General features: G+C 40.9%; 1 protein-coding gene, 1 long non-coding RNA gene, 1 other non-coding gene and 3 pseudogenes across 6 annotated transcripts; 3 read left to right on the top strand and 3 right to left on the bottom strand.

Annotated features, from left to right (window-relative positions):
- The first annotated feature begins 5,652 nt into the window (after positions 1-5,652).
- Positions 5,653-54,367, top strand: LOC134328456 (zinc finger protein OZF-like; annotated as a pseudogene).
- On the bottom strand, positions 10,068-10,188 carry LOC134329644 (5S ribosomal RNA; annotated as a pseudogene).
- LOC134329171 (uncharacterized) lies at positions 10,786-12,303 on the top strand. Its single transcript, XR_010014825.1, has 3 exons — positions 10,786-10,835; positions 11,507-11,570; positions 12,041-12,303. It is a non-coding gene; the product is annotated as an uncharacterized LOC134329171 (long non-coding RNA).
- Positions 12,889-14,612, bottom strand: LOC134328760 (golgin subfamily A member 4-like). 4 transcript variants are annotated; one of them, XM_063009971.1, is made up of 3 exons: positions 13,416-14,612; positions 13,181-13,340; positions 12,889-13,081 (listed from the first exon to the last, which is right to left on the bottom strand). In XM_063009971.1, exons 1-2 carry the CDS (start codon positions 14,578-14,580, stop codon positions 13,222-13,224), a joined length of 1,284 nt encoding a protein of 427 aa, XP_062866041.1. In that variant the 5' UTR covers positions 14,581-14,612; the 3' UTR covers positions 12,889-13,081; positions 13,181-13,221. The 4 variants fall into 4 exon arrangements, with proteins under 4 accessions (XP_062866041.1, XP_062866042.1, XP_062866043.1 ...); XM_063009972.1 differs by having other exon boundaries at positions 13,181-13,337; XM_063009973.1 differs by having other exon boundaries at positions 13,425-14,612.
- On the top strand, positions 41,222-41,330 carry LOC134329661 (5S ribosomal RNA; annotated as a pseudogene).
- On the bottom strand, positions 45,738-45,810 carry trnak-cuu (transfer RNA lysine (anticodon CUU)). Its single transcript has one exon. It is a non-coding gene; the product is annotated as a tRNA-Lys (tRNA).
- Positions 54,368-66,328: the final 11,961 nt, after the last annotated feature.

The following is a 66,328-nucleotide window of genomic DNA, read 5'->3' as shown; positions in this document are numbered from 1 at the left end:
ATTCAAGAGAGTCTCAAGCTCGAGTGAACGACTGAGCTAGCCAGGCTTAAGCAAAAAGCCAGAACAGACAGCTCATCGGTCAGATCATCAGAGAGATGTAGGTTTAATTCACTAACATCACGAGCAGGGGGTATTCCAGAAAGCAGGTTAAGTGATTAAACCGGATAAGTTAATTCAGAATTAACGAAAACTTGAGGTTTTCTCATGCAAACCTGGCGTGTCCTTTCCTCTAGTATCTAGTGGAGACCGACATACAATATTTCCGTTCATATAAGCATTCATATGATTCCCTCAGCACTACTTACTGTGTGCAGGACCTGAGTCGTATCTGCTCCAGTCGCTGGTTGGCGGCTTTAAGCTCAGTCAAGAACTTATATACAGTGGAGCCAAAAAGTATTTAGTCAGCCACTGATTGTGCAGGTTCTCCTACTTAGAAAGATGAGAGAGGTCTGTAATTTTCATCATAGGTACACTTCAACTATGAGAGACAAAATGAGAAAAAAAAATCCAGGAAATCACATTGTAGGATTTTTAAAGAATTTATTTGTAAATTATGGTGGAAAATAAGTATTTGGTCAGTAACAAAAGTTCAACTCAATACTTTGTAACATAACCTTTGTTGGCAATGACAGAGGTCAAACGTTTCCTGTAAGCCTTCACCAGGTTTGCACACACTGTAGCTGGTATTTTGGCCCATTCCTCCATGCAGATCTCCTCTAGAGCAGTGATGTTTTGGGGACACACAGACTTTCAACTCCCTCCACAAATTTTCTATGGGGTTGAGGTCTGGAGACTGGCTAGGCCACTCCAGGACCTTGAAATGCTTTTTACGGAGCCACTCCTTCATTGCCCGTGTTTGGGATCATTGTCATGCTGGAAGACCCAGCCATGTTTCATCTTCAATGCTCTCACTGATGGCTTAAAATCTCACGATACATGGCCCCGTTCATTCTTCCCTTAACACGGATCAGTCGTCTTCAATGCTCTCACTGATGGAAGGAGGTTTTGGCTTAAAATCTCACGATACATAGCCCCGTTCATTCTTCCCTTAACACGGATCAGTCGTCCTGTCCCCTTTGCAGAAAAACAGCCCCAAAGCATGATGTTTCCACCACCATGCTTCACAGTAAGTATGGTGTTGTTGGGATGCAACTCAGCCTCCAAACACGACGAGTTGAGTTTTTACCAAAAAGTTCCATTTTGGTTTCATCTTCATTTGAGTCCCTCTCGGCGTAGTGTGTTACTGATGGTAGCCTTTGTTACTTTGGTCCCAGCTCTCTGCAGGTCATTCATCAGGTCCCCCTGTGTAGTTCTGGGATTTTTGCTCACCGTTCTCATGATCATTTTGACCCCACGGGATGAGATCTTGACCCCAAGGGAGATTATCATTGGTCTTGTATGTCTTCCATTTTCTTACAATTGCTCCCACAGTTGATTTATTCACACCAACCTGCTTGCCTATTGTAGATTCACTCTTCCCAGCCTGGTGCAGGTCTACAATTTTCTTCCTGGTGTCCTGCGACAGCTCTTTGGTCTTGGCCATGGTTAAGTTTGGAGTCTGACTGTTTGAGGCTGAGGACAGGTGTCTTTTATACAGATAACGAGGTCCAACAGGTGCCATTAATACAGGTAACGAGTGGAGGACAGAAGAGCTTCTTAAAGAAGAAGTTACAGGTCTGTGAGAGCCAGAAATCTTGCTTTTTTGTTATTGACCAAATACTTATTTTCCACCATAATTTACAAATAAATTCTTTAAAAATCTTACAATGTGATTTCCTGGATTTTTTTTCTCATTTTGTCTCTCATAGTTGAAGTGTACCTATGATGAAAATTACAGACCTCTCTCATATTTCTAAGTAGGAGAAACTAAATACTTTTTGGCCCCACTGTACAGGTCCTTCTCAAAAAATTAGCATATTGTGATAAAGTTCATTATTTTCCATAATGTAATGATAAAAATTAAACTTTCATATATTTTAGATTCATTGCACACCAACTGAAATATTTCAGGTCTTTTATTGTTTTAATACTGATGATTTTGGCATACAGCTCATGAAAACCCAAAATTCCTATCTCAAAAAATTAGCATATCATGAAAAGGTTCTCTAAACGAGCTATTAACCTAATCATCTGAATCAACTAATTAACTCTAAACACCTGCAAAAGATTCCTGAGGCTTTTAAAAACTCCCAGCCTGGTTCATTACTCAAAACTGCAATCATGGGTAAGACTGCCGACCTGACTGCTGTCCAGAAGGCCATCATTGACACCCTCAAGCAAGAGGGTAAGACACAGAAAGAAATTTCTGAACGAATAGGCTGTTCCCAGAGTGCTGTATCAAGGCACCTCAGTGGGAAGTCTGTGGGAAGGAAAAAGTGTGGCAGAAAACGCTGCACAACGAGAAGAGGTGACCGGACCCTGAGGAAGATTGTGGAGAAGGGCCGATTCCAGACCTTGGGGGACCTGCGGAAGCAGTGGACTGAGTCTGGAGTAGAAACATCCAGAGCCACCGTGCACAGGCGTGTGCAGGAAATGGGCTACAGGTGCCGCATTCCCCAGGTCAAGCCACTTTTGAACCAGAAACAGCAGCACTGGACTGTTGCTCAGTGGTCCAAAGTACTGTTTTCGGATGAAAGCAAATTTTGCATGTCATTCGGAAATCAAGGTGCCAGAGTCTGGAGGAAGACTGGGGAGAAGGAAATGCCAAAATGCCTGAAGTCCAGTGTCAAGTACCCACAGTCAGTGATGGTCTGGGGTGCCATGTCAGCTGCTGGTGTTGGTCCACTGTGTTTTATCAAGGGCAGGGTCAATGCAGCTAGCTATCAGGAGATTTTGGAGCACTTCATGCTTCCATCTGCTGAAAAGCTTTATGGAGATGAAGATTTCATTTTTCAGCACGACCTGGCACCTGCTCACAGTGCCAAAACCACTGGTGAATGGTTTACTGACCATGGTATTACTGTGCTCAATTGGCCTGCCAACTCTCCTGACCTGAACCCCATAGAGAATCTGTGGAATATTGTGAAGAGAAGGTTGAGAGACACAAGACCCAACACTCTGGATGAGCTTAAGGCCGCTATCGAAGCATCCTGGGCCTCCATAACACCTCAGCAGTGCCACAGGCTGATTGCCTCCATGCCATGCCGCATTGAAGCAGTCATTTCTGCAAAAGGATTCCCGACCAAGTATTGAGTGCATAGCTGAACATAATTATTTGAAGGTTGACTTTTTTTGTATTAAAAACACTTTTCTTTTATTGGTCGGATGAAATATGCTAATTTTTTGAGATAGGAATTTTGGGTTTTCATGAGCTGTATGCCAAAATCATCAGTATTAAAACAATAAAAGACCTGAAATATTTCAGTTGGTGTGCAATGAATCTAAAATATATGAAAGTTAAATTTTTATCATTACATTATGGAAAATAATGAACTTTATCACAATATGCTAATTTTTTGAGAAGGACCTGTATATACTTAATATATAGTTTACATGGTTCACACATATAAGAACCCACAAAACCTTTTAGATGTGTATTAAGAAAGTCTGAACATAAGAAATGACTAGACAGTGATGTCTGAAGTAGGACTGAGATCTTGGATCATTAAAATAACATGAAACTGCTACATTTCTGGTGCAATAACAACCAAATTCAGTTTAGGAGCTGCTCATTTTTACAGATCTTCACTGAAAGTGTGCAGAATCTCAAATGGTTGTTGTGCTGCCATGCAGCTGGTTGAATGGAGTTAGTGTAGAATTATGTACAAAGATCTAAAGCAAACAGCTGAACTGGCTGATTAGCTCAGTTGGTTAGAGCGTGGTGCTAATAACGCCAAGGTCGTGGGTTCGATCCCTGTATGGGCCATACACACCTTAATGATTAAAGGCAGCATGGCTGAGAGAGAGTCAGGTGAGCATGTGCTGTGTGTGTATCAGGACTTTCTAACCTGAGTAATTTAATCACTGCGAGTAAGAATATCATCCTGTTCTTCTGCCATCTTCAATTCTGGCTTCATTTCACCTAATGAACGTGGCATGACCTTTATAAATGCTTACAATCATTTTTGAAAATGGCAAAAATAAATAAAAAAATGAATAAATAAATAAAAAGAGAACTGCTGTGTAATTTAGTGAATTCTTGCACTGCACATGGCAGAAGACTAAAAGAAATGTAGAGCGTGTAGAATAAAAGTATTAGGAAAGTATGAGGTTACAGCATCAGCTTTTATTTATTCTTGAATCATAACAGTTGACCAGATAAAACAAGAAATATCTTGAGTTCATATCTTACATTTACATTTTCAGCGGACGCCTTTATCCAAAGCGACTTACATTACAGTATACAATCTGAGGGTTAAGGGCCTTGCTCAAGGGCCCAACAGCAGCAACCTAGCAGTGGTAAGGGTTGAACCAGCGACCTTTGGATTACTAGTCCTGTGCCTTAACCACTAGGCTACGGCTTGCATACATCTGCAGTGGAATAAGAATCAGTGTAAATGTAAGAAACTCTGTGTCTGTTTTATTGGCATTTTATTGAGCAAAACTCAAGAGAGTTTAACAAAACGTGAATTTTCCTGAACATCATAAATCTTTCCTTCTGACTTATTATTACTTATTATTATTATTATTATTATTATTATTAATAATATTAACATAAAGTGTAAAACAATGAACACTATTTATAAATAAATACATTTAATTAATCCTCCTTTTGAGATTTGTGTACATAAACAACACCTGAAATTTAACGAACTAACCTAAACAATATTAAGGTTTTAATTACTTATTTATTTATTTATAAGGCTGAACGACGGACGTCTATAAGAAGCAGCTTGTTTACTGCATTTCTCGCTTATGGGCACACCACCCTGAGAGAACCCCTGATCTCGGAAGCTAAGCAGGGTCGGTCCTGGTTAGTACTTGGATGGGAGACCGCCGGGGAATACCAGGTGCTGGAAGCTTTTATCCACACACACCCACCTTCACTCCAAACCTCCTGTTACACACTGACCCAGCGGCTTTTTCTTCATCAAAGCTACACAATGACACAAAGATCAGCTCAAACTTTCATTCTTACTACAGTAAAACACATTCAACTGACTTTTAAAGTTCAACATGTTGTACATCGTCTTCATCTAGTGGTGCTAGAAATAAATTACAGCTTGTTGCATGGGTACAGATTTGTGACATTATTATTATTATTTTATTTGTATAATTAATTGTTGTGTTTGCTGTAATAAAAAAAAAACTCAAAAAAGTAATCCATTACTCATTACTCATTACTTATTACTTAACTAAAATTGTAATGGGATTACTTTACTCATTACATCCTTTATTTATTTAGTTTCAGAAAAATCATCTCTTGTGCAGAGATGTGCTTGTGTTTGTTTTTGCTTTAAAACATACACGCCATGAACCAATCAGATTTAACATCATTAAACAAGTTTATTCCTTAATTATTTGTCCTTATACTAGAGGAGCGACTGGAATCTTTCAGTTCATTTCAAAGAGTTGTTCAATAGAATCGGTTCGTTACCCCCAACACTACCTGAGAGATACAGGACCAATGGAGATTTATTACTGCTGAGCTGCTGTTCAACTCCAGTCCAGTTGGTGGCGCTGGTGCGTCTTAAGTTGTTCTGCCATCCGCCATTAACCATCATAAGAAGAACAAGAAGCTGCTGTGTTTGTACTGTAGAGCCTCATCTGTAAGTAAAATATGTATTTAATTATAACCCTTATATTTCATTATAACCACATTCTAATTCATAATAAAACTAGAGTTCATAATAAAACATCACTGTGAGGATTTGAGGAACTTTAACTCCAGTTTTATTTAAACACACAAACTATTAGCTGCTCCGCTAACTGTTAGCATCACACATGATTCAGTACTGATGAACCGATTCATTGAACCGATGAATCAGTGGATTGTAACGGATTCAGAGTTTATTCATTATTAAATCTAACATTTTAAATTTAACATTTTACAGGTTTATAGTAAAAGTTAAAAGTATTAGTACAGCACTGTTATTGGGAGTGGATGAGAAACTAGATGTAAAGAACATCAGACTTAATCATTTCACTTTGGGCCACAAAACCACTTCCACCAAACTCAAAGGGTTGTTTCCCAGACAGGGATTAAGGCTTATAGTCCAGGACTATATTTAGCTTTAAATAGAGAATCTCCATTCAAAATGCTGTGTAGTCTAGGACTAGGCTTAATCCCTGTCTGTGAAACCAACCCAAAAAGTTCTATTAGAAGTCTTTTCTGTCCGATGCTGCTCAGTCCCACAATAATTTCAAAATTTTCACTCTGTTTACAGCCTCACAGCATTAAAAAAAAACAGTTAAAGAGTCTAAAATAATTTTCCTGGATTTCTCATTAATAGGGAATAAAGTACATTTGTCTATCTGTCTGTCTGCCTGTCAGATCTTTTAATAATGCAGTCAGCAGAAGAGGGAGACGTCACCCCCATAGATCTGCAAAATGAAGGATTCCAAGAGAAACTAATAAAAAAGGAGGAGAAGAAAGATGGAAGTTACTTCTGTAAGTAAATGTGGAGCAATTTGCCATGTTAGTACAGTACAGTGTGGTTAGTATAGTAGAACTAATAAGAGAATGTGGATAGTGGGATTAGAACCTGTACTGTACCGTACTGTCCTGTGGAGAAGTGCTGATACTTCCAGTCTAGATTAAATCTAAGTAGTATTTATTTGTGGTAATCAAACCCACAACCTTCAGTTTCCTCCAGTTGTTGAGTTTCTTCTTCACATATTGATGAATTTCAGGTGAAGGATCTTTCATCCCTGTGGAACACGTCACCTCTGAGGAACACCTCACCCCAGAGGACCAACAGTGTGGAGGTTTCCAGATGAAGCCTGTGAAGAAGGAAGAAGCTGAAGATAAAGATGAACTCAGTAAGATATTTTTTATCTTGAGTAAAATAAGATTTGGATTGAATAGAATCAGAGGCAGCTGGGATGAAGCATCATACAGTGAAAGCTTGTATTGTGCTCATGCAGATCAGTGTGAGCAGGAAATGATGAATGCAGGATGAATCACGTTACAGGACTTTAGCATCAGATCTCAGTTTAACATTTACTAACAATCTTTATTATTTATAATGTTATAAATGTATTTTATTATTTATAATGTTATAAATGTATCTGATTATTTATAATGTTATAAATGTATTTATTATTTATAATGTTATAAATGTATTTGATTATTTATAATGTTATTAATGTATTTTATTATTTATAATGTTATAAATGTATTTGATGATTTATAATGTTATAAATGTATTTTATTATTTATAATGTTATAAATGTATTTGATGATTTATAATGTTATAAATGTATTTGATTATTTATAATGTTATAAATGTATTTGATTATTTATAATGTTATAAATGTATTTGATTATTTATAATTTATAAATGTATTTGATTATTTATAATTTATAAATGTATTTGATTATTTATAATGTTATAAATGTATTTGATTATTTATAATTTATAAATGTATTTGATTATTTATAATTTATAAATGTATTTGATTATTTATAATTTATAAATGTATCTGATTATTTTCTGCTTCAGAACTGAACAAGGATTTCTGCTGCCAAACGTCCTCTGGTACTGTCAGCATTAACACGTCTCTCAGTCCCACACAGGAAGAAGGAAACGTCTGCTCACAGTGTGGGAGGAGCTTCAGGTACCAGTGTCGTCTCAAAATACACCAGCACATTCACACTGGAAAAAAACCGTATCAGTGCTCACAATGTAAGAAGAGTTTTAATTCACAGAGTAAGCTCAAAATCCACCAGCGCATTCACACTGGAGAGAAACCATATCAGTGCTCACAGTGTGGAAAGAGTTTTAATACAAAGACTGAGCTCAAAGTACACCAGCGCATTCACAGTGGAGAGAAACCGTATCAGTGCTCACAGTGTGGGAAGAGCTTCAAGTGCCTGAGTGCTCTCAAGATACACCAGCGCAATCACACAGGAGAGAAACCGTATCAGTGCTCACAGTGTGGAAAGAGCTTCAGGACCCAGGGTGCTCTCACACCTCACCAGCGCATTCACACTGGAGAGAAACCATATCAGTGCTCACAGTGTGGAAAGAGTTTTAATCAACAGAGTGCTTTCAAAAGACACCAGCACATTCACACTGGAGAGAGACCGTATCAGTGCTCACAGTGTGGGAAGAGTTTTAATCAACAGAGTGCTTTCAAAAGACACCAGCACATTCACACTGGAGAGAAACCATATCAGTGCTTACAGTGTGGAAAGAGTTTTAATATAAAGAGTGAGCTTAAAATACACCAGCGCATTCACAGTGGAGAGAAACATTATCTGCATCTGGAATCAGATACTAACAGAGTCTGTACTAGATTTTAATTAACAGAGTTTGTGCTGTTAATACAGTTCATGTGGTAAATGTTTACTGTTTGTTTAAGAGTTGTTTGGTAACTGATGATGATTCATAGCAGCGGTTCGCTAAGTGAAGCGATTCGTGCACGAGAATGTAGTGGAGCCTCGTGAAGTTCATTTCATGCCTTTGGATGCATTGTGGGTATGTTTATTTGTTAATAGACGTTTTAATTGATGTTTATTAAGAGTATTAGTTGATTTTGTATTACATGCTTGAATCAGGTTAGCTCATGATGCATTAAGTTTAATGAATTTGCACATGTTGGCTTATTAGTATTAAAATGCATAACTTGGAATAATATGCATATGGACTTTAAACTTAAATATCATTTGATATTCATGTCTTGATGTGCTGAAGTTTATAAACATGTTGTTTTTACTTCTTGTAGTTTTACCCTACTTCCAGTTTGCCATTAAACAGAGTTGAACTAAACACCTTCTACGGCCTGGTGATTGGTGGAGGAGTTATCTATCTGCCAGTTTATGCAGGGCGTATAAAGGTGGCAGAATCGAGTTAATTACACCAGCGCATTCACACTGGAGAGAAACCGTATCAGTGCTCTGTGAGAAAAGCTTTAATATACAAAGTGACCATAAAATACACCAGCGCATTTACACTGGAGAGAAGCCGTATCAGTGATCTCAGTGTGGATCTCAGAGTTTTCATCAACATTGTCATCTCAAATTACACCAGCGCATTCACACTGGAGATAAATTGTATCTGGACTCTGTAAACACTGTAATACACAGGAATCAAACTCAGATGATCAGATTGTAAAAGGTCTAAGAAAGAAAGAACAGAGTTAGAGAAGCATGTTGGAGAACTAAACATGACATTAGAGGAACTGCTTGGAAGAACGTCTAGGACTGACTGTAGTCCTCTCTAAAGCTACCTGAGAGATACAGGGCTAATGGAGATTTATTAATGCTAAGCTGCTGTTCAACTCCAAACATGCCATTATTTTAATTTGCCAAACTTAATGACACTTCTGTAAATGGTTTAATGTTCACACTGCTGCTACTGGCTTGTTTTTCTTTTCTACAATGTAAGTTCATACCTTACATTACCAAATACCAAATAACATACCGTGTTATTTGAGGTCTGTGTTTTGTTCTTCATATGAATGCTGTGTACTTTGTTCAGTGGAAGTAGTTTTATAGATTTATAAAAACATTGTACTTACTTACTATTTCCATTCTTGCAGGAGTGTGGGTTTACCTTCCACTTCAATAGTGAGGCATGTCCAGCCCTGCTACACAAACTGTCATTTTTATCCCTGTTAAAAACTTTAGCTTAGTTAAAGCAAATAAAGACACATTTAAAATGTTCATCTTTTATTACAGGTTTAAAGTTGCATAAAACAAATGTTTGTACAAATAATATAAAACCAAAGTACAAAATAAACATTTCACTTATTTTAATTAATTTTTATTTCTAGCACCACTAGATGAAGACGATGTACAACATTTGGAACTTCACTTTGAAAGTCAGTTGAATGTGTTTTACTGTAGTAGGAATGAAAGTTTGAGCTGATCTTTGTGTCATTGTGTAGCTTTGATGAAGAAAAAGCCGCTGGGTCAGTGTGTAACAGGAGGTTTGGAGTGAAGGTGGGTGTGTGTGGATAAAAGCTTCCAGCACCTGGTATTCCCAGGTGGTCTCCCATCCAAGAACTAACCAGGCCCGACCCTGCTTAGCTTCCGAGATGGGACGAGATCAGGGGTTCTCTCAGGGTGGTGTGGCCGTAAGCGAGAGAAGCTGTAAACAAGCTGCTTCTTATAGACGTCCGTCGTTCAGCCTTTCACTCCACTGTGTGTCGTCTTTTACTTTCTCTGTTCTACACGCAGCTTTTCAAATAAAAGATCCTGAAACAGTGACAAAACACACAGAGAACCACACACACACACCGCTCAGCTAATAATAATAATAATAATAAATATAATATTAATAAATATAGAAATGATAATAAATATAATAATAATAAATACAATAATGATAATGATGATAATAATAATAATAAATATAATAATAATAATAATATAATTAACCTTGATGCTGTTGTAGATCTTTGGGCCGATTCAGTGTATTTAGAAGTTTAAGATTCAGGAGGAGGTGATTGAGCGGGCGAACAGTACCCAGTACGACATGGCAGCGGCGGTGTTTACCCGGAGTGTGGAGCGGGCACTGAGTGTCTCTGCTGCGCTGGAGGCTGGTACCATGTGGTGAGTGATCGTACCGTCGGGCTGAGGAACCGTCGTGTGTGAGTGAATAGTCGGAGATGAAACAGTATCAAGGTGATGATTGTGTTTAATCTGGTTTTAGGGTGAACTGTCATAACACCCTCCATGCCCAGACTCCGTTCGGTGGTTATAAGATGTAGGGGAATGGACGAGAGCTGTGAGTGTCCCTCAATTCTGCTCTTATTATTAAACCTAAAGAATTCAAGTGACTAAAAATGGAACCGATTTCAGAACTGAGAGGATTTTCTCCCAGATTGCCACCTGTTTAGTCATATCCAGTTCCTGAGTGTGTATTAACCCACTCGTTCCACTTACATTCTGGTTAAATAGAGCCTCGGACCACACACACTGTACCTGTGGGTTTGCATAAGGAGAGACACGCTGTGCTCACCAATATGTGTCTGTTGGACACCTGGCCAGGTTGGTAGCACTGCTGAGATTCAAACCCATGACCTCAAACACTATTTTATTTTATTTTTCATGCTCTGTGTAAGGAAACATTGGTGGAGTGGCCAGAACGAGCTCCTCGTCCTTCTGCTGGGCCTAAAAATCCATTTTATGTTCCTCAGATGGAGAACCAATCAGATTCTGTTTTTCTGATTAGCCTGAGGAACAATTTTAGTGACCGAGGCGACGCCCAAACGCCCGACGGTTCCTCCCTCTGATGTGAACTAGAAGATCTGGGTTTTTTTGTTCCTGTTTTTAATGGGTGCTGATATTGTTTGATCGTGGTTCCATTTTCAGTCGTTATGAGAAGCTAATCTGTTGTGTGGTTTGTACCGCTGCGGCGGTGGTGAGATGCTAACCGTAGCGGCGCTCTGTGTGCAGGGGCGAGTACGCGCTGGCGGAATACTGTGAGGTCAAAGCCGTCACCATCAAGCTTAACGAGCAGGTGAATATCTGAGAGACGCCGCCGCCCTTCAGCCGAGCTCGACTTTTACTTTAATTTAAGGATCAGAAAGTTCTTTTATTGTAAGCCTCTCAGAAATCTGCTGCATCATAAATATATGGACAGTCGATGATTCATCAGCAGCCTCTTCACCCACGTCACTCTAAAGCTGGCTGGACTGTGGACGGTGTCGCGTGTGGTGGCACAGAAACCCAAATCCTTCCTCTAAACACGTTATAATCAAAACAAAACATGAACCGCTGTAGCCTAGTGGTTAGGGTACTGGACTAGTAATCAGGAGGTTGCTGGTTCAAGCCCCACCACTACCAGGTTGCCTCTGTTGGGCCCTTGAGCGAGGCCCTTAACCCTCAATTGTTTACACTGTATACTGTCACAGTACTTTGGATAAAGCATGCTGATAACGTAAACTCACTGACCCCAGAACAGTTCTGTTTTTACTGTGTACACTACAGGGCCAAAAGTATTGGGACGCCTGATCATGAGCTCGTCTGAGAGCCGGAGCGGCTTCGAGGCGAATCTCCGAATGTACTAAAGCGACTCGACCAAAACCCACAACATATATAGAGAGACCAGAAGCAGTTCACAGACGCCCGTCATCCAATCGGACGGATTTTGAGAGGATCTGGCTTGACGAACGGGGTAAACAGCCTAAATCCAGATGTGTGAAGCTTGTAGAGACGCATCCAAGTGACCTGCAGCTGTAATCGCTGTCAAAGTGGCGTCCACAGACTTCTGAATAAAATGTCCAATATTTTTGAGGTTTTACTTTTTAATTGTTAAACATTCGTTTGATTTTCATGTCGGGTGATTAAGTGCAAATTAAATGATGAATTTAATTCATTTAACATTAAAATAATGTGAGAACAAAGTCAGGAGGTCTAAGGAACCACCAGGTCTGAGGAACCACTTCTGAACCTCCTCTATCACATCATGGCAAGAATATCAAACCATATTTAAGGATCTAAATGTCCAGCACCACCGTCTCCTTAATTCTTCTGATAGAGAAGAACTTTGGTATGACTCTGAACCTTCCCAAATCAGGGAGGTAAAGAAGAACCCAGCTGGATCTCTAAAGCAGTTCTGAAGGTCCTGAGATGGAAGAAAATGTTGAACCCGTTGAACGGACAGTTATTTTTGCAGCCTCCACAGATCAGATCTTTATACAGAGCGGTGAGGTGGTAGCACCGCTGAGAAAACTGCAGAAGAACCTCTGAAGATCTGAAGATGGCAGTTCAGCAGGGTTCCTCCATGTTCACCAGATGTTTCCACCTTTAATAAGCACCAGAACTAAATCCAGCTGTTTATTTTTAAAGAACTTTATTTTGATTTAGATGATGGAAAGTTTCTGGAGCTTGGCGGGTTGTCTGGTGGTTCTTCATTCGGCTCCTCCAGGTTCTCCAGATGATCAGGAGAAACGATGCATGCAGAGCTCATCCTCTTCAGCTTCATCATGGAGACTGGGGGCACGGGAGCATCGGCGGGCACGGACACGCCTACACACACACACACACACAACACACACATGTGTTAGAGGAACACTCCAGCCTTCATCTGCTCATTATAATGAATATTTAGATCTGTTAATAATCCACCTGGGTTCTCCACCGTGGTCTCCATCAGTCTCAGACACTCTTTAGGTTGATTCATGAAGGTGGGAGCAATCAGAACGTGCTCGACCGTTCTGCTGCTGCACCACTTCATCAGACGAGGACCCGAAGACGTTCTCCAGAACATCAGCCTGAAGTGGATCTGCTGGAGAAATGAAACCTGATTCAGCGCCATGATGGATTAGACACCACACAGCTCATAAACCCCCTCAAGATGTACCTTCAATACCTTCTGTAATCGAGATCTGCTCCTCTGGGTTCTCTTCCTCTTGGTTCTCCACAGCCACCCAGTTTACTTTCCTTGTCATATCGGGTGTGGCTACCTCCTCCAGATTCCTGCTCTCCACCTCCAAGACCAGCTGTTCCTCTGAGTCCTCCTCATCCAGGTTTATCTCTTCCTCAGCCACCCAGTTCACTTTCCTTGTCATATCTGGTGTGGCTACCTCCTCCAGATTCCTGCTCTCCACCTCCAGGATCAGGTGCTTCTCCAGTTTATGCAGTTGGTCCATAAGAACATCCTGCTTCTGGTTTTTCAGAATCACATCATCTATCAGGTCCTGCACTTGGTCCAGCACACTTACCTGCTCCTCCATTTTATGAAGCTGGTCTATTAAAACCCCAAGCTCTTTCGGTTCCTTCACTCTGCTTTCCAGAACCACCTGCTCCTTTGGGTTCTTCTCCAGAACCACCTGCTCCTTCTGTTCCTTCTCTTGGTTCTTCAGAACCACCGGCTCCTTCAGTTCTTCTGCTTGTTTCCTCAGAACCAGATGCGCTATGCGTTCGTGCACCTGCCTCAGCTGAACAAGCAGCTCATCCATTTTATGCATTGGGTCAATTTCCACCTGATCCTGCTTCTCTAAATCCTGCCCTTGGTCAATTTGATCCACCAGATCCTCCAGGACCTGGGCTTGGTCAATCAGAACCACCTGATCCTCCAGGACCTGGGCTTGGTCCATCAGAACCACCTGCTCATCCAGGACCTGGGCTTGGTCAGTTTGATCCACCTGATCATCCAGGACCTGGGCTTGGTCAGTTTGATCCATCTGATCCTCCAAGACCTGGGCTCGGTTCAACAGAAACATTTGATCTTCCAGGACCTGGGCTCGGTTTATCCGAATCCCCTGCCCCTCCAGTTCCTGGATGTAATTCTCCAGAACTGCCTGTATTTCCAGGTCCTGCCCTTGGTCCGGCAGAACCTGTGTGCTTGGTTCTGGGTTCTCTTCATTTCCCATCCTCTGATGTTCCTCTACATTGGTGTTCTCCTGTCGCTCTGTCCTGTTGCGTCTCCACCATCTCCTCCTTCTCACCCTCCTCTCAGGTCTGGGTCTCAGTGGCTCGTCGTCGGCCGGGACGCTAAAACACCACAGCCTCCTGAACCAGGACATTTTAGATGTTGCCTCTTCGATGCTCAGACTCAGAATGAAGCAGCAGCAGCAGCAGCGGAGCTTATATAGGAGCCTGTAGAATGTTGTGACATCATCATGATGTCACAGTGTGAGCTGGAGCTGAGAGCAGAGCAGCACTCAGTCTCACTAACATTCACCTCAGGTGTGGCCACGCCCACTAATCTGTACAGCCAAAAGTATGTGACCCCTCTCTCTAGTGTTGAGCTGTGTGTAACCAAATGTGGATATGAGTGTATGTGTGTGTGTGTAAGTGTGGGGTGGTGATGTGGCAGCAGTGAGTAGGGTTGGGCGATATTGCCGATTTTCATACCGTCATACCATCTTCAGGAAATACCGCGGTATACGGTATTACCATGGGGGGGGGGGGGCATCGCGGACAAACTTTACAGTGTACACACTTGAGTGTAATTACAATATTTCAATGTTTTATTATAAAAAGATTTAAAAATCTGAATGTCAAACATTGCTTATCTTGTCTGATCTATAATAAATTTATTTATTTATTGCTTAGTAAATGTGTATTTTATTTATTTCTTGCTTAGTAAATGTGTATTTTATTTATTTCTTGCTTAGTAAATGTGTATTTTATTTATTTATTGCTTAGTAAATGTGTATTTGTGTATCAATTACACTTTAACACAAACATTAACACCTAACATTTTGGCATTGTAATCTCTCTCTGCCCACACAAAACAGAATAATAGCAGCTACACACTTCAATATATTTCAAAAGTTAACTGCTTAGTTTATAGTTACAGATATTTCTTAAAAGTGTATGAACGTGTACGATTATTTATGCCTGTAATCTAGAATTAAGTTCTATACCGTAACAAAAAATATGAATGTAAATGTTCATGCGATGCGATGCGATGACGGTGTGTAAAGTAATGTTAAAATAATTCCAAACAAAAAAAGTCCAAACATTTGAGTGGTTAACGAGAACGCTACTTTAAATGTCACACAAGCTCAGTGCAAAACATGAGCACGGAAACGGTACAAATCCAATCTCTTCCCTACACACCAGACAATATATTTTATAATTCACATTACACGACAGGTGAGACGTTCTTTTTTCTTAATGTAGCGCTTTTATTTAGGAAAAAATAGTTCTTACACATAGGCAGGAAAATCTATGGCAGACGAGTCAGAACAGCGGATTGGGCGTAACGTTATTATCACTGTTTGCTCCTTTTTCTCAACACTTGTGCTCGATTTACACTGAAGATATATTTAGTAAATAAGTACATGTCGGCGCATGCACGCTTGTGTTCATTTCCGGTTGAACTGATAAAATTTATTTTTTTTGAAAAATTTAAAGACGAGCCGTTTTTCAGTTTCTGCTTGTTAGCTCACAGCTAACGCTAGCCAGTGTGGCTCTTCACTCGTCTCTCTGTGTTATCAGCTTACACCAGTGAGCACCCCACAGCCAATCAGCGAGCTCCAACCGCCTACCACTCCCACCCCGCCTACCCCTCCCTTACTGTGGATGCGCGCATGTCCTAAAGTCTCAGTTTTCAAGGTAGACCTGAAGCAGAAATTTGGCGCTTCACATTTAAAAAATACCGTCACCATTTTTGAAAATGTAATACCGTCATACCGCCCAACCCTAGCAGTGGGGTCAGTGGGGTGACAGTGGCGAACTGTTACCGTATAGTGGTTTCTACTCTGTGTTATGGCCACAGCAACCCTGGTTCAAATCTGGGTCACAGTCTTTGGAGCAGTTGTAGCCTGGTGGTTAGAGAACTGGGTTTTTTAACCGGAGGGTTATGGGTTTGTTACCCAGCCAGGTCATGACTGAAGTGCTGGTGAGGAAGGAACCCACAATTTCTCCCTGGGTGCCATAGCTAGAGCAGCCCACCGCTCCAGGCACATGTGTACTCACTGCCCCCTAGTGTTCACTAGTGTGTGTATGTGTGCGTTCTCACAGCACAAATGTAAATGTAAACAAATGGATTAAATGCAGAGGTCAAATTCTAATGTGTGTAAGCCCAACAGCCAGAAAAATAGTTTATAACCACTTGTCCAGGATCTTCCCTAAATATAATGATGTATTACAATGAAAAAAACAAAGAAGACTTAACATTAATATTTCCATTATTCTACAGCAAATGGGTTTTCGATAATGGAGAATCTAGCTTTACTGCTACTAAGCGCTGATTGGTTGGTGAGCTGACGCTGGAGTTACGGCCAGTTATGACACACATCAGCTTTGTGTCATATCTGGCCATAACTCCAGCGTCAGCTCACCAACCAATCAGCACTCGGCAGTAGTGCTTGCTTTCAGTGAAATACATCATTCTATTTTCCAAAATTAAAGGAAGATCCTGGATAGGTGGTTAGAAACTATTTTAAGTTTTTAGTCATTCACCTACCTTCATTTTGGACTTGTTTGGGAGAGCCCTCTGGCTTTTCACACTTATTTTTTGATAAAACAGTGGAAATAGGCAGTGGCCAGGCTCCCCATGAACCAGCTCTGGTTAGATTACTTGCCGTGTCCTTGTTTGCTCTAATGTGATTTCAAGGAATTTGTCAGTAAAACGTTTACGAAGGATTTTATGGCCACAAAGATCTAAAAAGCACAATATAAGCTAGCCTAGTATTGTTCAACTTGGCAATATGCTTCTGAAGAGAGGGGTGTATTTGTTTTGCTGTTGGGTTTAAATATTAAAAATTGTTCACTACAATTGTACACTACACATTTAATAGGTTAAAGATACTTAATAAATAATTAAGTACGTACGAATGATCAGGCTGCAGATCTCCATGTCTTCAAATCTCATTTTCCCCTTACGACCTTTCATGCTAAACTGTCGCCACACATTATTTGTGGCAACAGTTCGCACAGCTCTCCTCACAGCTTCGCCTGGTGTTTTTCCTCCAAGGAGACTCAGGTGATTGATCTGAAATACATTGCAAATACACGATTGAATCACATTGTTATGACCACCCCTTGTATCTATACTCTTTGTGGATGTTATCAGGTCCACAGATCATATAAGGTGCAGTTTGTAGTTCTACAATATCAGACTGTAGTCTGTCTCTTTCTCTATATACCTTGTTAGCCCTACTTTATCCTGTTCTTTAATGGTCAGGACCCCCCTAGGAACAGCACAGAGTAGGTATTATTTGGGTGGTGGATCACCGTCAGCATTGCAGTGACCCTGACGTGGTGTGTTAAGTGTGTGTTCTACCGGTGTGATTGGATCAGCCACAGCAGTGCTGCTGAAATTTTTAAACACTGCAGCCACTCACTATCCACTCTAATAAACCTTGTGCGTTCACCTGGTAGATGTAAAGTCAGAGACAGTAGCTACAGTTTGTGTTGGTCATCCTCTAGTCCTTCCAACAGTCCAGAAGTGAAACCGAGGGGTTTGAAAACTTTGGCAGCCCTGCTGTATCTGATCCACTCTTACCAGCACAACACACACTAACACACCACCACCATGTCAGTGTCACTGCAGTGCTGAGAATGATCCACCACCCAAATAGCACCTGCTTTCTAGTGGTCCCATGGGGGTCTTGACCATTGAAGAACAGGGTAAAATTGGGTTAACACAGGTTGCAGAGAAAGAGACATACTACAGTCTGGTAAAGTTAATAGCAGTCTGAAATGATTATCATGAGGTTATCATCTGATACTATTTTCGTCTGACTTGCCATTTTATTCTTGTAGTCGCTTCAGCTTCTGGCAGAGATCATTTAGTTAATCTCTGCTGCAGCAAGGAGTCTCCAAAATATAATTACTGCAGTCACTACTCTGAGGAACAAGACGTCTAAGGATGCTTTCGAGATTTGAAAGCTTCTGTTCAATGTTGTCCAAATGAACAAATATGGCCCGCTCCACCCTCTTCAGTTCAGAATTTCCTGAAATGTATTTAATTGTCAAATTAAAACTGATATAAAAGACACAAGACCAAATGTATGGCAGTGAAGCTGTAACAAATATGTAACTGTTTATACAGTAGTGTGCCAAACAATTCATTAAAAATATAAATGCTGGCTCTGCTATTTTTTTAACAGCCTAATATTCTTTTTTCCTTAATTTCTGTAAAGGATTAACACAAACTGGATATTTTTTTTATTATATTCTCTACCAACGACTGATCTTTAATTGTAAAGAAGAACTATTTCCTAATGTCTGATTAAATTAAAGGTTAATTAAAAGCTAGATGTTTTCAATGCCTCGTTTAAGACAGACAGTGTTGAGTGTTTCTATATTCAGTATATCACAGTCTAATTTAACTGCACAACATAAATACAATGATGAATTTCTCACCATGAGCCAGTGATCCCCCCTGAGTTCACAGTAGCCTCTGACTGTGGGACATCTGTGGACAGACCCACTAAAAAATGGTTAAAATTTATGTACATATTTTTTTAGCAAGTGAGTCTAAAATTAAAAGAGGTGTATCTAATAATCTTGCAAGTCACTTAGTCTACATGTCATAGAATAAAAGGAAATCTGACAGAAATCTGAATTAAGAATCTGTACAAAACTCACATGGAAGTCTCTGTCCAGCTCTGTCACTAAAAAGTTCAGTTCTTGGTGTAACTACAAATGCATTAAACATAATAAAACAGTAAATATTAAACCACAGTATGGCTTGCTTGAATGAAAACACTATGCTTGCAGTATAACGTCATAAAGAAAAATAACTCACCGGTGGGCATGCTAGAGGTCAGCAGTTTCTTTTTACTGGAAGGTTTTCATCATCATCTGTTTGGGAAAAATAATTGATACATACAATATGTTAATATAATATATGGTGCATTACATTTAGAAGGCACTTGCCTAAGAAGAGAGTAAATAGAGGTCAAGTGCGGCCCACTGATGTCATAGTTGCTCTGAAGAGTGCCCCAAATGCGCTGCCTTCTGAAATTACGTGTCAGTTAAAATGCTGCCTAGCGAGGGACCTGCTTTTGATGACAATGACTAACTAGGCAGCTACCTTCTAAATGGAACACACCTATAGTATTGCACAATTATTGCATATTTTGTTATAAAACACAACAAAAAGAAACTCAAAAACAGAATTTAAGTGTCTGCAAGTATTTACCACTGTCCAGTTGCCTTCTATATCGTGCAGGAGTTCTTATTTGCCTGTGTGGCAGATCCTCTTACTCACTTTCCAAGTTTGATGTCATAGTTGCCTGATTTTGCTTTTGCCCTGGCTTCTTCATAGCTGTCTAAATACGTAGTGTAAAATCTACAGGCTATTTACTTAAAGAAGGTTTGCACTATATTCCATATTCTAAATCGCACTATATTCTCACAAAAACTACAAAACTAAAAACAAAAACAATGAGAAAGATAACATATTTAAGCAACATACCTGCATATCCCAGAATAGAGGCAACGTGTTTCGACCACTGAGCAATGTCAGGTGTATCCCTCCGTTTCACCTTAGTGGTAAAGTTTTTACGAGGCCAGTAGCAATACACGGCCTGCAAAAAGAACAATATGTAGTAAAAGAGACAAGCATTCAGACACTTTTGTATTTGTTAATTAATAATATAACTTCCAGAGCATATTATCCCCATCAAATGTATAAACATGTCTTTTGACTTTGTATACAAACTAGTTAGTATGTATGTATTCATTTGTGTAATAAACATTAACAGGAAAAAGATTAGCACATAAAAATACATGAATATTTAGGTTTCGAATAAAAACATATTAGTAGTACAATCAAAAGACATTTTATTTGTAAATTTGACACATAAATGCACTGGAAATCTATTAATTGACAAAAACAAAAGTATCTGAATACATACATACACATGTTTATTAAAAAAAAACCCTGGATCTATTTTTAGGGGAAACATAGAAACTATCATGTTCAATGGAAATACCTCCTTTGTTGTCTCAATCCATGTAGACGGAACAACATCTACAGTGTTGTCCTGAATGAATTTAATCACAGTGTAGCAGTGAGAACACTGTTAAGTGATGCTGGCCCAAATAGCACTGTAGAGGCTGAATACTCAAACTATCCTTAACAATAATATCGTATCATTTTCATAATATTCAGCATGTTAATTTTGGAGTATTAGTTCTCTGTTTATATATTTATTTCACTAGTTAGTTCAAGGCTGGGGAGGCAATTGGGGGTTAGGTACCTTACCTAAAATGTAAAATGTTACCTAAGGGCACTTCAGTCATGGCCTGGCTGGGGATCAAACCGGCAACCTTTCAGTCACAAAATGGTTCCCTAACCACTAGGCCAGACTGAAGTTAATAAAGCAGGTGGTGCCTTAAACTTGCAATATGAAATATAGCCACTGGGCAGTGACCTAACTCAAAATATGGAGTTTTTCCAATACTAAATAGAGAAACAAATGCTACTATAACACTTGACTACTGTAATTATCTGAACAAGCCATAATGATAAAACAGCCACATAGCCTTAACTTACAAATGAAAGTTACCTGGTTGTGTAGAAAATGACTGTCCTTGGATGCATATACAGAATAAAAAAAAATAAAAAAATTGAGAAAAACTATATGCGGGATAAATGTAAATTTTCAGCAGACACATTTATCCAAAGCGACTTACACAATGAGCAATTGAGGGTTAAGGGCCTTGCTCAGGGACCCAACACTGGCAACTTGGTGGTGGCGGGGCTCAAACCGGCAACCTTCTGTTTAGTAGTCCAGTACCTTAACCACTAAGCTATCACTGCTTTAACCTCGAGACAAAAAAGTGGTGAGGCAAAGTGGAGAGTGGAGGAAGTACAACCCCAAATAAGAAAAAGTGGAATAAAAAAAATTGTGGTGTTTCTAACATTAACTTATTTTTAACTGCAGACAGTATGAACCCTAGATGTTTCATTCCTGCACTACAGGCCTGTAACACATTCCATAAAAGTTGGGATGGGGCTACTTTTCAACAGGTGATTGTAATCATGATTTGGTACAAAAGCAGTACCCATAAAAGGCAAAGGCATCAAAAGCATGAGAAAATGATTGAAATGTTTAAAAACAATGTACCTCAAGAACTACCATTCATCTATAGCTGATATAACCACATGGATAAGACTTGTGGTAAAACTTTGGTAAAACTTTGTCCAGCACTACAATACATAAAATGAAAATTTTGAAAACGACAACCTTAAGACATGTGTGCAAGGAGAATGGGACAAAATAACACCAGAAACACTTCATTTCTTGCTATGCTCATTACCATAACATCTTTTAAGTGTTGTGAGGAACAATGCCAACCTTACAAAACTGGTAAATTATTTACCATCCCTACTTTTTTTTGGAATGTGTTGCAAGCCTGAAATGCAAGAAAGCCGACTAGATAAATTGTTTGTTTATTAGGATTTTAACGTCATGTTTTACACTTTGTTTACATTCATGACAGAAATGGTAGTCACTCATTACACAAGATTCATCAGTTCACAAGATTATATCGAACACAGTCATGGACAATTTTGTATCTCCAATTCACCTCACTTGCATGTCTTTGGACTGTGGAGGAAACCGGAGCACTCGGAGTAAACCCAATGCAGACACAGGGAGAACAGAAAGGACCCAAAGGACCTGGACAGCGCCATCTGGGGGATCAAACCCAGGACGTGTTTGCTGTGAGGCGACAGTGCTACCCACTTAGCCACCGTGCCACCCCAAACTCAAGGTGTGAGCGACTGCTGCTTTGTTCAGTGCTTGGCTTGAGTGGTGTGATAAAACGTCATGCGAATATGAGGCGAATCTGCATTTGTGGGGAATAACTATCTGTCTCGCGTGTGTCTGTCCCTCAATTAAAAATGCCTGTCTTACTAACTTGCCTCTCGGGCAGCTTTTTCATGACAGCATCTTTCACATTGGTTTTGTAAACTTCAATCAACCTAGAGTCACAAGGCTGCATAAAATGGGGCTCAAGCTTGTCATAAACACGACAAAGCAGCATTTTCTCACTGTCTCCTGAAGTACTTACGACAGACACAACCTCACAGCATTGCACATCACTCAGGGAAAAAGCGTTGTTGGGTTTTTGAGTTCCCACTACAGTTTTTCTTTTTAATTTCTCTCTGTGGTTGTCAATCTCACCAAGTCGTTTCACTATTTGCGAGAGTGGGTTCCTACCTGATCTAACTGACCTTTTCAGCTGATGCAGGTAATTTTCAAAGGGAAATGCACTGCACTCATCAAGCCCACCAAATACATATGCATCAGAAGCCAGATGAACCATAGAGTGCACATTGTACACAAGAAACTCATCCCCATACAACTTCCTACCCTCCTCAACAAAAAGCACCAACAAATCCTGTGCAAAAGCATTGTACTGCTTTACCAACCTTGGACACACTGCAATCGACAATGCCACACTAAACAGCATAACATGCTCATACAATGTATCAGAAAGAATGTCCTTAAGTACAATTCTGCCTGTGTAAAGAGCAAACTGTCTCAATTCAGTGGCTTTCCACCGATCAATCTCGTCCAGACCATGTGGCTTCCTTGCAAAAAGGTTTGGTATGAAAGGTCTCAAACCAAGAAGCCGGGAACTGATCTCCCTTATTTGGCCTGATGATAATCTGACCCCACGTTTTCCACGCAACCACAAAATAATCATTTTGCGCATCACCCCAAGACAGCATTGGTGCATATAATCTGCAGGGAACTGCTTGACCATGTCCATTCGGAGCATACAAAAAGGTGATACAACTGAAGGTAGGTGGTGCTCTTCCTGATGCTGCTCACGGAAAGATGCATCTGTTCTCAGAGTTAGATTAGTGATCTCTGGATAAATAATTCGACTGCCATCCCAAAAACCTGGCTCTGTATATTTATCACACCCATGATAACCTGAGAACTGCTTTGTGCACTTAATGAGTGCTTTAGCTGGGGCATCACATGTTACACAGCGCAGATTACCTCTCATGAGTCCCCTGTCTGTCTCTAATCCACTCTGCAATACTTCACTAAGATCACAAACAACATCTGTCAGAAAATCAAGACTCTTTGGCTTTGACACACCAAGGCAAAAAGCGAGAGGAAAATCAACAGGAGGAGATAAGTTACATTTGCACAGTATAGGCCACAAACTCTGGTTATTACTTCTGAACAGTGGCAAGCCATCAATGTTCAAAGAAATATCCAGACAGTCAGTCTGGGCAATGACACCACTGGGGTACATATTTAAGTATTTGAACATCTGCTCCCTAATCCCAAAATAGTAATACTTCATCCCAGATTTCATCTCGATATTAATAGTCTCACAAGTGCCAAGCAATGTTCTTGCTGTCCTAGGGAGTTCTAGGTGATGTTCTCCTAGAATCTTAAGAAGACTGTCAACCGCATTGTGTTTGACCTGAAATTCAAAGGTCCACTGTGCAAGACTGTCCCTTAAGGAGGGTGGACTATCTACTCCTGAACAATCAAAATTGTAGTAATTGGAATCATCATCCAAACTTTCAGATTTTGCACAAGCACGCTGTATTCCAATATTACAGTCATCTTCAGTATGTATGTCCTCAAAGACCTGCTCTACACTAAAGCTGTCTTCACTGTTTCTTCCCATGCTAACCACCTATGATACCACATTTTTTTGTTGAGATCTTTTCACTCCAAAGTGTGTTGTAATTTTGCCATGCTGACATGATACTGTGCTAACTTGCTAAATATCCACCCACACAAACAAGTATTTAAAAACACGCTTCAACACAGTTTAACATACCATGTCACTTTCCATGAGGAAACAGTCTTGTCACACGGCAAAAAAAAATATTAAAAATAAACAAATAAAACATGAAATTAAATGTCAGTAACTGGCTAGATAGTGAATTTTAATTACAATTCTACTTCTATGTTTATTTTTAATGTAATTTTTATTGAATCATCACGTTGATGCCAGAAACCGTAAGCATTATACAATTCCCCCAGTTCTCCCAGTAAAAGCATTTTACTGTTATGCTGAGCTAGTGCTCTGTTGTACAACATGACCACAGGTCTGTTGTGGGAAAGTGGCCAATTGTGTATAGCTCCACTTCCAGCTTGCCTTGGTGGTGTTGGTTTTGGTGTAACGCCGAAACAACAATATTTTCTTCGATCCGGTATTTCTGGATGTCTATTGGCTGAAAACGAGATGAAAGAACCTCGGACGTCAGGCGGACATCCAGTGTAAGAGTTGGCGACATGACAAAGAAATCTTCTTTAGGCTGAAATGGCACCACACTGCATCCAGGAGCCTCCAGCTGTGCATCTGTCTGTACATGCAGACTGGAGCCACAGTGAAGGTCAGTACGAGTTTATCTATGTGCGCATAATTTGTCAGAGACAAAATCTTTGTTTTTTTTTTTTAAAGGCATTCTTCATGTCATTTAATGTGTGTAATGTTCTCTAGGTATTGTTCACGTGTACATCTGACATTTCATACATGCTTATAGCTCTTCTAAACTCGACATGACATTTAAACTATTTCATATGTATAGCTTATATATAGTCAATTAGTTCTGTACTTGTAGTACGTTTATGTGTTTAGGTGTGTGTGTGTGTACACACTTGAAATGTGTATTATACGTGTTATTCTTTATGAATTGTATATGATTTTATTATCTTTAAATCTGACGGTGTTGTTGAAATTGGCATTTTTCTAAATTCTAAAGTTTGGACCTAAATTTGATACATTTTGCAAAAACATTTTTCAAGCTCATTTAGGTAACTGTCTTTAATATGTACGTTCCAACATGAAGCAAACGCTCGAGGGCAAACCAACATCAAATCTCTGTGGTGTAATGCTAAACACGTTTACTCTCTGAGTAAAAGCTCCAAGTTCGAGGCTTGGCGGGGGTCCCTGGTTTGCCTAAGAGTTTGTTGTTTTGCTTGAAAGGTCAGACTACAGTTTGCCCCTATAATCAGGATTTGTGAGAACTAAATGCCCAACAATAAGCTTTACCCCCAAAACAATGAAGACTTCAGGGAAGCTGTCTATATGTATCCAAGATGGCGGTGTGTGCACAGCACGAGGCTCAGCGTCTCTCACCAGACTTTGCTCTTTAGTTGTTATTAATCTACTGTTGTTCAGTTTTTTGCCCTCCATACTTCCAGGTGAAACCGGGGTCTCACTTCCATCTCTCACTGAAACATCTTCAACAAACGCTGCATCCGCAAAGCTCCTCAGCACCGTGGAGGATCCGTCACATCCATCACGTGGACGCTTTACTTTCCTGCCGTCTGGGAGAAGGTACCGCAGCATCCACACAAACACGACTAGACTGTGCAGCAGCTTCATACCACAAGCCGTCAGAGTCCTGAACTCAGGTCTAAACTGATGATCTAAACAAACACACACACACACACACACATGTTGCACTCTGACGCACACATACATGATGGACTCTGACACACACACGCACACACACATACATGATGCACTCCGACACACACACACAGACAAACATGATGGACTCTGACACACATAAACACACATGATGAACTTTGACACACATAAACACACATGATGAACTTTGACACACATAAACACACATGATGAACTTTGACACACATAAACACACATGATGAACTTTGATACACACACGCACACATACATACATGATGAACTCTGTACATGTACATGATTAACTCTGACACACACACACACATGATGGACCCTGAGACACTCACATACATGATGGACTCTGACACACACATGATGGACTCTGACACACATGATGGACTCACACACACACACACATACATACATGATGGACTCACACACACACACACATACATACATGATGGACTCTGACACACACATACATACATACACACACTAACAAAGTTCGACTCATGCAAACACACTCACACATGCACATATACACTAACACTAAATGATATGCACACCTCAAACAAATACACACTCGCATCATTATAATCACACACAACAGAACCACACACATAAACATACACACACCCCCTTATACACTAACTTACATGCACATACACTAACATAAGCACACTCACAAACACACACATAAATCCACAAACACTTGCATATAGACATACATACACCAGCATGCTCAGATTCTGACACAATCATATATATATATATATATATACACACACACATGCACACAGAATACACACTCTTGTACACATGCACAGACACTCGCTCACACACGCACATGCACAACACGACCAACACAGTTGTTCGCTGGACAACTTAAATACATATAACTACTGTATCTTACTACTGTGACTGTATTACTTGCATCTTTGCACAATATTGCAATTTGCACAAGTTTGTGCATTTTTGCATCTTACTCCTGTTATAGCTCTGCTGCTACAACAAACCCTATACTGCTAACTGCATATAAGAAATGTCATCTTCCTGACCTACCACTTACTTACTTAGTACCATGTAGTGACCAATACTTGTGTCTAGTCTCGTCTCCCTTAATTACTTTTTAGTACAACCTCTGGCAAACAAAATGGATGAGCGGAGACGTGGTTGAACTGTAACAGCGCGGTGGAGCTGGATGTTTGAAGCATGTTCAGAGCGGACAGAGTGGCAGTAAACTCCGGTAGGAATCGAGGATCTGTGCATTCATGTAAATAAATCAAGGTTTACAGACTCAACTGTATCTAAAAGTCATTGATCTGCCAATCTAGAGGATCTGATGATTAGGTCTGATCACCTTTCTTTGTTCCAGGTGTGTGTGTGTGTGTGCCGCTGAGCAAACGTGTGAAAACAAAGGGAGTTAAAGTGTGGCCAGATGGAGCCATCTCCTCTCTGCCGCCTTCATAACACTGATTGGAGCATTTGAAAAAGTTAAAAAGTGTTTCTTCAGCAGCTGTTTCTAATCATTCATTATTTATTCTTTGACTAAAAATAATTGGTGTAAATGTATTTGATACACATGTTGTGCAAGGTTACAGTAATTATCACTAACAGCACAAATAAAAGAAATAATAAACACTGTAAAATCAAAGAGGGACATTTTTTTATAAATTAGGTGTGTGTGTGTGTGTGGGGGGGGATAAAATTTAAAATATTTAATATTTAAAATATTGAAAAATTAACAAATGGTGAAATTTAAATGTACACCATCACCACTGTTGTGCTGCAGCACTGAGACCTTCTGCCTTTGTGACATCATTGTGATGACACTGAGTGTTCTATGAGAGCTCAGTTTAGTTGAACCTTCAGTGTTTGTACATCATTTCTCACGATGGCTGCTGAACAGGAGAGACGTGCTACCGACCGTCCTTCTCTAATGCGACGCTTTTTGACCAGTCTACGTCTGTGCTGGCCGTTCGGTGGAGTTCGTCCTCAGATGTCTTTTCAGGACGTCTGTGGTGACGAGATCGAACCGGAGGGCAGCGTGGACGCAGAGAACCAGATAGTTATGGAGGGATACTTGTTGAAGAGGGCCAGTAATGTATTTAAAACATGGAACAGGTGTGTAGAGAGCTAGAACACACGATGAGCAAACATTTAGGTAGAAATGAATGGCTAATTAAACACCTCTAACCATCACAGCAATCGTTTCCTAAACATTGTACATGTTACTGACTCAGACTGATCAACGGCTTGTTAAATCAGAATACACGACGATTCAACTCTGAATGATTTAATGTGAAGCTCATTTATATCATTGTATTAGTTACAGGTGAAACCCTGCAGAACCATTTCAGTACTATGCACTTGTTTTCTTTCTGTGATTTCTTTTTGTTTCTGTTTCTTTCCTTCAGGCGCTGGTTCCTGATTCAGGACAACCACCTTATGTACAAGAAGAAATCCAGGGTTAGTCACGTGTCCTTTGTCTAAAGTAAAATCAGTAGCAATGGTGGCCTTCATCAAAATCAACATGAAAAGGAGAAACTGCTCCTGAACAGTCAGTTTTAAGCACTCGTTTGCTAAAGTTTGAGTTGTTTTGCTTGTGCTTTGATTTAAAACTGGAATATAAGAGGTAACGAAATGTTTGAGAAACCTATTGTGAACCAGCAGAATAGCATGATGGACATAGCCGATTTACGCCAGTGCACGGCCAAACACTACAGGAGCATCGGACGCCGTTGCTGCTTCCAGGTGGTTTCACCTACAAAGTAAGTCCAGTGTACCATCAGGCATGAAAATTCATTTTCTTTCTTTTATTATGACACGCTGAAGGGCGTGGCTGTGCAACAGTTCTGCCAAAGAAAGATGAATTGAAAAAGGAACATTTTACTCTCTTTATAATAGAAATGACATGAAAACCAGAGCACTCTGTTGTGCTGTAGATTCGTGCCATGTTCAGGGTGTGTGTGTGTGTGTGTGTGTGTGTGTGTGTGTAGGATCTGGGTATTGCAGGCTGATTCAGAGGAGAATAGAGAGGCTTGGATCAGAACCATTCAGAACATGGTTGCTAACACCGATGGTGACAGAACAGATGACTCCATCACTTCCCGATCAGATGAGGTGGTGGATTTGAGCCCAGAACAGGAAGGATCCAGTAGCTCCTCTAAATCACGTGGATCACAAAACACAAACAGACTCGCTACGTCCACGATCCGCTTCTGGAACTTCAGGTGGGTTTGAAAGATTCACTCTGTGATTGTTTGAAAGTCGATATAAAACGCTGATTCTAACACAAAACACGTCTTTTAAGTCGAGAGCGTTGAAGCTACAGTTGGAGGGACCTCACACATTGAAGAGAGCCCGGAGGAACTGAGCACCAGCACTTCCTCCAGCGACTCCATCCACACAGGTCAGCCAGAGCTTTACTGAACCATTCAATGATATTGTGAACTGGTAAGATTTAATGATAAAACATTTGTAACGTATGACTCTGTAAAGCTCTAGACACGTGTTGTACATCTGATGTGTTAGAGATCATTGACTAACAGCGATTAAATGACATTTGTGTGAACAACAGCTGGTGATGAGAGCACGACTACAGGAAAGCACTCGGTCCAGAGAGGCAGAGCTCCATCTGAAGGTCTGTCCAGCCTCACACCTTTCATAGAACAAATATTTTCTAGAGCTTAAATCATACTGCTCATGAGTTTTACTGAGAACACTGGAGTTTCTATCAGATTAACAACACGCCCCGCTTTACAGAGTGCTTCAATAGCCGGTACAGAGTGGGAAAGCTTCTGGGGAAAGGAGGCTGCGGTTCTGTGTTTGCAGGACTTCGTGAGGCCGATGGAAAACAGGTGAGATATTTACTCAGCTCTGCTCAGAGCGACACGAGAATTGTCGATCATTACAATGACTACACATGTCATCAAACTTGCAGTTAAAAAGCCAACGGCCCTTTTGGTTATTGTTGGCCGAGCTGTAAAGTACGTTCCCGTAATATTCGTTCCTGATTTGAATCGTTTTGTTTTGCATGTTTTAATAGGTTGCTATTAAGGTTGTGCTGAAGAGTGGCTGTGACAGATTCATCACCATTGTAAGTGACATTTGTTTCACTTGTGAAATATTGCAAAGATGCATCAACCATATAAAAAAACCTTATCTTATAAACGACATGATGCATTAAAATGCAAAATAGCATCTAATGTAACCGTCACTCTGCCTATTCCAACCCCATGCTAACCATGGGTCTGCTCAAATATTAGCTTGGCGAGAAGAACGCTCTCCCTGTAGAGGTGGCGTTGATGCTGATGGTGTCCTAGCCACCTCGCTGTAAATACGTCCTGGAGCTCCTGGAATGGTTCGACATGCCCGAGTGCTACGTCTTGATCCTGGAGCGACCCGCCCGCTGCATGGACCTCTACGAATACCGAAGGAACGGCTCACTTCCCGAATGTCTGACTCAGATGGTCATGTGGCAGGTGGTTCTCGCCGCCTGTCACTGCCGTAATCGCGGGGTTCTCCATCGGGATATCAAGGAGCAGAACCTTCTGGTCAGTTTCCACACCTTAGAGGTCAAGCTCATAGACTTTGGCTGTGGGGACTTGCTGAAGTCGACCCCCTACAGACGTTTTGCAGGTAATTGTACCTCGGCGTTCAGTAGCTATGACACACAGATGACAGCGATCGCATAGGAAAGCCGTGTGTGTGAACCGTTTCTCTCACTTTTATTCAGGCACCATGCTATACGCCCCACCTGAATGGATCGAGGAAGGTAAGTATCACGGTTGCGCTGCAACGGTGTGGAGCCTGGGTGTCCTTTTGTTTGTTCTAGTGTGTGGAGAGCTGCCATTCTGGAACGAGAGGGAGATCGCTGCTGGACACCTGATCTTAAAAGCTGGTGTGTCTAAGGGTAAGAGAAATCAGAAACATAAGAAACATGTCTCTTTTCATTTAAAAAAAAAATGATGTTAAATAGTTTCTATTACAATGTTGTAACGACCCCATCACTGCACGCACAGCCTGCCGTCATCTGATCAGACGCTGCCTGGCGAAGGATCGGAATAAGAGACCCAGCCTCGAGATGATCCTGGAGCACCACTGGTTTCCAGAGATCCTTAGAAACTAAGTCCAGGTCAGTCAGAACACATAAGGATAGACCTAAATGGATATAGCTAAGAGTCTGTGTTAGCATATAGGCCAGATCACATGTTGCAATGAATCATCGTTACATTTTGCTAATAACATTAAAGACACCAGTTTAGTAATTGGTGTGTAAATAACTTCTAACCAAATAAAATCATACATTTTTATAGCTATAACAACAATTCCTCATCCTATCGGAGACTAAGCAACGACTAAATGTGTATGAACAAAACCGTCCACTGTTTGCTTTCATGTTATGTCAAAGTAATCTGTGAGGATGATCACCCGAAAAACACAACAGGAGTGATCTGGAGATCAGCAACATTTTGTGGATCAGCTTGATGAGTCAGTCGACTCAGATAATTATTAGCTTAACATCCCCTTAACACATGATGGAAATCAATCTCACATTATGTTTTCACCACCACAGCACAGGTCTGCTACAAGAACACATCCAGAGGTTTCTAGCTGAGGTTCAGATCACCTCCATTCCTCAGCACCGTGTACATACCATGCCAGATCAGAAAGGTGAGTGCTGGAGAAAGTGGCTTAGGCAGTTAGGATCATCAGTTAGGCAGTTAAGCCCCATCAATGAACAAGTCTAACCTACTGGAAGAAGCAACCAGATCAGATTTGGGCCCAAGCACCCTGATACCCAGCAGAAGATGAAACGTCCTTGAGTGACCACAACCATCTACGGTTGGTGTCTGGGAATGGATCCTGCAGACGTTTAACACATGTGTATTGTGCCTTGATTGCAGTTGATGGTCATTTAACGGTCAGTATATTGAATAAAACTGTTTGTACTGGTGTGTGTATTGTCTTTACCCACTTTATGACTTGCACAACACAGGAGAGCACATTTTATAAAGAGTTGATGCAGAAATGTAGATGAATCCTAAACAAGTTTGGAATGACCTTTTCTTGCAGCTGTAGTTTTGTACAGCTGAGAATGTATGGATATAAACAAATGATCAAAATGACCCTTGACACATCAAAATGACAATTAGACACATTTTGTCCAGCAACATTCGAGGGAACAAGACTTCACCTAAATCACTAAAGTAAACCTGACCCTAACCTGGTCTAATGTCATGTAACAAAAAGCTTTTCACTAAACTGATTTTGTTCATTAAAACATGATACATATGACATGTTCTGACATTCCAACAACAAATATTTAAAACACAACATAAAGGCACTGATCTCGTAAACTCTAGTCCAGTGGTCATCAACAGGAACACTTTTCGTGTGTTTAATCCAAGACTCCCCAGCACATCACTGTTGTTTAGAACTCTTCCACTGGCACTACTTATGTCTGTCCAAAGACCTCTCATTGTTCTGTACAGGCTAAACAACAGAAACAGAAATGAACACCCAACTGTTCACATAAGTCATTAAACAACGTGAACAGAAATGAACAGGCAACTGTTCACATAAGTGATTAAACAACGTGAACAGAAATGAACAGGCAACTGTTCACATAAGTCATTAAACAACGTGAACAGAAATGAACAGGCAACTGTTCACATAAGTGATTAAACAACGTGAACAGAAATGAACAGGCAACTGTTTGTTAGGAGTCGGTCTGGTTCCCAGACGGCCACCAGGGGGGGCCGACCCGCGATTCACACAGTTAACCCCAGTGCTCGCACTGAAAGAGGCCGATCAACTCCCTCTGCGCCCACCAGAGGGAGCCAAACCCGTGAGCTTCCGCCGGCTGCCACCAGAGGGCGCACAGCCCGTAGTTCGACCAGGGGGAGAAGAACTACAAATCCCAAGGCACCCTCAGGCAATCAGCAGCGACGAGGAACACCTGGCTGAGTTGGTATTTAAAGCAGCGCTCAGCCAGGTGTCCTCGTCACACCCTTGTTCTTTTGTGCTCTCTTGCACGTTAGGTTAGGGACACAGGTAACGCGAGGCCTCATAGAGGGTTTGCGGTAGGCCCAGGGGCCGAGGTAATAAAAGGAACTCAGGGAAAGATTAGGTTTTGGTGTGACTCCTTTGCACTCTCCTAACTTTACCAGGAGAATTGCGTACTCCGTATCTCTTCCTCTTTCCATTGTTTTGGCTGCCTGGTGAACCAGCAGTGCTCACGAGCTCCACCCCGCGCCTTGGGTTCGAGCTCGCACAGGCTCCTCCTCCGATCAGTACTCTGAGAAGGAGAGGCTCGCCTCACGCATCTTTCTCGCTATCTCTCGCATCTAGCTCCGGACCCGCGGGGTCGGAGCACTCGCGCCGAGCGCTCAAGCGGATCTCGGTGTTGGCTGGCCACGGCGGTGTTCGCTACCAGCACCCATCCCCGCTCCGCCTTGAGTGTCGCGTTGGTAAAGCTTAAGCACCTCTGTTCGCTTACGCGAATATTGACCCACTAGTCTCGAGGGAGACTAAACTTGATATAAACCCGAGTCGCGGAGAACTAACCGGATCGGGTACGATCACAAAAAATAACTATATATATATATATATCTATTACCTTTTTTGTTGTTATCCGCTCGAAGGATTTCCTGGGTTCTTATACCTAGAATAACTCCTTAGTTTGATATCGCTATAGATTCTCATTATTATTAATACAAGTAGAACAAATAAAAGCGATCCTTAGTTTGCCCTTCAATTTGCCCACCGGCGCTAGCAACATCAGCGGCGCTGTGGCTCGCTCGGTTGCGTCATAGCGTGTGTGTGTCTGAGTTCGCCGGTTCGAATCTCGCTAGCGGGGTTGCCGTGAGCGCGGTGAAAGTAATTTATTGTGCAGTGCACACGAGATCCTTTTGGATCTTTCTTTTGTTTAAACACTTTGGAGGACTGCGATCTACTCGTTGTGTTACGTTTGGGGTTTTATTTATATTTAGATATTTCAGTTGGCTTGGGCTCGCCCGGCCCCTCCTCTTTCATTCGGTGGAGATAGTCACCTTATTTGTGTACTCTAAACCGGCCGCTCTCTCCTCCGGCCGGCGTGCCCGCGATTGAGTCCTCACCTTACATATATCATAACAGAAGGGTGTGACCAACAATGGACTCAGCGGGTCACACAACCCTGCAGCAGGCAGTCAAGCTGCAGGAGGTAGCTATCCATCGTCATGAAACTATGCTTAACCAGCTGGCCGAACGCTTCAGCACGCTAGCCGTTTCCCAGCCATCGCCCAGTGCGTCTCCAAATACCCCTGAACCCCCAATTGTCCCTCCCGAACGCTTTTCGGGGGAGCTCCACCGGTGCAGAGGCTTTATCTTGCAGTGCTCTTTGGTTTTTGAGCTGCAGGCCTCCCGCTTTCCCACAGAAAAGTCCCAAGTGGCGTATATGATTTCACTTCTTTCGGACCGTGCCTTGCTGTGGGCCACGGCACTGTGGGAGCAGAAGGCACCGGAGTGTAACTCCAGGGAGGCGTTCTCCAAGGCCTTGATGGACACTTTTCATGCTCCCCAGGGAGGCAAGGAAGCAGGTCCTCGGCTCTTGGAGCTGAGTCAGGGGTCACGTTCCGTCACCGATTATATAATTGAGTTTAAGACCCTGGCCGCTGAGTGCGGGTGGGATCAGGCCGCCCTCGGAGCCATTTTTCTTCGGGGTCTCAGTGAACGGCTCAAAGATGAATTAGCCACCCGAGACCTTCCCTCCTCGTTGACGCAGCTATACGAGGTGGCCAGCCGTCTCGACCTCCGCCTGAAGCAACGCGCTCGCGAACGGGCGGAAATGGGCCGGAATACAGGTGCACGGGGGTCCTGGTCCCAGCCCTCCTACCTCCCTGGGGCTCCCCCGAGCGGGGAGGAACCTATGCAAATAGGCACCTCCCACAATACGCGCTTCGAAGGATCGGGACGACGACGCAGGCAGCCTCATTCGGGAAACATGCCGGCCCGTCCCTAAATGGGAGCTCGGGGCGAGGCCGGCTCACTGCTCCCGACTTAGGTCTGGCATTAACTGCCACTTTGGAATGGGAAGGGGGGTCATCGGACAGTTTGGCGGTCTGGGTAGATTCGGGGGCTGCCAACAACTTCATAGACCACCAACTGGTCAGACAACTAGGTCTCACTCCACAGCCGTTGGCTACTCCACTCCCAATAGTGGCCATCGACGGTCACCCATTGGGAGAGGGGTCCGTACGGCTCAAGACTCCTCCCATCACAATGAGGCTGGGGGATCATTTAGAGACCCTGTTCTTTTTTATCACTCGCTCCCCTAAAATGCAAGTCATCCTGGGCTACCCATGGCTTAGGCTCCACAATCCGGTCATTGACTGGAAGGCGGGCTCGGTCTACTCATGGAGCCTCCGGTGCCAGGAATCGTGCCTGATCCAGCCTCGATTACCGAGTAAACTGTCGGTGCCCGTCCTAGACCTCACCACCGTCCCTTCTGTTTACCATGATGTAGCAGAGGTGTTTAGCAAAGAGAAGGCCCAGCAATTGCCCCCTCACCGCGCCTTTGACTGCGCCATCAACTTGCTTCCGGGTACTTCACCCCCTCGCGGTCACCTCTTTGCGCTTGCCGCCCCTGAACGAAGGGCCATGGAGGAATACATCCGTGAGGCCCTAGCGTTAGGGTTTATACGGCCTTCAAGCTCACCAGCGGGCGCAGGGTTCTTCTTCGTGAGTAAGAAGGATGGAACCCTGCGTCCCTGCATCGACTACCGGGGCCTCAACGCGATTACGGTCAAAGACCGATACCCACTGCCCCTTATGCAAACTGCATTCGAGGCACTGCAGAAGGCCCAAATCTTTACGAAGTTGGACCTCCGCAGTGCCTATAACCTTATCCGCATCCGAAAAGGGGACGAGTGGAAGACCGCTTTCATCACTCCCGCGGGGCACTATGAGTATAGGGTGATGCCCTTTGGCCTTACTAACGCCCCAGCGGTCTTCCAGCGGTTTATTAACGAGGCACTTCGCGATACTCTAGACCGTTTTGCCTTTGTTTATTTGGACGACATCCTGATTTACAGCCGCTCGTTAAAGGAACATATCACCCACGTTAGGAGGGTTCTCCAACTGTTGCTCCAGCACAACCTTTTTGTTAAGTTGGAGAAATCTTCGTTTCACGTCCCCTCGGTCTCGTTCTTGGGATTCATAGTTTCCCATGGAGAACTTAGGATGGACCCCGCCAAAAATCAGGCGGTTAAAGACTGGCCGGTACCATCCTCACTACGCTCAGTCCAGCGGTTCCTGGGGTTCGCCAATTTTTTCCGGCGATTTATCCGGAATTTTAGCTCCATAGCCGCCCCCCTTATTGAGCTCACTAGACGGTCGACAGGTCGATTTAAATGGACCCACTCGGCTCAAGAGGCCTTTGAGGCTCTCAAGGAGCTTTTGATCTCTCCTCCCGTGCTCCGCCTTCCGGACCCAGAGCTGATGTTTATTGTAGAGGTGGATGCATCGGACGTGGGTGTGGGGGCGGTCCTCTCCCAACGTTCAGGGGAGGACCAGAAGCTGCACCCCTGCGCCTACTACTCGCATCGGCTTACCCCAGCCGAGCGTAATTACCCGATTGGGGACAAAGAACTCCTGGCGGTCAAACTTGCCTTAGAGGAGTGGCGCCATTGGCTGGAGGGTGCCCCGCATCCATTTTTGGTCTGGACAGACCATAAGAACCTGGCTTACATTCAGCAGGCCAAGAGGTTGAACTCCCGGCAGGCCCGGTGGTCCCTGTTCTTTGGGAGATTCAACTTTACCCTTTCATACCGTCCAGGTTCTAAAAATGTCAAGCCAGACGCTCTCTCCCGCCAGTGGGACCCTCCAGAACCCGACCCAGAGCCCAAGTCCATCCTCCCGAATACCCTAATAGTAGCTCCACTCCTCTGGGATATTGAACGTAAGGTCCTTGCAGCCCAGCGTAGGGAACCTGATCCCGGTGGCGGGCCAGAAGGTAAGCTGTTTGTACCGTCCAGCATGCGCCGCCAGGTCCTCACCTGGGGGCACGCCTCTAACCTCACCGGCCATCCGGGAGTCACACGTACCCTGGACTTCCTCAAACGTCGCTTTTGGTGGCCCACCATGATAAAAGAGGTTCGCTCCTTCATAGCAGCCTGTGAAGTCTGCTAAAAAAATAAGGAGTCCAGGGCTCGACCCCAGGGACTCCTCCAGCCCCTACCTGTCCCCTCCAGGCCCTGGTCTCACATCGCAATGGACTTTGTTACGGGCTTCCCACCGTCAAATGGTCTGTCTGCGATATTGGTGTTTGTGGACCGATTTTCTAAGGCTTGCAAATTTATACCCCTCCCAGGACTCCCCTCGGCCAGACAAACCGCCCAGATCCTCCTCCAGCACGTCGTCAGACCCCATGGCATTCCCACCGACATAGTGTCAGATCGAGGTCCGCAATTCGTCAGCAGATTCTGGCGGTCCTTTTGTCTCTTAATGGGGGTTACGGTTAGCCTGTCCTCCGGATACCATCCAGAGTCTAACGGCCAGTCCGAGAGGGTCATTCAGGACCTTATACGGTCACTTAGGTGCCTGACTTCCGGGTGCCCACGCTCATGGCCCGACAAGCTGCCTTGGGCCGAGTATGCCCACAACACCCTCCGACACTCGGCCATCGGCATGTCGCCCTTTGAGTGCCAGTTTGGGTTCCCTCCCCCTCTCTTCCCGACTCAGGAAAGAGAGGTGGGGGCCCCGGCTGCCCAGCAATTCGTCCTCCAGTGCAGAAGAGCTTGGCGTAGGGCTAGGTCTGCTTTAGAAGCCAGCACCGCCACTATGCGACACACAGCCAACCGGAGAAGGCGAGCAGCACCCCGATTTCGAGTGGGTCAGCGAGTATTGCTATCCACCCGGGACCTGCCTCTCAGGGGCGAGTCGGGGAAGTTGGCGCCTCGATACGTGGGTCCCTTTAGGGTCATCAGAAGGATAAACCCTGTTACGTATCGCTTGGAACTGCCGCCAGCGATAAGGATCCACCCTACGTTCCACGTATCGCGGCTCAGGCCCTACCTATGCCGAACCATCCAGCAGCAGAAACCGCCGCCACCGCCCAGGGTGGTGGATGGGGCTCCGGCCTACACTGTCCGTCAGCTGCTAGACTCACGACAGGTCCAAGGGTCCACACAGTACCTGGTCGACTGGGAAGGTTATGGTCCCGAACATAGATCCTGGGTTCCGGCGCGTCATATCCTAGACCCGACGCTGATCCGGGAGTTCCGGGAGAACAGAGCAGCGGGCATGGGAACGTCGGGAGCCGTTCCTAGACGGGGGGGTACTGTTAGGAGTCGGTCTGGTTCCCAGACGGCCACCAGGGGGGGCCGACCCGCGATTCACACAGTTAACCCCAGTGCTCGCACTGAAAGAGGCCGATCAACTCCCTCTGCGCCCACCAGAGGGAGCCAAACCCGTGAGCTTCCGCCGGCTGCCACCAGAGGGCGCACAGCCCGTAGTTCGACCAGGGGGAGAAGAACTACAAATCCCAAGGCACCCTCAGGCAATCAGCAGCGACGAGGAACACCTGGCTGAGTTGGTATTTAAAGCAGCGCTCAGCCAGGTGTCCTCGTCACACCCTTGTTCTTTTGTGCTCTCTTGCACGTTAGGTTAGGGACACAGGTAACGCGAGGCCTCATAGAGGGTTTGCGGTAGGCCCAGGGGCCGAGGTAATAAAAGGAACTCAGGGAAAGATTAGGTTTTGGTGTGACTCCTTTGCACTCTCCTAACTTTACCAGGAGAATTGCGTACTCCGTATCTCTTCCTCTTTCCATTGTTTTGGCTGCCTGGTGAACCAGCAGTGCTCACGAGCTCCACCCCGCGCCTTGGGTTCGAGCTCGCACAGGCTCCTCCTCCGATCAGTACTCTGAGAAGGAGAGGCTCGCCTCACGCATCTTTCTCGCTATCTCTCGCATCTAGCTCCGGACCCGCGGGGTCGGAGCACTCGCGCCGAGCGCTCAAGCGGATCTCGGTGTTGGCTGGCCACGGCGGTGTTCGCTACCAGCACCCATCCCCGCTCCGCCTTGAGTGTCGCGTTGGTAAAGCTTAAGCACCTCTGTTCGCTTACGCGAATATTGACCCACTAGTCTCGAGGGAGACTAAACTTGATATAAACCCGAGTCGCGGAGAACTAACCGGATCGGGTACGATCACAAAAAATAACTATATATATATATATATCTATTACCTTTTTTGTTGTTATCCGCTCGAAGGATTTCCTGGGTTCTTATACCTAGAATAACTCCTTAGTTTGATATCGCTATAGATTCTCATTATTATTAATACAAGTAGAACAAATAAAAGCGATCCTTAGTTTGCCCTTCAATTTGCCCACCGGCGCTAGCAACATCAGCGGCGCTGTGGCTCGCTCGGTTGCGTCATAGCGTGTGTGTGTCTGAGTTCGCCGGTTCGAATCTCGCTAGCGGGGTTGCCGTGAGCGCGGTGAAAGTAATTTATTGTGCAGTGCACACGAGATCCTTTTGGATCTTTCTTTTGTTTAAACACTTTGGAGGACTGCGATCTACTCGTTGTGTTACGTTTGGGGTTTTATTTATATTTAGATATTTCAGTTGGCTTGGGCTCGCCCGGCCCCTCCTCTTTCATTCGGTGGAGATAGTCACCTTATTTGTGTACTCTAAACCGGCCGCTCTCTCCTCCGGCCGGCGTGCCCGCGATTGAGTCCTCACCTTACATATATCATAACACTGTTCACATAAGTGATTAAACAACGTGAACAGAAATGAACACCCAACTGTTCACATAAGTGATTAAACAACGTGAACAGAAATGAACACCCAACTGTTCACATAAGTGATTAAACAACGTGAACAGAAATGAACAGGCAACTGTTCACATCAGTGATTAAACAACGTGAACAGAAATGAACAGGCAACTGTTCACATCAGTGATAAAATAGGGCAGTGATAGCTCAGTGTTTAAGGTACTGGATTAGTAAACAGAAGGTTGCCGGTTCAAGCCCCGCCTCCACCAAGTGGCCACTGCTGGATCCCTGAGCAAGACCCTTAACCCTCAATTGCTCATCGTGTTCAGATCATTGTGTAAGTCGCTTTGGATAAAAGCGTCTGTTAAATGCTGAAAATGTAAATAAAATATTACAGACGGAAATCTTCATCAATGACTAACTAATAAGAAATGATTCACGTTCCACCGAGCAAAGCACTGCTTATGCTAACTTTTAGCCATAGTTTGAATATTTCATACTGAGAATTTATTTTAAATATTCTTCTGTTGGACCTCTTTGGCTTCTTGGCTCACAAGAGCCAAGGTGTTACTCATTTGAGAGTCGTTGCCCCACCCTGCCAGGTGTGAACTGGGGTTAAACTGACTAGGAGGGCTTTATGGGTGCTTTATGGGTGGTTGACCAATTGGTGTGAAGTCTCTTTGTTTCAGGGATGAAGCAGTGTTTGTCTAAAGGTGACTAAAGGTGTTGCTGGGTCTGAAATGCACCAGGGTCAGGGATGGACTGGTCATCGGGAGGGTCGGGATCGAGTTTCCCGGTGGGTCGAAAAAGCGTAAAGGAGGTGCAGAATAAAGCCCGTGATGAAAAATAAAAAACAGAAAAAGCTGCAAGCAGATGCAGGAAAGTGCAGGAAACTGGACAACCTGTTTGGCAGTGAGGAACTACAGCACAGGCAAAGAGCAAAGAAGGTGAGTTAGAGTTCAGAGCCTCTGCTTCGTTAGTAACGCCGTTTAGGAAGAGACTGTGGGCCCATCTCAAATGTCGCCTATGCCCTACTTAGGGTACTTCCTAACAGTACAAACCATTTCTTTCAGCAGTCACTGAATGATTAATAAGTAGTTATCTAAGCTACTGTTGGATATCAGGGACTTTAAACCAGCTGTTTTAAGGACGATTTTTGCAAAAGTTCTATGATGTCATGTCCAACATAGTGCACTACATAGGGCGGTGGATAAAATTTGAGATGGTACCATTAGTCTCTGCTCTTCAGAGAAAGTAAACACTATCTTGTCCTAGGTTGAAGTGCAAAAGCATGAACACCACCGTCTATAAATACATGAACTGCGAGCTTGATTAGTTTATAAAGGCTCCCCCGTCCCAAGTGTTCTCGTAAGATGTTGCAGGCATGAAATGAGCAGTTGAGGTGAAAAGGGGTTCAGCAGCTGTGTGGTGTGTGTTGTTCTTGTTGTGTTTTGCCACTATCGAACGCATTTTAAAATGGGGCGTTTTGAATAAAAGAAAAATAAAGACTAAACCTCGCGAAGTGAAAGGCTGAACGATGGACGACTAGAAAAGTGAAGCTATTTGTAGGGTCTCTTGCTTACGACCACACCACCCTGAGAACGCCCGATCTCGGAAGCTAAGCAGGGTCGGGACTGGTTAGTACTTGAATGGGAGACCGCCTGGGAATACCAGGTGCTGGAAGCTTCTCCTCACACATCTTTACTTCAACCTCCTGCCAAAGGAGCCGAACCTTTTCTTTTTTCTTCATCATCATCAAAGCAATACGTGAAGAAAAAGGCCAGCTGATACTTTCATTCTGAGTAAAACACTTATCCATCCTGCCTGTATGATATTGGAAAAAACTGACATTGTGATTTTTATTTTCCCTGCGATATACAGTATATTGCAATATAAAAAAAAAGTGCAAAAATTTTCACCACATTATTAATAATATCTTACTCTAAATAAAGGGCTCATCTGTGAAAAAGGGTGGTGCCTACAAGGGATACAAAAGATTATGACAAGCTACATCTTTGTACTGGGTTTAAACTGAGCGTTAAACTAAGAAAGCTTCAATATCACATAAGGGAATTAACAGGATTGACAAAATTGGTCATTTATTATTTTATATCAAAACCTCTTCAAGTAGTACACCTAATACACCTGTTCAAAATCCGAGATGCCTTAGTTACTAAGCTCACTACTGAGGCATCTTAATATTTCAATGTTATTTTTACTTAAGAACGAGTGAGAATCGGAAGCGTCCCTAGTGATGAAGGCAATCCCAGAATTCATTGCGGCATATCTTCTCTCACAGAAAAATAAACATGGCTGACGGTGCGGACAGGAAGTTATTTTTTAAACGTAAATAAATAATTATTGATTTTTAACGAGTGTTTTTATTTGCAAGTTTGGGCTTGTCAGCAAATGAAACAGTTTTCTGTACATGAATCGAGAGGTTATATTGACATGTTAGTGCCGTCCCACCTCATTCCATTGTTTTTAATGGCAAGATGCTAAATGCTAAACGCGAAACCTGATGGAATCGCTAACTAGCTCACTAGGTTTTTGAACACACTGGTAGATATGTCATGGAAAATGAGAAGGTGTGAATTTTAGTTCAAGCAGCAAAAAAGTTGTAGCATGATATATCGTGCACCCCTATTTGATTCTCATCCAGTTGATGCTTACATTTAGGTCATGAGTTCGATCCTCACATGGGGCAAGGACCTTGATGTACCAGTTTAGTTACTGTGCCTGATCTAAGCCCAGTTAGCAGACTGGTTTCATGTCATTTAGTGACTTTCATCAGCACTGTAAATAGAACAGGTAGTGACCATACACTTACAGTCAGAAGGGTGTAAGTTTGATTCTCAACCAGTTTTTGATGCTTACATTTAGTTTCTGCTTTTCAATATTGTGCCTAAACTACAACTACAAAAACTGCCAGATTCAGCGCGTCAGTCTCATAATCTGAAGGTCGTGAATTCGATCCTCACACGGGGCAAGGCCTCATTTAGTCACTGTGCCTAATCCAAGCCCAGTTAGCAGACTGGTTTCATGTCATTTAGTGACTTTCATCATAAATAGAACAGGTAGTAAACATTCATTTACAGTCAGAAGGGTGTGAGTTTGATTCTCATCCAGTTTTTGATGCTTAGATTTAGATTCTGATCTAAGCCCAGTTTGCAGATGGGTTTCATGTTAAAGATAACTTTCCCCGTGATAAAATCATAGCAGTAGTGCACGGTCTCTGGTGCCTTATTGCTTTACTATCTAATTTGTTTATGGTTACAGCACCTTTTCATGTAGAGTTGCAGAAATTTAGTTTTTACAGGATCCAGTGAAATTTTCTATATTAGTAATTTAAGTGGCTTGTCTTATCTAAGTGCAGCGTTTCATAAGAATGTCAGATTTTGGGGTTAAAATGTCTCCGTCAGCAAACTGGCTAAATGAAAACTTTCTAGATTAGCAGTGATTAGACGTGCTGAGGCATAGTTATGGTAACAAACCGCAAATTAAAGAAACAGTGGCCACATTTCATGTCAGTCACGCTGACCTGTTTGAATGAGGAATGATGTACCAGCGTGTACTGTGTGATCGACGTAGTGTGCACCCCTGATCTAGACTCTCTATCAGAATGAATACTGCCAACCTGAAAGCAGTTTGCTTATTATTCACCGTAAAAAAAAAGATTATGATGTTAAAGCATTGGTTTTGTACTTCATTTCTCCGCCCGTCAGACTTGGCTCCCTTGTCATGCCACTCACTTTGAGAAACACTGGATTAGGCACAGTAACTAAACTGATCCCTCAACTGCCTTGGCCCGTGTGAGGATCAAACTCACGACCTTCAGATTATGAGACTGACGCGCTACCTTCTGCGCTAACAAGGCTGATAGCAACACGTCTAGACTGAATCTGACAGTTTTTGTAGTTGTAGTTTAGGCACAATGTTGAAAAGCAGAATCTGAATGTGAGCATCACGAACTGGATGAGAATCAAACTCACACCCTTCTGACTGTAAGTGTATGGTCACTACCTGTTCTATTTACAGTGAGACATCTGATAATAATATTGAAAAGCAGAATCTAAATGTAAGCATCAAGAACTGGATGAGAATCAAACTAGTGCTGGGCGATTTTCACGATTAATTTGGTTCATTTGCATGAACGTTTTCACACGATGTTAGAAATGAGACAATCACGATTGTTTACATACTTTATATTTTAATTAAAATACCAACATGTCACGAGGCAGAAAGTGACCAGACGCTCATGGAATTTAAATCAGGGAAAGTTTAATATCAAAAGGGCAAAACAGTGTACAAAATCAGGTTTAGTCTAAAACCAGATAGACTAAAACAGTTAAAAGAAGTCAACAAGTGTCGGTAACGGTTAGATTAAGAAAAAAAAGAGCACAAACACGATCGGCAAAACGAGACACAAACAGAAGAGTTTAATTAAGATTCACTGAATCAAACACAGCCGAACTGAATCAAAATTCCGGAGCTGATGAGCGTGATCAAGATTGGCTGACCGGGACATGTGATAGTCACGTGACAGCCCGTGGGAGCATGGGAATTGTAGTCCATATTGTTAGAAGCAGAACGTGCCCCCTCCATCCACCCCCCAGTCACAAGAGGACAAAACCAAAGCTGAGCTGAGTGATTACTTGATGCTAGTGTTGTGCAATACTGCAAAATTTGGTATCGATCCGATACCAAGTAAATACAGGGCCAGTATCGCCGATATCAATCCGATACTGATACTTTTTAATAATTAAGGTAGATGCATCATTAAATTGCTGGATCTGAATGAATTTTCATGACCTTTATGTGTATATTCGTAATACATTTTTTTCTAAGTAGCTGCTCTCAGAAGGGTTGTAAATATATTCAGTTGTTTAAAGCGTTCCAATTTCTTGTTTCTGGTGCTTTACTCTCTCACAACGTTACCATCATGGAGTATCACCACTCATAGTTGTGTTGTGTGTAGTGACCGAATACATGTTTCCTTGTTGATTTAAAATAAAAAAATGATGCTATTCTTTTTACATTTATAAGCACAAAGTCAAAAGAAAAGAGCTCTCATTCACCAAAACACGGAATAAGAGCCTCACTACATGCTCTGATTCATTTGCCTAGGGTGCGCAAAGTGCATAAGGTGCATCTATACTTATAGTTGACACTATTATTTCCATAAAATCTAAAAACTAAAATAAAAATAAAAACTAAAGTATTGATCCCATCACACTAGTATCGATCCGATACCAATACCAACGTTGGTATCGATAATATCGAGAAATAAGGAGCACAAACACGATCGGCAAAACGAGACACAAACAGAAGAGTTTAATAGGCTCTATGCACGCAAGCTCTGTGACGTGTTTCCGTTTAGTGTTAGTCGGGCAGTCTAGCTTCCGGTTTGTTCTAAACACCAACGTGTCGTATAGCGGCGAATATATAGAGTTTGAGTTCTAAAATTAGTAAGAAGGTTTTGCCTTTTCAAAAACAAGATCGGGGTGGATCGGAACATTCTCAGGCTACATGTTAAACGCTGCATCCTGCGGGTAAAAGAGCATAAGTTGTTCGACACAGTGATCGCTATGTCCATTTCTGGGAGCATAAATCAGCTGTTTACTGTGTCATGAGATTGGACCAGTTGTCAAGGGATGGAGCTAAACATTCGTTTTGGTCTGCAATTTTTTAAAGAACGTGTACATTTAAATATTGTAAATATATATTATAGTTTATACTCTTTCTGTTTTTAAACAAAAGCATAAAAAGCCAACAAAAGCCTCTTCATTATGTAAACATACCTTTTATATCTACACTTTCTATTTACATTATTTTATCGCGGTAAATCGGTTAGCGCGTTCGGCTGTTAACCGAAAGGTTGGTGGTTCGAGCCCACCCAGGGACGAGAGTCTTTTATCAACCTGCCTGTTGATCAAACGGATATGAGACACAACAATGTGTAGTCCCACAGAATAGTGGAAATAAGTAACTGAAAACATCCAGTAAACAACAGTCCTACAAGCACAAATATCCACCTGATAAGTCACTGGAGACCGGCTGTTCTGGTTTCTGTAGATGTTAAATGAAGATACTCGCCCAACGTGGGGCTCGAACCCACGACCCTGAGATTAAGAGTCTCATGCTCTACCGACTGAGCTAGCCGGGCTTAAGCAGTAGGTCAGAACAGACAGCTCATCGGTCAGATCATCAGAGAGATGTAGGTTTAATTCACTAACATCACGACCAGATTAAGAACTAATTCACAGTTTACAAACAAACACAATTCAGAATAAGTAACAGAAACAGACACAGACTTACTGTCGCCACAATTACTGAACCCGCTCCATTATGCTTCAAACCTCAGTGTATATTATCTGGAAACAGATGCTCTTCATATAGAAATATACTTTACATTTGCTTGTAAATTAAAACATCAATTCAGGTTGTTTTTAGTTCAATTGAAAAATTATTAACAGTAGCTCAACGTCCTAAAACATACTACATGATACTCACAAACTACATGATTTAATGAGTGAAGACTTGATGTTTGGAGCCCCTCTGGTGTGCAGGCTGGTACTGTGTATCAGCACTACTTACTGTGTGCAGGACCTGAGTCGTATCTGCTCCAATCACTGGTTGGTGACATTAAGCTCAGTCAAGAACTTTAAGAAATATATAGTTTAGATAGTTCACACATATAAGAACCCACAAAACCTGTTAGATGTGTATTAAGAAAGTCTGTTTCAGCTGTTGAATTGGGTCAGTGTAGAATTATGTACAAAAAGAGAGAATAGATGTACTGGCCGGTTAGCTCAGAGCGTGGTGCTAATAACGCCAAGGTCGTGGGTTCGATCCCCGTACGGGCCACCCCCAGTTTTGGACTTAAACTAATAAACAAGTGATCCTTCTCTAACTAGCAGGTCCTATTAACCTGGACTTCAAACATTGTCTCTGACAGTGTGAGATTTGTTTTACTTTACTGCCCCTCTCATTCAGGTCAGAAACATGCCATTATCTCAATTTACTAAACTTAATGACCCTTCTGTAAATGGTTTAATGTGCACACTGCTGCTACTGGCTCGTTTTTCTTTTCTACAATGTAAGTTCAGACCTTCAAATGAATCAAACGAGTCGATTCCTTAATCCGGTTCTTTAAGTCAAACGACAGGAATAGACTCGAAAGAGTCGATTCACTAATTTGATTGTACTCAGCAATGAACAGTTGGAAGCTAAGGGAGTCGATTCTTTTTGATGAAGTCAACATTTTATATGTTATACACAATACTTAAAAGAGTCGGATCACTATCGTTAGCTGTCATTTAAAATACAAAGACAAACCATCTCATCTAACAAAATAGAATAAAATAATGTATAACAGTTTAATGATGCACCATACATACAGTGAAGCAAAAATAACATTCAAAGCTCAACAACATAAAAATACATCAAATCACCTAAATATTATCTACATAACACATACAGCAAAAACATGTGAACGTGGAAGCATGTGTGTGTGTTGTGTATGTGTGTGTGTGTGTGTGTGCATGCTTATGAATATTAATAGAATAGATACGTATAGATACATGAAGTGATATAAACACACATTAACTCCTCGGCAATAGAGAGATACAGATGTGGGGTTTATTATTGCTGAGCTGCTGTTTAACTCCAGTCCAGTTGGTGACGCTGGTGCGTCTTAAGTTGTTCTGCCATCCGCCATTAACCATCATAAGAACAAGAAGCTGCTGTGTTTGTACTGTAGAGCCTCATCTGTAAGTAAAATATGTATTTAATTATAACCCTTATATTTAATTATACATACCTTCTAATCAATAATAAAACTAGAGTTCATAATAAAACATCATTGTGAGGATTTGAGGAGCTTTAACTCTTATTTAACTTTCATTCAAACACACAAACTATTATCTGCTCCGCTAACTGTTAGCATCACACATGATTCAGTACTGATGAACCGATTCATTTGAATCGATCCATCTAAATGAATGAATTGAGCGGAACTGATTGAGTTTCTTCATGATTAAATCTCACATTTTTATATAAACACGTGATATTTTTAAACTTTGTTTACAGGTAGTGATGGAAAACCGAAGCTTTCTGAAGCACTGAAGCTTTCCTCTTAACTGTATCAAAAAAGGGTTCATTACTCGAAGCTTCATAACATGGTGAACATTAGCGACATCTGGTGGCCAAAAGCTCAAAGTGCTTTGTGTATCTAGTGGACAAGGGATTCCTTTTTACAGCTTTAAAAACTGTTCCAGTGCATTAAAACAGTCATGACATTTGATCTTTAAATAAAAACGGATAAAACTAAATGTCTTCATAATATATTTGCTGAGGTGTACATACATTCATGGTTTGGCAGGATACTGTAATGTAATAGTTGAATTAAGTAATGTAATGTATTACAACACATTAAACAATAATATACTCTAAATACATATAGAATACACTCAGAACACATCTTAATAAGGCACACTTAAAAACTATACTGTTGTTATTCTTATTACATTCCCACTGTTGCTGCTTTCACTTTGTCATGTTATTATTCTGTTAATTTATACAAAAACGACCCTGGAAGCGCAAACCAGGATTCGCTGCTTTTGAATCTTTCCCTGAAGCAGTCACGTGGTCGTGTGCCGAAATGAAGCTTCGGATGTGATTGGTCACGTGATCATTGTAAAACGAATCAAGCACCGACACAGTGATTCAAAGCAACGCGTGTCGTTTTTTTAATGCACGCATCGAAGCTTCAGGTTCAAGGGTAACATCACTATTTACAGGTGGTTTGTAGACTTTTATAGTCACAGTCAGGTGAAAAGTGTAAGCTAGCGTCTTTAATTGTGTACTAGCTCGATAAAGTAAACTGTTTACTGCGCGTCTAAACCGTGTATTACGGTACCCGAGGGTAAAACTTCTGTTTACAGTTTAATAAACATTATTTACCGTGTTCTGATGCACAAAATCCACTCAATTCAAGAAGAGCATCGACTCTGTTATTAACGAAATACATTTCAGACATTTTTACTGTGGGAATTTGTTGTGATCGGATCTCAAACTCATGTGAATGTCTGTTCGGTTGTGTTAATACCACTTTTTAAAAAACAAAAATTTGAAATCAAATTGTTGTCAGGTGTCACCCCTATGATCATAAAGACCATTTATTCTAGTACTAATCTTGTGATTTTTAGATAATTTTACTGTAGGAATTTAAAATAATGGGATGAAAAACCTTTCATTATGAATACAGCACATCTGTCTGTCTGTCTATTAGAGCTTTAATAATGCAGTCAGCAGAAGAGGGAGACGTCTATGGAGCTCAAACGCTGCCATAAGTATTTGAATCTGAATTTTATACATTTGAAATATTTCAATCTGAATTTTATAAATTTGAAATATTTAATGGCGTAATTTATAAATTTGAATTTTAACAATGCTTTTTTGTGATTTGAACTTGTGAGGTGGTGAAATTTGCTGTTGAAAAATTTTCATTTCAAAATTACAACTTGCAATTTTCAGATTTTAAAAATTCAGATAAAAAAAATTCAGATCTCACAGATTCAAATCTCAGAAATACGAATTCAAGCTTGAGGTGAAACATCCGGGTTTCCCAGGAAAAGTAAACTTTCCAGAGCGATCGAACGCAGCATTTAACCAATCACAGCGCTGCCTCACCTGCGTTCATGTCTGTGGAGGAGAAATGAATCCCAATGAGGTAAGTGCATCCAAAGTGTCAACCTCAACTGACCAGATGAGTCGAACCAGGTGTGTTAGGTAAATGAGGTAAAGACTGAACTCTGAAGTGCTATACGGCACACCAGGAAAGAAGTTTCACAACATTTCTGAACTCCCCGTTTTAATATGTGCAAGCAACGGAATATCCATGCCTTCCTAAACTCAGACCAGCTCATGCCAAGCAAAACTCTTAGCTAACCACTACCAACAAGCTAGCTAACGCTAACTAACCTTACCCCGCGCGTTATCACGCCACCAGTGTTACATAACGCAAAATATAAAACTTGCCGTAAAGCACGTTGAGTATTTACCAGAACTATAAATAATTAGCTGACTGTGTGGATCTGAAGAACTTTGGATGCACTTTCCTCATTGGGATTTATTTCTCCTCCACAGACATGAACGCAGGTGAGGCAGCGCTGTGATTGGTTAAATGCTGCGTTCGAATCGCTCTGGAAAGTTTACTTTTCCTGGGAAACCCGGATGTTTCACCTCAAGCTTGAATTCGTATTTCTGAGATTTGAATCTGTGAGATCTGAATTTTTTTTATCTGAATTTTTAAAATCTGAAAATTGCAAGTTGTAATTTTGAAATGAAAATTTTTCAACAGCAAATTTCACCACCTCACAAGTTCAAATCACAAAAAAGCATTGTTAAAATTCAAATTTATAAATTACGCCATTAAATATTTCAAATTTATAAAATTCAGATTGAAATATTTCAAATGTATAAAATTCAGATTGAAATTTTTCAAATGTATAAAATTCAGATTCAGATACTTATGGCAGCGTTTGAGCTCCATAGACGTCACCCCTGTGGATCTACAACATGAAGTATTCCAGAAGAACATAATACAAAAGGAGGAGGATGATGATGATGATGATTTCTTCTGTAAGTAAATGTGGAGCATGATGCCAGTACAGTGTGGTACCATACAGTGTGGTACGGTACAGCATGGTACAGTACAGTGTGGTACAGTACAGTATGGTACAGTACAGTATGGTACAGTACAGTGTGGTACAGTACAGTGTGGTACAGTACAGTATGGTACAGTACAGTGTGGTACAGTACAGTATGGTATAGTACAGTGTGGTACAGTACAGTGAGGTACAGTACAGTATGGTACAGTACAGTGTGGTACAGTACAGTGAGGTACAGTATGGTACAGTACAGTATGGTACAGTACAGTGTGGTACAGTATGGTACAGTACAGTGTGGTACAGTACAGTATGGTACAGTACAGTGTGGTACAGTATGGTACAGTATAGTATGGTACAGTGCAATATGGTACAGTACAGTACAGTGTGGTACAGTACAGTGTGGTACAGTACAGTATGGTACAGTACAGTGAGGTACAGTACAGTATGGTACAGTGCAGTATGGTACAGTACAGTGTGGTACAGTACAGTGAGGTACAGTACAGTATGGTACAGTACAGTGTGGTACAGTACAGTATGGTACAGTACAGTGTGGTACAGTACAGTATGGTACAGTACAGTATGGTACAGTACAGTGTGGTACAGTATGGTACAGTACAGTGTGGTACAGTACAGTGAGGTACAGTACAGTATGGTACAGTACAGTATGGTACAGTACAGTATGGTACAGTACAGTGTGGTACAGTACAGTATGGTACAGTACAGTATGGTACAGTACAGTGTGGTTAGTATTGGAGTCACTAATCAGTAATAAGAGAAAGTGGATAGTGGGATTAGAACCTGTACTGTACCGTACTGTCCTGTGCTGCTACACTTCAGTCTGGTTTTCAGTTTTAATCTAACTAGGATTTATTTGTGATTGTAAAATCAAACCCACAACCTTCAGTTTCCTCCAGTTGTTGAGTTTCTTCTTCTCATATTGATGAATTTCAGGTGAAGTCACTTTAATCCCTCCGGAACTTGTTGCTTCTGTGGAACTGCTCTTCTCAGAGGACCAACAGTGTGGAGGTTTCCAGATGAAGCCTGTGAAGAAGGAAGAACCTGAAGATACAGATGAACTCAGTAAGATATTTTTATAACGTTTTTATTAAATAATTTCTCCTAATTTGCTCGTGTCTGAATTACTTGTAATATTTGTGTATTTTTAGTGCATAAGTGAGCAGGTGAGTGAAATGAGGAGACAGAAGTAAAGAATATTAAACAGATCATGCTGACTGTACAGTGTGTAGACTAGACTGGTTATAAAGGATTTACACATTATAAGCACGAGTGATTCAAGTGATAACACAGTAAATTGGCAATAACCACTAGATCGCTAAGCCTGATGAGACGCTCGGGTGCTTGTGCCGCCATCTTGCCCAAAGGTGGAAACTGTATTGTGGTCAGATGAATCAACATTTCAGGTCTTTTTATGGAAAAATGGACAGCATGTGATCCGGACCAAAGACGAAAAGGATCCAGACTGTTATCAGCAACACGTGCTGCCTTCAAGATGTCGTCTTTTCCAGGGATGTCCAGCATTTTTTAACAAGATGATGCAAATCCACCTGCTGCACACATTACAAAGGCGTGGCTGTGGAAGAAGAGGGTACAGGTAATGGACTGGCCTGCCTGCAGTCCTGACCTGTCCCCAATAAAGAACGGTCCCAACTTTTTTGGAATGTGTTGCAGACCTGAAATGCAGGAATATCTCAGCTTCATCCTGCCTAACATCAAATAAAAGTCAAAGGGAGTGTAAGAAACTCTGTGTTTTATTATTTTCCATTTTCCATATTGTCCCAAGTATTTATTTTTTTTGGGGTTGTATTATTATTATTATTATTATTATTATTAAATCTGCTGAAACCCTGTTTGAATAAAGGTTTATAGATCGTCTTTTTTGACAGATAGTATAGAAGTACGTGTCTGTTAGTTCTAACTTAAGTGCTTAATAAAGAAGTTGGTCGTTACTACCAACAATAACAAACGTATTATTTTTTTATTCACAAAACGAACAAACAAAGTTTCAGGTGAAGGAACCTCGATCCCTGAGGAACACCTCACCCCAGAGGACCAACAGTGTGGAGGTTTCCAGATGAAATCTGTGAAGAAGGAAGAAGCTGAAGATAAAGATGAACTCAGTAAGATATTTTTTATCTTGAGTAAAATAAGATTTGGATTGAATAGAATCAGAGGCAGCTGGGATGAAGCATCATACAGTGAAAGCTTGTATTGTGCTCATGCAGATCAGTGTGAGCAGGAAATGATGAATGCAGGATGAATCACGTTACAGGACTTTAGCATCAGATCTCAGTTTAACATTTACTAACAATCTTTATTATTTATAATGTTATAAATGTATTTATTATTTATAATGTTATAAATGTATTTGATTATTTATAATGTTATAAATGTATTTGATTATTTATAATGTTATAAATGTATTTGATGATTTATAATGTTATAAATGTATTTGATGATTTATAATGTTATAAATGTATTTGATGATTTATAATGTTATAAATGTATTTGATTATTTATAATGTTATAAATGTATTTCATAATTATAAATGTTATAAATGTATTTGATTATTTATAATGTTATAAATGTATTTGATGATTTATAATGTTATAAATGTATTTGATGATTTATAATGTTATAAATGTATTTGATTATTTATAATGTTATAAATGTATTTGATTATTTATAATGTTATAAATGTATTTATTATTTATAATGTTATAAATGTATTTGATTATTTATAATGTTATAAATGTATTAGATGATTTATAATGTTATAAATGTATTTGATGATTTATAATGTTATAAATGTATTTGATGATTTATAATGTTATACATGTATTTGATGATTTATAATGTTATAAATGTATTTGATTATTTATAATGTTATAAATGTATTTGATGATTTATAATGTTATAAATGTATTTGATTATTAATAATGTTATAAATGTATTTGATGATTTATAATGTTATAAATGTATTTGATTATTTATAATGTTATAAATGTATTTGATTATTTTCTGCTTCAGAACTGAACAAGGATTTCTGCTGCTCCTCGTGTCCACGTTCCTCTACAACCCAAAATCAGCTCCACAATCACATCAAGAGCTGCAACCATGTTAAATATGAGACTCTGGTGAAGATTAAGACTGAACATGAGGATCTGACGCCCACCAGAAACTCCAGTAATCAGCAAACGTCCTCTGGTACTGTCAGCATTAACACGTCTCTCAGTCCCACACAGGAAGAAGGAAACGTCTGCTCACAGTGTGGGAAGGGCTTCAGGTACCAGTGTCATCTTAAAATACACCAGCGCATTCACACTGGAGAGAAACCATATCAGTGCTCACAGTGTGAGAAGAGTTTTAATCAACAGAGTGATCTCAAAATACACCAGCGCATCCACACTGGCGAGAAACCTTATCAGTGCTCACAGTGTGGGAAGAGTTTTAATCATCAGAGTGATCTCAAAAAACACCAGCGCATTCACACTGGAGAGAAACCGTATCAGTGTTCACAGTGTGGGAAGAGTTTTAATACACAGAGTAATCTCAAAATACACCAGCGCATTCACACTGGAGAGAAACTGTATCAGTGCTCACAGTGTGGGAAGAGTTTTAATACACAGAGTAATCTCAAAATACACCAGCGCATTCACACTGGAGAGAAACTGTATCAGTGCTCACAGTGTGGGAAGAGTTTTAATCAACAGACTAATCTCAAAACACACCAGCGCATTCACACTGGAGAGAAACCGTATCAGTGCTCACAGTGTGGGAAGAGTTTTATTGAACAGGGTAGTCTCAAAAGACACCAGCGCATTCACACTGGAGAGAAACCGTATCAGTGCTCACAGTGTGGCAAAAGTTTTAATGAACAGGGTAGTCTCAAAAGACACCAGCGCATTCACACTGGAGAGAAACCCTATCAGTGCTCACAGTGTGAGAAGAGTTTTAATACACAGAGTAAACTCAAAAGACACCAGCGCATTCACACTTGAGAGAAACCGTATCAGTGCTCACAGTGTTGAAAGAGATGTTTTGTATAAAAGTGTCGACTAAATGCTACCAATGTGTGTAAATGAGTATGAAAGTGAGTGAGCTGAGTGAGTGGGACGGTTAGTGAGTGATGTCGTCAGATGAATTGGTGCTTCATCCAGCTAAACGTGGTGGTAAGGAACTTTTTTATTTCCAGGTTTATGAGTTATAGTTTTCACTTTTAACATATATTTAAATTTGAGTTCATCCCTAATCTAAAACTATTTTTTTCTTTTTAATAATGTAGAATATTTTGTGGTCACATTGATTTTTGTTTGAATTAAATATTCATTAGTAATGTTGTGTTTATAATGAATGAATATGATTGTAATGGTAATAAATCAATGATATTTCTGTTTTTAAGAAATTCTTATTTGATTACTAGATTGTTTAACAAAATCTTGGAATGTGAGAGGATGAACGATGCTTTTGTACAGTGCCTTGCAAAAGTATTCATCCCCCTTGAACTTTTCAACCTTTTGCCACATTTCATGCTTGAAACATAACGATATGAAATTGTAATTTTTTGTGAAGAATCAACAACAAGTGGGACACAATCGTAAAGTAAAACGAAATTTATTGGATATTTTAAACTTTTTTTAGAAATAAAAAACTAAAAAGTGGGGCGTGCAATATTATTCAGCCCCTTTACTTTCAGTGCAGCAAACTCACTCCAGAAGTTCAGTGAGGATCTCTGAATGATCCAATGTTGACCTAAATGACTGATGGTGATAAATAGAATCCACCTGTGTGTAATCAAGTCTCCGTATAAATGCACCTGCTCTGTGACAGTCTCAGAGTTCTGTTTAAAGCGCAGAGAGCATCATGAAGACCAAGGAACACACCAGGCAGGTCCGATATACTGTTGTGGAGAAGTTTAAAGCCGGATTTGGATACAAAAAGATTTCCCAAGCTTTAAACATCTCAAGGAGCACTGTGCAAGCGATCATATTGAAATGGAAGGAGTATCAGACCACTGCAAATCTACCAAGACCCGGCCGTCCCTCTAAACTTTCAGCTCAAACAAGGAGAAGACTGATCAGAGATGCAGCCAAGAGGCCCATGATCACTCTGAATGAACTGCAGAGATCTACAGCTGAGGTGGGAGACTCTGTCCATAGGACACAATCAGTCGTACACTGCACAAATCTGGCCTTTATGGAAGAGTGGCAAGAAGAAAGCCATTTCTCAAAGATATCTATAAAAAGTCACCTGGGAGACACACCAAACATGTGGAAGAAGGTGCTCTGGTCAGATGAAACCAAAATCGAACTTTTTGACCACAATGCAAAACGTTATGTTTGGCGTAAAAGCAACACAGCTCATCACCCTGAACACACCATCCCCACTGTCAAACATGGTGGTGGCAGCATCATGGTTTGGGCCTGCTTTTCTTCAGCAGGGACAGGGAAGATGGTTAAAATTGATGGGAAGATGGATGGAGCCAAATACAGGACCATTCTGGAAGAAAACCTGTTGCAGTCTGCAAAAGACCTGAGACTGGGACGGAGATTTATCTTCCAACAAGACAATGATCCAAAACATAAAGCAAAATCTACAATGGAATGGTTCACAAATAAACGTATCCAGGTGTTAGAATGGCCAAGTCAAAGTCCAGACCTGAATCCCATCGAGAATCTGTGGAAAGAGCTGAAAACTGCTGTTCACAAACGCTCTCCATCCAACCTCACTGAGCTCGAGCTGTTTTGCAAGGAAGAATGGGCAAAAATTTCTGTCTCTCGATGTGCAAAACTGATAGAGACATACCCCAAGCGACTTGCAGCTGTAATCGCAGCAAAAGGTGGCGCTACAAAGTATTAACGCAAGGGGGCTGAATAATATTGCACGCCCCACTTTTCAGTTTTTTATTTCTAAAAAAAGTTTAAAATATCCAATAAATTTCGTTCCACTTCACGATTGTGTCCCACTTGTTGTTGATTCTTCACAAAAAATTACAATTTCATATCGTTATGTTTGAAGCCTGAAATGTGGCAAAAGGTTGAAAAGTTCAAGGGGGCTGAATACTTTTGCAAGGCACTGTATATACTGGTGCAGAATGTAGTATACAGTATACACTAGTGCACTATTCAGTATACAGTATGTATTGTTGCTGTATGTAGTGTACAGTATATACCGATGCAGAATGTAGTATACAGTATACACTAGTGCATTATTCAGTATACAGTATGTATTGTTGCTGTATGTAGTATACAGTATATACTGGTGCAGAATGAAGTATACAGTATACACCAGTGCACTATTCAGTATACAGTATGTATTGTTGCTGTATGTAGTGTACAGTATATACCGATGCAGAATGAAGTATACAGTATACACTAGTGCACTATTCAGTATACAGTATGTATTGTTGCTGTATGTAGTATACAGTATATACTGGTGCAGAATGAAGTATACAGTATACACTAGTGCACTATTCAGTATACAGTATGTATTGTTGCTGTCTGTAGTGTACAGTATATACCGATGCAGAATGAAGTATACAGTATACACTAGTGCACTATTAAGTATACAGTATGTATTGTTGCTGTATGTAGTATACAGTATATACTGGTGCAGAATGAAGTATACAGTATACACTAGTGCACTATTCAGTATACAGTATGTATTGTTGCTGTCTGTAGTGTACAGTATTAACTAGTACAGTTTATTATATACTGGTGCAATATGTAGTATGTACTATGCAGTATATAAGTATTCTGCACACAGCTAAAGTTTGTTGTTTAAACTATTAAATGTGCACTGATTAGTTGTAAGAATCTGCTGAATAACCAGTATTTGCCTGCTGAGTTAAACTTTTCCTTTCTCACTGAAACATAAAAACATAATGGGTATAAAAATAAAGGTCCTTTAATTTTACATGATTGTTGCAGTTTTATTTCATTTTTGCAATTATGTATTAATACCCAACTATGTGTAGAAACATAGACGTCTGACTAGATTATTCCTGCCGTTTTAAATTATTTTCTTAAATTAAATCATTTCACTTCTACACTGAGTAGATGTTCATACAGCTGTTTCAAGATCTAAAATCAGTTTATGACTTGTTTCTTACTCTTCTGTAGTGCTGACAGTCTCTTCATCATCTTCTATCTGATACACTTTATATTTCTGCACGAGAACAAACATACACACATTATTTTTAATTTATGCACATAAATGCAGCATCATTCAGCACTAGAATTCACTTTAACAGAATGTAAATGTTTCTTTTTATTTTTGAAATGCAAAAAATCAAACACATTGGTATGTTTGTATCTATATTACCCACTTAAAAGTAAGTAAAGGAGGCATGGTGTTTTGCAGTGTACAGCAATTGCGTGTTTGTTTCTCATCACTTCTTTAAAGATACTCCAAAACCTGGAGTAGGTATTGTTGATGCAAATGCATGAAGCCCTTATGGCCTTGGATGCTGGGTGTAGCCTTATCAAGATCTAGCAACGTGTTTTGGCCTCGGTTTCGGAAGCGCTCATCTAACGGGAAAAGAGAAACAGTTATATGTGCTTGTTTTTAAAACTGGGAAGCTGAAATGCATAAACTCTTGTCTCACCCAACTTTGAGACATTGTTATGAACTTGGCACAGTGCCCAGAAAGGGGGGAAGTCTGGCCAACTCCCTATTTTCGAACAAAGGTCCTAGTTAACCGTGCCCGATTGTCTATATAAAGGGGAGGAGTCCCTGGCACTGACAGGAGCTCAGCCGTGGGACAGTGCACGTCGCCCAGCATTTCTGGGTTAAGTTGATTTCCTGCCAGAGCTGAAGGGGCTCCTCAACTGATGAGAGGTGGGTGATGATAGCTTAGTCCAGGGTGTATATACGCTTTGCAGGTGGTTAGCAGGATACTACTTTTGCTATTATTAGGAATTATTACTTATTGTATGTGTAACTATTGTGCATTATAATAAAGCTACTATAATCACAAGCCAAGCGTGCCTGCTGTCCTACTCCTGAAAGTGAAAGTGTGAATCATTCATACTAAAACAACTTCCTAAACTTTTTTGTTTGTTCGTTCATTAGAGTAAATACAAACTGTTACACAAATATTTCAAAACTTCACACTTTACAATATATTTAATATACACAATTTGTTTAATATTTACAATTTATTTAGGCTCCTGGACCATCAGCAATGGCGGCACAAAGTTGCTCAATAGCTCAAGACCACTGGTTGTAACACAGGCAGCAATCACCTCTGGCACAAAACCTGGGTGGACTTCGCGGGGCATGTAGGAAGATCGACCTCCACCTGATCTTCAGCATCCCAAAAGCATGTTTTGCAGGTGTATAGATGGATAGAGCTTTCCGTTCCTGTAGCACTGTGCATAAGGTTCTCCTGGAGCTCTAATTCTAATGTGGCACCCATCTACAGCACCAACAACAGAACAGAAAAAACCCAGCCATGAGTGCTCTCATGATAAACCAGCTGGAAAAGCACTTTCAGGGATTCCATCTTGAGAGTTCACAGCCAGAGTGCAGTATTTGTTTGGCCTTTCTTCCTGTGAGAAAATAGAAATTGTACATTAATTATATGTATATAAACAGTGTATGCCATATGTAATTATTGAATTATTTGTGAATGAATGTTATATGTATGTTTATAGCTGTATTGTCCTGTTCTTGCCAGTTATGGTGCTTGGTGGTGAAGATTACCATGCACAGAAATCTGAACATTGAGGTTTATGATCTTCATTTGCAACCCTGAATACAATAAAACTGATTTTATGTATACATATATATAAACACAGATATGACCAGTCAGTGTGTGTGTGCATGTGTGCGTGTGTTTGTAGGGGTGTATAAATGTGTGAATGTAATTGTGTCAGTGTGTGTGTGTGTCCATGTCCATCAGTTCAGACTAGAGTTGAGGAGAGTGATGCCTTGTGGTATAAAACTGTTGCACAGTCTTGTGTTTGTCTGAATGCTGTGGTATACATAATTTATAATTATTTTTATTTTATTTATAATATTTAATTTTCACATAAAAATATGTTTAATTTTTTTTATTACATTTTTAAATATCCATAATTAAAATGTAATCTGATTATTTAAGCATGTTTATGTGGTGAGGACCGAGGGGGCTAGTTGAATGAAATTGATTTAGTTAGGTTGGTTCTATTTTGTCTGACAATGCCACCTTTCACCCCAGAAAATATAATACAGGTAAAACCCACAAGCACACAGGTACATTCAGAAAGTTTCAAGAGACGTGAGATTGAGTTCAATTAACATGAAAAAGAATACATATCAACAACAAAATACATGCACTAGAAAAGTCGTCATTGCATGCCTGCTACACCTAACAAAAACACTTGAGACAGAAGAACATTTAACTCTCTCTTCCTTTTATTTTCATTTTTCTTCTTGCGAAGTTGTTTTGAAACCAAAAATAAATAAATGAATCAATTAACAAAAGCTTAAAAATGAATTGTTTATGTTCATTCATCATCTTAACACATATTACAAACTAATCAAGTTTGTCATTTTTCAGACATTGTTTACATGAGCAAAAATCTCAAGCGAAAGACCAAAGCAATTGTTTTAAAAAAACAACACAACAGCAAAAATTAAAATAATGAAAAATTAATAAGTAATATTGATATTAACAACAACAAAATTATAAAAAAAGATTAGAATAACAACAACAACAACAGTAATAATATTATTATTAATAATAATAATAATAGATAAGTCACAAATCCTGACCCAATCTACAAGATGTAACTTCTTTCTAACACCACGAGATGAGGATGATGTCTGTATATAACATTAAACTCCACTTTAAAAGTCAGTTAAATGTTGAAGATTTAAATTTGGTTTTTCAGTTTAGCTTATAATAAATGCAATTAGAGGAAACATATTACATATTGAATATAACATATTGACAATAAGAAAATGTCATTCTAAATACAGTCGACCCTTGCGCTACGAACGGTTTACCATACGAACATTTTGGGTTACGAACAATCTTTTTAAACTTAATGTACGAACAAATTTCAGATTACAAACCGAAATTTATGAAACACGTGTGAACAAGTTTACTCCGACCGTCTCTCTCTTTCTATACAGTGGGGCCAAAAAGTATTTAGTCAGCCACTGATTGTGCAAGTTCTCCTACTTAGAAAGATGAGAGAGGTCTGTAATTTCCATCATAGGTACACTTCAACTATGAGAGACAAAATGAGAAAAAAAAATCCAGGAAATCACATTGTAGGATTTTTAAAGAATTTATTTGTAAATTATGGTGGAAAATAAGTATTTGGTCAAACACAAACAAGCAAGATTTCTGGCTCTCACAGACCTGTAACAACTTCTTTAAGAAGCTCTTCTGTCCTCCACTTGTTACCTGTATTAATGGCACCTGTTTGACCTCGTTATCTGTAGAAAAAACACCTGTCCACAGCCTCAAACAGTCAGACTCCAAACTCAACCATGGCCAAGACCAAAGAAAATTGTAGACCTGCACCAGGCTGGGAAGAGTGAATCTACAATAGGCAAGCAGGTTGGTGTGAATAAATCAACTGTGGGAGCAATTGTAAGAAAATGGAAGACATACAAGACCATTGATAATCTCCCTCAATCTGAGGCTCATCCCGTGGGGTCAAAATAATCATGAGAATGGTGAGCAAAAATGCCAGAACTACACAGAGGGACCTGATGAATGACCTGCAGAGAGCTGGGACCAAAGTAAAAAGGCTACCATCAGTAACACACTACGTCGAGAGGGACTCAAATCCTGCAGTGCCAGGCGTGTCCCCCTGCTTAAGCCAGTACATGTCCAGGCCCGTCTGAAGTTTGCCAGAGAGCATATGGATGATCCAGAAGAGGATTGGGAGAATATCATGTAGTCAGATGAAAAACTCAACTCGTCGTGTTTGGAGGAAGCAGAATGCTGAGTTGCACCATACCTACTGTGAAGCATGAGGGTGGAAACATCATGCTTTGGGGCTGTTTTTCTGCAAAGGGGACAGGACGACTAATCTATGTTAAGGGAAGAATGAACGGGGCCATGTATCGTGAGATTTTAAGCCAAAACCTCCTTCCATCAGTGAGAGCATTGAAGATGGAACGTGGCTGGGTCTTCCAGCAGGACAATGATCCCAAACACACCGCTCGGGGAACGAAGGAGTGGCTCCATAAAAAGCATTTCAAGGTCCTGGAGTGGCCTAGCCAGTCTCCAGACCTCAACCCCATAGAAAATTTGTGTAGGGAGTTGAAAGTCTGTGTTGCCCCGAAACATCACTGCTCTAGAGGAGATCTGCATGGAGGAATGGGCCAAAATAGCAGCTACAGTGTGTGCAAACCTGGTGAAGACTTACAGGAAACGTTTGGCCTCTGTCATTGCCAACAAAGGTTATTTTACAAAGTATTGAGTTGAACTTTTGTTTTTGACCAAATACTTATTTTCCACCATTATTTACAAATAAATTCTTTAAAGATCTTACAATGTGATTTCCTGGATTTTTTTTTCTCATTTTGTCTCTCATAGTTGAAGTGTACCTATGATGAAAATTACAGACCTCTCTCATCTTTCTAAGTAGGAGAACCTGCACAATCAGTGGCTGACTAAATACTTTTTGGCCCCACTGTATATATACAGTGAGTGAACATTCGCACAGCGGACAGTGTTTTTCCGATGTTTTCAATATTAAAATGTCCCCAAATAAGGTGCAGAGAGAGCGCAGAGCTTTTATTGTTGTATAATTACTCCTGCCAGTAGGTGTCGCTGTGTATCAGACAGAGGGGACAGTGAGTGAGAGAGAAGAAGGAACTTGGAGTAAAGTAGTCTTTCTTTTGTGCAATTACACCTACAAAATACAACACTATTAAAATAAAGGAAATAATAGAGAAATATGAGAGTTATTGTTGTTTCTGGTAAATTCATTTATGTGATGGTGTATTATGGTGTATGAAATGTGATGTGTGTTGTTTTATGTACAGTACTACTGTGTATTTTTGTTCATTACAGGAATGTCTATTCTATAATTTAAGATTTGAGGGAAATATAATTGTATTTATAACAAAAAAGGTTAGGTAAGGGGGAGGTTTGGGAGGTCTGGCACGGATTAATTCTATTTACATTATTTCTTATGGGAAAAATAGGTTTAACATACGAACATTTGGACTTAAGAACAGCCTGGAACCAATTAAGTTAGTAAGTCAAGGATCTTCTGTACTGTGCTTGGTTTCAGACCCTTAAAACATCAGTTAAAGACCTCACACTTAAAAGAGATGTCTGGAACGTGCTCAAGTATCTCAATATTTGGTGGTGACCTAACTGACTACTGCAGTACCCACTCCTTGAGTGGGAAGCGCTCTTCCCAAGTAAAAGACTTAAGCCGACCAGTCAAACCAGCTGCAGATAGACTCACAATCAGATCCATAACAGGTAAGTTTAGTGTGCCTCATATTGGAATGTTTAAGCAATATGGCACCAGTAAGAGAGGGGTTAGTAAAAGCACAAGGCCAGAGGCATGCCATCACAGCCATGGGTATATCCTTTACCAACCCCACTTTCACTTGTGCCAATGGTACCTCAGATTTACAAATCAACAATCTGATTCACTAGTAGCATGGGTAAATGCACCTCCAAATTTGACCCAATGGTGGCGCTAGAGGTTATAAGGTGCTGACATGAAACTTGATGAAAAATTTTAGAGAAATGTCCCAAAAGACTGTGTGCCAAATGTCACAACTTTTACTGCAGTAGACTCCCATGGCAGAAGATAAACAAAAAATTCCTGCCCCCCTCCCCCTTCCTTCAAAAATGTGCCCCCTGAGCCCTAAGGCTGGTCTTATGCCTTAAGCCTTAATGGGGTTATTTAAATACATTTAAATATATTTTATATAGTTTTTATATTCTCATACTGCATATATTTGCACTTATATACAGTGAGGCCAAAAAGTATTTAGTCAGCCACTGATTGTGCAGGTTCTCCTACTTAGAAAGATGAGAGAGGTTTGTAATTTTCATCATAGGTACACTTCAACTATGAGAGACAAAATGAGAAAAAAAATCCAGGAAATCACATTGTAGGATTTTTAAAGAATTTATTTGTAAATTATGGTGGAAAATAAGTATTTGGTCAAAAACAAAAGTTCAACTCAATACTTTGTAAAATAACCTTTGTTGGCAATGACAGAGGTCAAATGTTTCCTGTAAGTCTTCACCAGGTTTGCACACACTGTAGCTGCTATTTTGGCCCATTCCTCCATGCAGATCTCCTCTAGAGCAGTGATGTTTTGGGGCAACACAGACTTTCAACTCCCTCCACAAATTTTCTATGGGGTTGAGGTCTGGAGACTGGCTATGCCACTTCAGGACCTTGAAATGCTTTTTATAGAGCCACTCCTTCGTTGCCCGAGCAGTGTGTTTGAGATCATTGTCCTGCTGGAAGACCCAGCCACGTTCCATCTTCAATGCTCTCACTGATGGAAGGAGGTTTTGGCTTAAAATCTCACGATACATGGCCCCGTTCATTCTTCCCTTAACACGGATCAGTCGTCCTGTCCCCTTTGCAGAAAAACAGCCCCAAAGCATGATGTTTCCACCCCCATGCTTCACAGTAGGTATGGTGCAACTCAGCATTCTGCTTCCTCCAAACACGACGAGTTGAGTTTTTACCAAAAAGTTCCATTTTGGTTTCATCTGACCACATGATATTCTCCCAATCCTCTTCTGGATCATCCATATGCTCTCTGGCAAACTTCAGACGGGCCTGGACATGTACTGGCTTAAGCAGGGGGACACGCCTGAAACTGCAGAATTTGAGTCCCTTTCGGCGTAGTGTGTTACTGATGGTAACCTTTTTACTTTGGTCCCAGCTCTCTGCAGGTCATTCATCAGGTCCCTCCGTGTAGTTCTGGCATTTTTGCTCACCATTCTCATGATTATTTTGACCCCACGGGATGAGCCCCAGATTGAGGGAGATTATCAATGGTCTTGTATGTCTTCCATTTTCTTACAATTGCTCCCACAGTTGATTTATTCACACCAACCTGCTTGCCTATTGTAGATTCACTCTTCCCAGCCTGGTGCAGGTCTACAATTTTCTTTGGTCTTGGCCATGGTTGAGTTTGGAGTCTGACTGTTTGAGGCTGTGGACAGGTGTCTTTTATACAGATAACAAGGTCAAACAGGTGCCATTAATACAGGTACCGAGTGGAGGACAGAAGAGCTTCTAAAAGAAGAAGTTACAGGTCTGTGAGAGCCAGAAATCTTGCTTGTTTGTTTTTGACCAAATACTTATTTTCCACCATAATTTACAAATAAATTCTTTAAAAATCCTACAATGTGATTTCCTGGATTTTTTCCCTTCATTTTGTCTCTCATAGTTGAAGTGTACCTATGATGAAAATTACAGACCTCTCTCATCTTTCTAAGTAGGAGAACTTGCACAATCAGTGGCTGACTAAATACTTTTTGGCCCCACTGTATTGAGAAGCCCTCCAATTCACATAATGTTTAGTCTATGCTTTATGACACATCAGATGTACGACATTGCTGATCAAACAAATTAGGGCCCCTTAAGTTAGTGTAGCTTAAAGTGATGGCAAATGTTTAAGGGTTTTTTTTGCGTTCAAGTTTTTTTCCATTTGTGGATAATGGCTTTTACTGTGGTTTGTTGGAGTCCCACAGCTTAGGTAATGGCTGAGTTTAAATCTCTGCTGCCTGCTACCAGACAGGTTTTTATTCAAACCAAATAGTCAATAGATTTTGGTGAACCAATTGATTTAGTAGCTAAGGGTGCGGTTACTTTTCCTCATAGATCCACACACATTTTTTTTTAAATAAATGAGCCTATTGTTTAAAACATTTTGTGTTTATTTGGTCATCAATATTAAGATGTGTTTAATTGTCTGATATATACAGTACAAGTGTGACCAATGCAAAAATAGGGAACATTGAAAAATGAGGTAAATACTTTTTTTACTGCACTGCATTACTGCAGAAAGATGAAAGTAATTAAGAATATAAACTCCATACAAAATATATTTCCAAAAAAAAATTACACAATACTGTCAGTCATTACAGTAACATAAACACAAGGTTTATTCAAAATACTACTCATTATGTATTAGCGTTATTATTATTATTATTATTATTAGTCATTAAATATGCCAAATATGTGAATAAAAATGACTCATTTTGCAAATATATACAATTCCAAAAACCCATTGGTTACTGGGAGAAACATCACAGGATCACAGTGGATTGTGGGTAATAGCCTGTACTAAACTGCTGTCTGTTTTGGACTTGTAAAAAAGGGGGATTATGTACCCCTCAACCCAGGACCTCTACTGTTTGATGTCTTTTTAGGTTTGTTCTGACCATTCAACAAGATCCCTTGGTTCCAGGATGAGAATCATACAGAAGAGACTTTCTTAAGTCAGTCCTCTAAACGTCTTGTGGTTTTGTAAGAAGATGTTCTAACCGCGAGACCTCACTAACATCTGTAATTTCCCAGTGAAGATCCTTGGAGATTTTCTGGCTGCTCGAGTAATCCTCCTCATGTTCTCCAGTCATCTCCAGTAGCTTTAATCTTTAAGCTTCTGCATTACAGGTCAGATAGTAAACAGCATGCTAATGCATCAAGCTAATGCAGGGTTTTGAGCAGTCCTCATAGACCCTCACTTCGTTTTACAGGTACCAGTAACCTGATGGACTATCCAATCTCATTACTTCAGTACTGATGTTTAGAAGGAGAAAATGGAGGTTCATCAGGGTTTAAGAGTGTTGATCTTGTACAGGAAGTGATGTCATGCACACAGTTATACAGAAAGCATGTTAACAGATTTGAGCATAAAGAAGCTGAACAAAGTGTCACCATGTAGAATCCCAGTGTGAAGAGTAGATGATGTTTATCTTCACTGCTCTTCATCTTCTTCTCATAATTGTGTATTAGAATCAGAAGCTGTAGAAGAGATCAGACATAATT

Source organism: Trichomycterus rosablanca, chromosome 15 (genome assembly GCF_030014385.1).
Source record: "Trichomycterus rosablanca isolate fTriRos1 chromosome 15, fTriRos1.hap1, whole genome shotgun sequence".
NCBI classification, from domain to species: Eukaryota; Metazoa; Chordata; class Actinopteri; order Siluriformes; family Trichomycteridae; genus Trichomycterus; species Trichomycterus rosablanca.
Note: the sequence above shows the minus strand (reverse complement) of the source record. Positions and strands in the feature narration are given on the sequence as shown.

Excerpts from the sequence above, each read along its gene's own strand:
- LOC134328760 (XM_063009971.1), bottom strand. The coding sequence starts at position 14,580 with ATGTCCTGGTTCAGGAGGCTGTGGTGTTTTAGCGTCCCGGCCGACGAC. Across the intron at positions 13,341-13,415 it reads GATTACAGAAGGTATTGAAG|CAGATCCACTTCAGGCTGAT; the intron begins GTACATCTTGAG and ends TCATTTCTCCAG.